The sequence below is a fragment of the Scardinius erythrophthalmus genome (genome assembly GCF_964197995.2).
Source record: "Scardinius erythrophthalmus genome assembly, chromosome: 10".
NCBI classification, from domain to species: Eukaryota; Metazoa; Chordata; class Actinopteri; order Cypriniformes; family Leuciscidae; genus Scardinius; species Scardinius erythrophthalmus.
The window spans coordinates 35,476,722-35,548,810 of NC_138230.1; the positions used below are offsets into that span (position 1 = coordinate 35,476,722).

Below are 72,089 nucleotides of genomic sequence, written 5' to 3' on the forward strand. Positions count from 1 at the left end.
TGTAGTTATGATGCCAACTCTAATTGTTTATTGATGAAATCAGGAGCGAAAGAACGGTTTGAAAAATGGGGATGAAACATTATAAAACAGGCTGGCTCATGAATATTAATTAGGTAATATTAAAGTCAGCATGAAATGGAAGTTGCGACAGTTTTTTCTTCCCTATTGTGTTAACATTTGAGTGAAACGGCTTCTCAAGCAAGAAAAAATAGGACAGGACTTGATTTTGCCCATTGGGAATTGATTGGATGGTTGGATCGTTGTGGTTTGAAGACCCAGAAGTCTAATTCGCCTCTAGTTCCTTCGAGATAGGTTTTATAATGGAGTTTTTCAATTTATGAGTAAAATAAAGCCTGTGAGTAAACATAACTTGATGATACTTTGACGTTTTGTTTTTACCAAGACTCAATTGTCACCATAACCCAGGTCTTCTTAGTTTATTCATACTTCATTGCTTCAGGACCAAAAAACAGGCGCCACTCTCTATTCAAGGAGCCGCAGGCGGCCACATGAAAACCCTCTTTGAATAACTCATGAAGCACATGCAAAAAATACTACAATACTCAAACACTTTTTGAACGAATTAGGTTAAAGAAAAAGAAAAAAGTTTTCAGGGAAAGTTTAAACTAGATTGCAAGCTGGATGGCCTAGTGACTCTCGTGAGATGGTTTTATTGGATGGACATTAAATATGGGACAGCACAACAATGTGCTCCCTCATATTTTTGAGCCTTGGATTTTGAACTTCCAAAAGAAAAAAAAGAAAGAAGTTGCATGATTATTGAAAAAAAAGTCAGTCTAATCAAGTCAGCTTTCACGTAATGCTGTCATTACCATACAAAAGGAGATATTATCAAGATGCTAAGGCAATTTAGATTTTCATTTTGACTATTGTTTATTATTATTATTTCAGCTGCTTTCTTTAAAATACATTAGGTCAGATTTGAACTTAGGTCCATGCATGCTACATAAAAGTTGTAGCACTGACTAGACTAACAAATCTGGAAATAATAGTTATAATAAATACACAAAAAATCCTATAAGACACTAAGTCAGGAATGTCCTATAAAAAAGTGCATGATGCCCATGTGAAGGTCATACTACAAATCTTTTTGGTTCAATTCATGTGTAAATTTACAACATCTCAAATATCAATAATGTATGTCTGCTGCTAATTACTTCCTGCGACACATTAATTGGCATTGGTGAGACCATATAGCATAGGTAGCTACTGTGATATATTATATTTAAATAACTATTTTTATCTAAAAAATCCATCTATCACATGCTTTTGCATTTGATAAACACTAATCTCTATATGTAGTATGTGAAAGTGATGGGTAGCCTAATATCCAACGCATTCACACAATCACAGTTTATACAATGCAACACATTTCCACCCAATACAAACTCAGCCATGCCATTTCTACAGTTCAAACCCTTCAGGGAAAAGACAAAGACCTCAGTCATAACTTACAGTCAGGATTGAGTGAAATAAATCACGTTCTATTCCTTCTCTCTCTATTCTCATGCACAGATGTTCCTGCTCTTTCTCATTTACTGAGGCAGCAGATAACAGTGTTTCTGCAGAAACAGCAGCTAAATCTGAACATTCAGTTCTTTAGTAGTAGATGGAGATGACAACATGTCTAAGACAAAGCACTAGACATCTGCAAAGAAACAGGCTTTAAAGGGACAACTTTACCAGTGAAGTGATGTTTTATATGAGACGTTAAATGAGGTAGCAAGTTAGATATTTAATAGCCTCTCATGCCAATGTGAACCCTTCATTATCAGAATAAGCAACAAAATGGGAATGATCTTGGGAATGGGAAAGATGCATTATGTTTATTCCTCAAAAGGTGCCTTGAGTGTCCATAATGAACTTTTGAAAAATGCATCTGGAGAGTGAATAATTTCGCCCACTAATTGTGTCCAAAACCCCCAAATTATACAATACCTTTCAAAAGTTTGGGATCAGTAATATTATTATTATTATTTGAAAGAAAGAAAGAAAGAAAGACAGACTTTTATTCAGCAAGGATGCATTAAACTGGTTAAAAGTGACATGAAAGGCATTTATAATGTTAAAAAATATTTATATTTCAAATAAATGCTGTTCTGACAATGTTTGTCAGAGAATTGTAAAGTATCACGATTTTCACAAAAATATTAAGCAGCACAACTGTTTTCAGCATTGATAATAATAAGATATGTTTCTTAATAAATCAGCATATTAGAATGATTTCTGAAGACTGGAGTAATGATGCTCAACATTCAGCTTTGCCATTGCATGATAAAATTACATTTCAAAAATATTTGAATAGAAAAAAAGTTATTTAAAATTGTAATATTTCGCAATATTACTAATTTTACTGCATTTTTGACCAACAAATGCAGCCTTGGTGAGCATAAAAGACTCAAAAACATAAAATTCTTACCAACCTCAAACTTTTGTGTATGTGAAGCGTGTGCAGATTTTTCTCCTTGCTTGAACACAACTCATAGCAGTTGTACTCCTTTTGGCAACATTTCTAATGCTCAAGCACTAGGAGACAAATTTGCATTGCATTCATCTTGAAATGCCATTAACAGAAAAAGCAGAAGTCATTACATTCTCAAGTTATTACATTTTATTTGTGCTGCTCAAGAGCCATTGAGTAGTAACCATACAGTAAATTCTCTTCAGAATGTTTATAAAATTCTTACAGTATGTTAATTTATGCACATGAGAAATGTATGCCTTCCAGAACATCGACCAGCATCCTGTTCCTCCACTCGAACAGCAGATATCATTCACATGAACATGTTTCATCATGCACTACCTTCAAAAACCCCAAATGGCTGCAATGTTTCAGTTTTACAAGCGCAGCTACATGCTCAAATCATAATATATCCAAGTTATCAAATAGATCTTTGTACTTCAACACAGCCAGGAGTTATACAAGAAGAACGCCCACTCGACACACTCGTTATTATGTTGAGATGACACATAAAAACGGCATCTCCTTAGGTTTCACTCACAAACACGGCCTAAACTTCCCACCCCGTCCCAGAATGACCCTACCGTCATCATCAAAGATGTCCTCTGCCTCCTCACGCACGAGTTCTTTTATGTTATCCTCCGTGATGTCAGGAAAGGCCATTCCGTCTTATCCTCTCTTGCTCTTCTCTTTTGCTTAAGCGTCTGAGAAGCAACTATACTGTAAAATTAAATCAACGTTCGGACTGTCTTCCCCCCGGGGCGAATGTAAAGCCCGCTGTCAGCTTGAGCCTGAGCAGAGAGGCGAGAGGCAGTGGACCGCTCTGAGCTTCTACTCACTGCACCAAGTCGAGTGTGAGTGTGTGTGGGAGCCCACACCATCATGGCCAAGTTTCATCAACAGGATGATTTCATAATCTCCTGTGTGAGTTTCAGAATGAGGGAGATAATGTGTGTGGTAAATATGCCACTGGTGTTTGAGTGGTGGTTAGGACGAAGCATCCTGAGAACCAAACCTTGGTGATTTAGGCGATAAATAGGCAATATGTAACACAGGGTTGTGTTCACAGGTTTCAGCCTCAGCATACAACCATTAAAGGTCAAGAAAAAGCTGACCTTTTTTTAAATTGATCATTTTATTGAACCTTTAGATGTGTTTTTTGATATATTATGATCATATTTTGATCATATTTGATACATCAGGCATTTATGGTCTAGTATGATATAGGAGAATATGGAGCTCATACATAAAAACACACACAAAAAAACACCTCAATTTTATTCAGAGCCCCAAACTGAGCTAAAAAAATGCAATTTGGTGCAGCTGCTGATATTGCTATGGCCAAAAAAGTAAGATGAAATTCTGATAGCTTGTAAATCAATGAGATCAACATTCAACAGCATAGCAGACTCTTACATACTGTAATCTGCATATAAATATCAGTTGTCACTTTATATCTCATAATAATATGTCTCAGTAAGATGATATTTAAATGCTTGCTTGGTTTTAAAAAAAATAAAAAAAAATCTCTGTAGTTTTTTTATTGTGGGGTGCAAAACATATAATGCAACGCAATGGATAATCAAGTAAGCTCACCTTGTAATATTAGTTATCATATAAAAGCTATTCTTATGTTTCATTTATAAAAATCATTAAAGATTTCACAGCACAAAGACACATTTTAGAATTATATAAAAAGGCCATTATATACTTGTTAGAAACCCAGACAGCAACATAGTGTCAGCCCAGATACGGGCCACATCTGGTACATGTGGATTCAACGCGTGCCAGATGTGGGCCGACACTATGTTGCTGTCTGGGAAAGTATAAGCCATCAATAAGACGACAGAACAGTGCATAAGGTGAATCACCTTATTTAATAACAATAATTAATTTACAGAAAATTAGTAAAAGAGTTCTAACTGCACAATTTGGTTTTCAATTTTGCACATTTTCTTCACATCTAAAGTCTTTCTGAAATAGTAACTAGGCTGCGGTGAATTTAAGTCCTTCTCTTTAATTTTTGCGTGCCTCCTATGAAAGCTCTGTGGAACAGACCTAATGACAATCTCATTAACGGAGGGGTCAGCTCACACACTCACAGTCGTATAACAGCAATTATTCACTTCTGGGCTCTTTTTAAAAACATGTCCTATATAGGGGAACCAAAATAGATCCACCCACACATGTCACGTTTCCAGGAAACATTTTGATGTGATTGCTCAATCACTTTACATTTAGTGGTGTTTGCTTAAGAAAGAAACACTGTTATTATTGCTTAAACGTAGAGTGTGGGATTTAAACAGTATTACACTTCTACATGTAACTCATCTAGAACAGTTTATGGACATGAAAGATACCTCAAAACATGCTTTTCCAAACAACCAGACTTATGATTCCCCGCTAACAAGGAACGTTCTCAGAATTTTGGCTAATGTTCTGGCAAGGTTCTCTCAAAATTCTGAACAAATTTTCATCCAGCAACGTTAACAGAACATTCGTTTAGAGTTATCTGGCCTTTAAAAATGTTCATAAAACGTTAGCACAAAAATGTTCATGGAGCATTTTATTTCTGAAATGTTTTAGTTGGACATTCTTCTAATGTTTTTTTAGATGTTACTAGTCGTTCATTACAATTCAAAAGTTTTCAAAAGTACATTCAAAAGTAACGTTTCCACGATGTTTGCAAAATGATCAAAAGGAATGTTTCCTTAACATTTGCATAACCAATAAAATGTTAAAACTAGACGTTATGATTGTTCAGAGAACATTCAGAAATTACGTTTTCATAATGTTATATATCAGTCATATAGCAATGCCGTAGTATACCCAAATGTAAAATGTATTTTTTCTTTTGAATTTAGTAATTGAATAAAGCGTTCACATTACCTTGTACCTTGCATCTACTTACAACCAACTGACCTAGTGCAAACTAATTGTCAAAAACTGTTGAAATAAACCTTTTTTTAAATCACAAAACAAAGATGTTTGGAAGATAATCCTAATTTGTATCTGTACACATGGTCAAACATAATGGGCCTTTTTTTATTAATAAGTTAATGATTAATAAAATCATTGCCTGCTTAACCACAGGCATGTAGGCCTATAGCCTGATAAAAATCAGTGGAGTAGGCTACATACATAAACATTACATCGTACCTTCATTGTAATGTTGATGAATCCGAATTGTTGAACGCTAACTAGCATGAAACTTGTAGAAATGTGTTCTTAAAAGTATTTTCTCATTCTCCTGCTCGTTAGCGCTTTCTTGTGCGATCAATCTTGTTTCCCTTTCGAATGGGAATTCACACTGCGTCCTAGGATGCTTTGGGGGACACCGTTGACGACACTACCGGTGCGACCAGAGTTTAAAAGTTTGCCTTACATGTCAACAATTTCTTTTGTCTTCTGGGTCCATTTGTTTATGTGTGAAGACAGTCACTCAGCCAAGTGTTTCAGGAAGTATGTGCCTCCGTATCAAAGATGACTTGAGGACACACGACTTATGCATTATGTGTTTGATTAAGCAGCATGCATGTTCAGTTCTCCAGTTTGTGACTGTTCTACACGTGATTCTTGATTAGTGATAGAGTCTGGCGTTTGAGTGGAGCACGTTAAGCTCTTGAGGGACTTGAACACACTCTTTATGATGCGGTCGCTGTGATAAGCTCTTTTGTTAGGTATTCTCTCTAGAGGTATGAGAATAGTGCGCCTGTACCCAGCGATTCAGGCCCCGTGGTCGCCATAGCGGCAGGCAGGTTCGATTACAGAGGTGATGGGTGGAGTCCTATGAGATTTCTTTCCCTTTCCAGTATGCTGTTACTAATGTGTCTAATTCCTAATTCCTAAGGCCTAGATGCAGAGAGAGTGCAGGCAAGTGTTATTTTTAGACACAATAGCAGTGCTAGGTGGTGGTAATCTCTGGAACCCGACAGTCCTAGTATTCAAACCCTTCCTAGTTATAGGCACCTTCATGAGTGTTGGAGTCCATTTTTCCTCAGGTTTGACTGAAGAGCAGAACCCTCCCCCTGAGTCGGGTCTTGAAATAGGGTTCTCCAGTCCCTGAGATAAGCTCTTTCGATCTTGAGAACCTGAAAGGAAGTGGGTTGTTCGCTCTAGTTTGCAAACCCTTCTTTGTCGTAAAGCGCCTTAGAAAGTGTCTGGAGTTTTGAGATCCTACGAAGACATTTGTAGCTGAGTGGTTGCAGCTAGCACTCAGCTCTTTTCAACAGAAAATGGTTTGTTAGTGTAGAACGTATTCGTACTGTAGTTAGGACTCCTCTTGCTTTAAAGAGTCGTCTTGCTGAGGCCTCCATTTTTAAAGCTTGGTCAGGGTGGCGACGCCGGGTTGTATGGCTCTCTATGAGCCTCCTTGACGGAACCAACCTTAGGGAAGTGTTGTAAGGTTTCCTCTTGATTTATAGAGTCATTATGTTGAGACCTCCGCTCCCCAGAGTTCTGCATAAGTTAACATGTCCAAGTTCTGTGGCTCTCTGTGAGCCTCCTTGGTGAGGTGGTCTTTTAGCATAGAGCTTAGTTAGGCTTCCTCTTGCTATAGAGGTTCGTCATGATGATGTTGAGGCAGTGGACTGGATTATAGCCTGTTTTTTTAGCCTCCCTGGTTAATTGTCTTCAAGGTGTGTGTTGCTATGCTTCCTCTTGCTTTAAAGAGTCGTCCTGCTGAGGCCTCTTCCCCCCAGAGCTCTGCCTGGATAGCAGTATCGAGATGTCAGGCTCTTTTTTGAGCCTCCTTGATAAGCAGTCCTTAATGTAGAACGCAGTTAGGCCCCTCATTTTAGAGCTTCCTTGATGATATTTTTTAGTGTGTTGCTAGGTCTACTCTCGTTTGAGTATGGTTTTCCTGAGACCTCCACCTTGACCATATTCCCTTGAAGGTATTCAGAAGAATACGAGGCCCTGATCTCTGCTCGCGGGGTATGTAGCTGGGGTTTCTGGCCCTAGGGAATAGAGTCACGGCAGCTTCTAGTGTGTACCATCTAAGTCATTGACTTTATGTCAGCTGCTACGGCATTCATTCCTTCAGCATGTAGAGGGTATTTGTTCCCCAAAGCGTTCCAGGATGCGGCGCAAGCTCCCATTCAAAAGGGAATATCTTGGGTTACGAATGTAACTATAGTTCCCTGAGAAGGGAAACAAGACATTTCGTCTCATTGCCATGCTTTTGATGTGCCTGCCCATGTCTCCTTCAGACAAAAGAAGTTGTTGATGTGTACTACAGGTGCCTTTTTATACACTGGTCGCACCGGTAGTGACGTCATGGGCTGTTGCCGGCCAATGTTATTGTCGTGTTTAGACACGTGCTTCAGACACCGGTCCCGTTGGAGGCATTCAGGTCTCGTTCCCCTTTTCAGGGAACCATGTTTACATTCATAACCAGTGCCTTTTCATCGCAATTCCTGTTTTTATGCACAAATAAATGCATATAGGAGAGTATGGAAGTTCCATCACAGAATAAAAAAAAGATAGTTGAGACTTTTTATCTCACAATTATTTTTTTCTCGCAATTGAGAGTTCATTCATATGTCTTAATTCTGACTTTGATTCTTGCAGTTCTGATTTTATAGCTAGCAATTCTGACTTTTTTAATTACAATTAAAAAGGCGTAATTACCTTTTTATTTTTTTCTGTGGTTGAAACAAGCTTCCATAGATTAGTGAGTCCTTTTGTTCTGTAAAATGCTTCAAATCACTATACTGTATGTCTCCTGTAAACATTGTTCTTATAATAATGATTCTTAATAAGATGGGTCAGTTCTAGTTTTCTTCATATTGTCAGTTTGTTCTTGTAAACAGGTTAAAACCTGGGGCTAGTTGAACACTAGCATCTGATTATACCAAAAGTCTTTCTGATTCTATAGCTATGCAAGCAAAATTCACAAGATGTGTGGATTGTGTTTGGTTTGAGTTGGATTGACTCGCCCCTTGCCTACAGTTTCCTGGTGGTGCATTTCAGGTCTGTGCGCATGAATAATGAAGGACAAGAGAGTAATAAGACCCCTGGGGTAGCCAGGAGGAACCGTTCTCTAGACCAGAGAACATGCAAAATATAAGCCTATAATAATGTCAGTGTGAACCTAAAATCTAATGCAATATATGTTTAGCATTGGAATATAAGAATTGAATTAGTAACATAAAACAAGTATAAAACAAGTTTTGTTATAAGAATAAAAATGCTTTAAATCAGCTGAGCAGTGATTATTGGGGGTCTTTTAAACTTTTAAAGCATCTTAGCTACTGTACATAATATACAATTCACAATGAACAAGTTATGGCCTGGTATTTGTTTTCCTTGTCTGTGATACAAATTATTTTACAGCAATACAGGCTCATCAACAGTCTGTCCTTTAGCTGTGTTAGTCATGCCACTGAAAATAAGCAGCTATTATAATGACACACACACACACACACACACACACACACACACACACGCACACACACACCTGCTGTGTTATCAGCACATCCCACGCAACACAGGCTGCCCTAGGTAAAAACAAGAAACACACTGAATGAAAAAATATCAAACAAAAGCATTCGGGAAATAAGGGCACTAATCTGTACAATATCTCCACAAATATTGATAGTTTGTTAAACAGCTAGCTGAAATCCATCTCTGCTGTCAGTTTGCAGTGTTTATTTTATGGAAAAATCTTAGTGTCTGTATTGCCATTAGTTGTTCACATTTAATTACTTTAAATTAATACTCACATCACCTTTTACTATAGCACAACTCTTTTTCTTCTTAAGAGTTCATGCATACATCTCTTAAGTGAGTTAGATAAAAGGATCCTGGGTCTTGTTCTTGATTTGGTAACAGTTCAAAGAATTGCATGAGGGCTGATATGAATAATCTTAATTCACGCCAATCAAAGCTTAACAATATGCTTTACTTATGCAAGAATGTGTAACCTTTTTTAGATAGCACAGGTTGTGCTAAGACTTAAAGAGATGGTATAACAAGGAAGGATGTTGAAGTAAGCTGAGGAAATTCTCTTATTGTGGCAATTTGTTCATTTCTTTTCTCCAAGTATGCCAACATATATCATACTATAAGCATTTACCAAGAGCTGCTGCTTTACCAGAGAGACAATAAGAAACATAGTGTAGCAAAAGACGACATAAATATAAACATTTTTCAGTGCAGGTCGAGGTCTCACTAATGCTGATTCAAGGTTTAAGATCATTGTCAGTCTGTCATTCATGCTTGATGAGTCTGTTAGCAGATTTATCTTGAATGGATATTGGAGGAAACTTAGTCCAAAATAACAGAAGATATTTTTTCTTTTTCAAAAGCTTTAAGACTCAGTCTCATCAATGTAACCATAAGGGGAGGAGTGTTGTTTTCTTTCTGATTTTAAACTCTCAGTGACCCAAAGCCATGCATTTCCCATGCTTACTGAAGGCATGAACTAAGGGCACAACCAATGTGACAAACAGTTTTACTGAACCACACCCTTTGCCAGTTCCAGTATAACTTCTGTTTTTCTCACTAAACAATTTTTCATATCCCCAAAGGCTATTAAAATGCAAATGCAAAGAGTGTGAGTCAAAAAAATACTTAGTTTTATAAAAGTGAATGCATAATTTTTCTTGTAATGACATAGTGTTTCCTTTGAAGTATTAATGGTGTTTAATGTTAATGCATGTTGCTATGCTATAGTGCTGAATGATTACCTGTGTTGGGGGTAACACAATACAAGTAATGTGAATTATGTAATCAGATTATTTTTTGATGTAACAAGTAATGCATTCATTTACACATTAATATTTGAGTTACTTAAAAAAAAGTAATGCACATTAATATTTATTTTTATTAATTAAAATTTTTACTGAATTCAAATCTCTCTATCTTCTCCATAATGTCCGTGCATGTCCAGGAACAGAGAATTGTATTCCACCATTGTTGTTTTGCTTTTCAAGTAGGCCTACTTGCACAAGACTAATATCATAATATGCATGACGTCAACTTTTTCACAAATTCATGTTTTTGTACTTAACACAGAGACAATGATGATATCGTTTTCAAAAACGGTGGCATGTAAACTGCCCTTAAACAAAAAAGCTTCCAAACAACTTTACATGGGTGAACTCCTAAATAAACAAGTGACAAGTGTGATATTGTTCACAAATAATCAGATATAACATAATTTTCCCATCACAATTTGGTATTCACTCAAGATGCAGTTTATACCATCTAGTTATTCAAAGCACTTTGTGGTGATGAAATCAGCAATTTGTTGCACTTTAATTAATTACTGCTAAACATTATGGTTAAAGGATAATTAAAGGGACATTCAAACAATAATATAACATTGTTTTTATAAGCAGGACAGGGTATGGGTGGAGAAGCTTCTGTGGTTTGCATCACATCCGTTCCCACACAAATAGGTGACCAGAGAGAAGGGATGCGTTTGCAACAGGGGGTAGAGAGAGAAAGAAAAGGGGAAGGAAAAGAGCCACACCTCCCAGATAACTCATAGTGCGTTGATGTTAGTTGAGAGCGATATCGGTCATGCCTCAGTTGGGCCACATCACACATTTGCCACTTCCTGCAAACAAGCAGTAGGGACAGGCCTCAAAAAGTGAAATGGTACACATGTGGTAAAATTACAGTAAAATTGATCAAGGCAATAAGATCTCCATTGGACATATTATTGTGACACACAATCTGTTGTGTTTTGAACACAATCTGTTCAATTTTAAATGAATTAAAGGAAATTAGTTTATTAAACTCAAATATTTCTGAAAGTTCATTATACTTTTTGTATGTAAAAAAATTACATGAACTCAAAATTTGATTGTATTAAAGGAGAACTCCGGTCAATTTTAACATTGAGCTAATTTTTCTGTAAATTTGGAGTGCTGTCAATACAGAGAACAACAACAAAAATCGGTGTTGCCTACACCGTGTTATCCTCTTTTTAAAATTTGCACCCTGTTGACTTCAATGGGGCAAGTTTTAAACCTGCTTTTAGCCTCTTAACATCCTTGATGTGTCATTACAAGTGCACAGCTAATGTGAGTGATTCCTTCTGAGTGAACACGAGTGAATCTGACTGAGGTAGATGTGAAAGATATTAATAAAAATGATGTTATTTCAGCCAGCACACATACCTGTATTTTCTTCCTGTTTTCGGTCGAAGTCCATAATAATCGATTGTCGAGTTCACGCGCGTGATCATAGGTAACTAAACCTATGCGTGTGAACTCGACAATCGATTACTATGGGCTTTGACCGAAAACAGGATGAAAATACAGGTATGTGCGCTGGCTGAAATAACATAATTTTTATTAATATCTTTCACATCTACTGCAGTCAGATTCACCCGTGATCACTCTGAAGGAATCACTCACATTAGCTGTGCACTTGTAATGACACATCAAGGATGTTAAGAGGCTAAAAGCAGGTTTAGTACTTGCCCCATTGAAGTCAACAGGGTGCACATTTTAAAAAGAGGATAACACGGTGTAGGCGACACCGATTTTTGTCGTTGTTCTCTGTATTGACAGCACTCCAAATTTACAAAAAAATGAGCTCAATGTTAAAATTGACCGGAGTTCTCCTTTAAGCTGAACTTAGACTGACTGAGTTGCAGCAGATTTCTAGTTCCCAGCATGCTTTGCGCTGAATAAGGAGAACAAATGTTGAAATTAAAGGGTTAGTTCACCCCAAAATGAAAATTCTGTCAGTGATTACTCACCCTGATTTTGTCCCAACCCCGTAAGACTTACGTTCATGATATCAGTTACCTAGAAGCCTATGAAGGAGTGAGCCAGCTCTCAGATTTAATCAAAAATATCTTAATTTGTGTTCCGAAGATGAACGAAAGTCTTACGGGGTTGGAACAACATGAGGGAGTAATCACTGACAGAATTTTAATTTTTGGGTGAAGTAACCCTTTAAGTGTTATTTTTGTACAAGATTACTATAGGGAGAGATGTGTTAGTGTTTAATGTTCTGTAATGCTGGGATTTACATGGGTTTCTGTTATGTTGTATTTGGGTCACTATTGTGGTGAAGACTGAACTTATTGGGTTTTACAGCTTGCATATGTCTTTAGAAATGAGGACATGTTAGTGGTATTGTATGCCTGATGATAGTAGTTTGTTGTAGGGGAGAGAGAGAAAGAAGTGAGAGGAAGAGGGGAGGGGTGTGGGTAGACAAATTGTGAATGGACCTTTTCTACTGAGAAAACTAAGGACGACGTTTGAACAGCTATTGTGCATTAAAAAATATATATTATTTTAAATTTAATTTAATTAAATATTTCTTTGAGTTATTATTCATTTAGATGCTAGTGACTTTGGTTTGCTATTGGTGAGAATGCTAACTAAATAAATATATTATTTAAATATAAATATATAAATCACAACAAAACCTCAATAATACATTCTCAGAAACCCCAAAGTATTTATGTCATGTATATGAAAAATAAGAAATTTAATTAGAAAAATTAAATGCTCTTTACCCCTGAACATGCTGAGCTCTGAATACGGCTCTTAGTTTTCCATCCTGTTGAGTGTGAGATTCCCATATGGAGTTCCAGAACTCCAGACAAGGAGCTTTTTTCCAGTTTATCTGCATGAGAATGTTCTTTCCCAGCATGCCTGGCGAGGCTGTCACCCTCTGCTCATTCAGCCTAGCCAACCCAGGGATCTTGGCATTCCTTGTTGGGCCCACATCCTGCTTTTAAAACAACGATGAGCCATGGTAACATCCCAGAATCCATCAACAGGAATCGCATGCCCCAAAACCCCCTGGCCTATAGAGAGCTCTTGACAACCCAGGCTCCCCTCATTTAGGGTTGCACAATGTTGTTGTCCCTTCTGTTCCAGTAATGTGTACCTGTTGGAAAGCTACTTTTGTAATACAACATAATGTTAAATGAGGCATCGTCACTCTATTGGTGCATGATTTATGAGTTTCAGATGTGTCAGTTGTTTTGTAAAAATTCCTGCGAGCTACTGCTGGCTTCTTTAGGAATGGATTTATTAGAATGACTCATTTGAAACTGTCAGCTTTATGGAGACAAGATGAAACTGGTAAAGACAGCATTCTGTCATCTGTTGTCTGGCTAATAAGGTTACGAATTGTAAATATTCATCAGAATAGAAAAATAAAACAAATTAAATTAAATTGTAATGGAATTGCCAATGTGTTGGGTTGCTATAACTACAGTAAAGACACGATCAGTGAATGGATTTAAAAGGCTGTGAGATGGGGTGGATAAAAATGTTTTCTTGTAGGCCTATATTATTTTATCTTCTTACATAATCTTTTATCATTAATATCAATATAATTGGCTATAATATAATAATTTCTTAATTCCGCCCTTATTTTGTTATTCTTAATTTAAAATAAATATTGGTTACACTTTATTTTAAGGTGACGTGTTTAGATGACGTACTTACTCTAAGTTATAAGTAATATTAATTATTAATCCATGTACTCACTATAGAGTTACAATTAGGGTTAGGGTTTGGTTTAGGGATAGTTGCCTGTAATTATGCATACGTTACTGTTATTACAATAGTAAGTACATGTAGTAACGTGTAACTATGTCACCTTAATATAAAGTGTTACCTAAATAGTATAGGCCTATCCATTTCTGATCATTCCAGGTTGCTACATGGTCGCGCTGGTTGTTTACGCATTTAACTCATGCCCACAAGAAATAGATTTAGTTCCCTCAGCATATGAAGTCGACAACTTTAAAACGCGACAGGATGGCGTTACTTCGAAAAAATTATCTTGTGGCCACGACTTATCACGTTTCCACAAATTCATATTTTGTCGCCACGACATAATATCACATTCCCACCGTCACCGTAACAAGCCACACAAATGATATTAGGGATATTAATTAGTTACACAAAGTGAGTTACATGTCGAAGTTTAATACTTTGGGGTTTGTTCGAATCATTAACCCCAAGCATGCACCACATATGACCTCTCTATTCATCCTGTTTACAAGAACTCTGCGGCATATCTGCTGTTTCATTTCTTTTATTGCCACTGATTTGTAGAACATTAGCATCAAACAACACACTAAGGAAAACAACTTAAAAACCCTGAATCAGTCTAAAAATGTTCATATTGATTGAAACTAGAATATTCCATCATACACAAAGGTCAATCTAACAAAAACGAGTGAGCAAGCAGTCAACAAGCTAAAGGGCCCATTATTTTGTTCTTCAATGTTGTTGAACCTAGTGCACTCATGCTGTAAGCAGGCACAATAAATTCCTTTCCAGCAGGGGCCATTCAAGATTACTGACATTGTGATCAAAGACTATGAGTTTGTTAAATAATCCTGAGAGGGCCTCTATGGTTGATAGTACTTGCTGTGACCATGTTTGAAGGTTCTTACCTGTATCAGCATGCTTGAATGGCCCCTATTGTTTTATAATATAAGAGCCAAGTTGTCATCTTAGTCTTGTGTAACTATCAGTTACATTACTGTGGAAGTTCTAAATAATCCATGTTATCTGAGAAGAACCAAATTAGAGCCAAACAGCAAGAGGGTGGAAGATGGTTCAAATGAAGAGAAGGAAATGAAACAGCAAGAGGAGTGAGAATGAATCACATCTCTGTGACCTAAACCTCTCTGGGGTGGTTAACCTCCATATTAAAGATCCCATATTAGCTCCAGAGAGGCGTGTTGCCATGGAGTGGGAAGATGCTGTTCTGCCTCCAAAAGCTCATAGTAAAGCAATAAATGTTGAAAAAGAAGGGAAGCCAAAAGCTGAAAACAAAACCAAACACACTGGCCTCAAATACTCAAAACAAAATGAGACCTTAATTGTTTAATGATGCTGCCCTCAGAAGTGAGTCCTCAAGATAAAGCATCATCTTCAACTTCATGATAATGTATTTCCATAACTTAAACTCACATACTGTAAGTCAAGCACCAATTAACCAGGTAACCACATCATTGCTGATATTCAGACTTTATACAACAGTACAACAAACAAGAAGTTAATTTTGAATAACTTGATTTGATTTTGGATACAATATTGCCAATTAGGTTGTCTATTTTTTTGTTCTGCTAGCAAAAATACTTTCGAATACATAATTACTTAATGCGTACGAATCCACAGAAGAATCATTCCAGTCTCAAAGCAACATACAGTTGTGTTTCATGAAGTGTTTTTGAACAAATCCTTTGAGTGAATGATTATATAAAGACTGTTGTGGTGCTCGAAATAGAATACTAGCATACTACTTTTACTATTTCTGCCATGGGCTTGTGGTCTTTGCACTTGGGCACTTACAGTGAGGAAAATAAGTATTTGAACACCCTGCTATTTTGCAAGTTCTCCCACTTAGAAATCATGGAGGGGTCTGAAATTGTCATCGTAGGTGCATGTCACATCACTGTGAGAGACATAATCTAAAAAAAAAAATCCAGAAATCACAATGTATGATTATTTAACTATTCATTTGTATGATACAGCTGCAAATAAGTATTTTAACACCTGAGAAAATCAATGTTAATATTTGGTACAGTAGCCTTGGTTTGCAATTACAGAGGTCAAACGTTTCCTGTAGTTTTTCACCAGGTTTGCACACACTGCAGGAGGGATTTTGGCCCACTCCTCCACACAGATCTTCTCTAGATCAGTCAGGTTTCTGGGCTGTCGCTGAGAAACACGGAGTTTGAGCTCGCTCCAAAGATTCTCTATTGGGTTTAGGTCTGGAGACTGGCTAAGCCACGCCAGAACCTTGATATGCTTCTTACAGAGCCACTCCTTGGTTATCCTGGCTGTGTGCTTCGGGTCATTGTCATGTTGGAAGACCCAGCCTCGACCCATCTTCAATGCTCTAACTGAGGGAAGGAGGTTGTTCCCCAAAATCTCGCAATACATGGCCCCGGTCATCCTCTCCTTAATACAGTGCAGTCGCCCTGTCCCATGTGCAGAAAAACACCCCCAAAGCATGATGCTACCACTCCCATGCTTCACGTAGGGATGGTGTTCTTGGGATGGTACTCATCATTCTTCTTCCTCCAAACACGTTTAGTGGAATTATGAGCAAAAAGTTCTATTTTGGTCTCATCTGACCACATGACTTTCTCCCATGACTCCTCTGGATCATCCAAATGGTCACTGGCAAACTTAAGACGGGCCTTGGCATGTGCTGGTTTAAGCAGGGGAACCTTCTGTGCCATGCATGATTTCAAACCATGACGTCTTAGTGTATTACCAACAGTAACCTTGGAAACGGTGGTCCAAGCTCTTTTCAGGTCATTGACCAGCTCCTCCCGTGTAGTTCTGGGCTGATTTCTCACCTTTCTTAGGATCATTGAGACCCCACGAGGTGAGATCTTGCATGGAGCCCCAGTCCGAGGGAGATTGACAGTCATGTTTAGCTTCTTCCATTTTCTAATGATTGCTCCAACAGTGGACCTTTTTTCACCAAGCTGCTTGGCAATTTCCCCGTAGCCCTTTCCAGCCTTGTGGAGGTGTACAATTTTGTCTCTAGTGTCTTTGGACAGCTCTTTGGTCTTGGCCATGTTAGTAGTTGGATTCTTACTGATTGTATGGGGTGGACAGGTGTCTTTATGCAGCTAACGACCTCAAACAGGTGCATCTAATTTAGGATAATAAATGGAGTGGAGGTGGACATTTTAAAGGCAGACTAACAGGTCTTTGAGGGTCAGAATTCTAGCTGATAGACAGGTGTTCAAATACTTATTTGCAGCTGTATCATACAAATAAATAGTTAAAAAAATCATATTGTGATTTCTGGATTTTTTTTTTTTGGGATTATGTCTCTCACAGTGGACATGCACTTACGATGACAATTTCAGACCCCTCCATGATTTCCAAGTGGGAGAACTTGCAAAATAGCAGGGTGTTCAAATACTTATTTTCCTCACTGTACTTATTTCGTGGCATTTAGCCCAAAGGTTCAAGTGGGCAAGACCACAAGTGTGTGTATAACTTTGGATTGCCTGATGAGACACACTGACTACATTCCAGCTAACAAAAATATGTTCTAAAAACGTTTTGCTAACGTTCCCATTAAGTTATGAAAATGTTACTTTTGAAAGTTCTCTGGATGTTTAAAAAACCCTTAAAGGGGTCATATAATGCCCTTTTCACAAGATGTAAAATAAGTCTCTGATGTCCCCAGAGTGTGTATGTGAAGTTTTAGCTCAAAATACCCCACAGATATTTTTTAAAGCATGTTAAAATTGTCACTTTTTGAGGGTGAGCAAAAGCGCGCCGTTTTTATGTGTCCCTTTAAATGCAAATAAGCTGACATTACACACTAACTAAAGTTAAAAAAGTTAATTTTTTGTGTTCCCTTTTGCTCAAAAAGCAAATAAAAACTCCACAACTTTCAAAAAGAGTAAAACATTGAGAGAGACTGATAACGACAGCTAGAATAAAGATGTCAATTTTACCGTCACTCCCAAAGCCGCTGTATTAGAAACACCCTCACAGCAGCATTAACTCGTTTTTTTTTTGTAATTTGATGCAAAGGTAATCACAGTCTCTGAAATAGGTCCATGAAATAGAGTGATACAAACAGTGAGAGGTTGTAGTGGTGTTGGACTGTCTATCATCACTCTTGGAACGTTGCTCAGCCAATCAAATTTGAGGACCGGAACTAACTGTTGTATAATACTATTTAGTACATCCGTTTCCACTGCACTCAAAATTGCATACCAAAATTGCTTCCATTGCTTCCTCTTTACAGTAAAAGGAAAAAGGAAACTTTCTTCATTTCCTCGATGAACACTAAGATTTTGTACGGCAACAAGTGTAATCTTCACATTGCAAAATGTTTTCTCTGACAGTGAAAGGCTTTAATGTATCACCATCATGTACATATAAATTAGTGCAGTCTCAAACAGGAAACATTATCAGAACTTAATTGGCTTACGTTCTGGCAAGGTTCTCTCAAAGTTATGAACAAACATTCTTCAGTAACATTAACAGAATGTTTGATCAATGTTATCTGGTCTTTAAAAAAAATCTTTAAATGTTAACACAAAAACATTATATGTAGCCTACATAGTTCATGCACTGTATAACAAAAATAAAATAGTTGATCTAGCTTCAAAAAATAAGGCAGCTAATCGCATTTAACTTTTTAATTTTACTAAACTAATCCACTCCAATTAAAGTCAACTTAAGCCCAAGACACACCAAGCCAACGTTAAAAAACTAGCGGCAAAGAAAGCTAACTGTGTGTCACCTATCGACTGTTGCGTCTCGGCCAAAAAGCTGACCTTGAACACACCATAAGAACTAAAGGCAGCTGTCAACATGTGTGTTCTGCACCTGCGTGTATGTAAACAGCAGGTAGGCCTATCAATAGTCTATTTTCGTCATTCTAAAAGGGAAACCAAAACTAGGACTGCAGATATGCAAACCGTAAACAAAGCAGCGCTTCCTTACCATTTTGAATATCAATCACGCTGTCACTTTCTTCATTCCAGTCGGTTCATGTTATTATGAAAATATTTTTGTGCATTTGAATGATCAGATAAGATGTCGTAAAATGATAACAGCCTTCTGTCTGTACCGCTTTGACTCGCTTCATCATCTTTGCTTTTATTCTCGTGCACTGACTCGTTCGCTGCGCTGAACAGCCAATCAGAGTTCTCTCTCACCCGACGCCAATTCAACATGCTGAATCAGCCCCCCAAAAAAACGACTAGAGCGTCTGGCGTCCGACTAGAGCCAACAGTGCGGAACACCCCGAAAAAACTAAGCTGAACAATGGTCAAAAAACGGCCCGACGTTGCTCGATGACCGACCGTCGGCTTGGTGTGTCCCGGCCTTAAAATACTTTTGTTCATCTAATGAGTAACAGGTAGATTTTTTAACTCAAAAATTCTTATCAAGGCAAAAAAAAAAAAAAAGTTTAGCCAACTTAAAAAAAAAAAAAAAAAAAACTACACTACACTCAACTTTTTAAGTTAACTCCACTAATTTGCTCCAGTTAAAGTCAACTTAAAAGCTTTTGTTCATGAAATGAGTAGCAGGTAGTCTTTTGAACTTAAAACTTTGTGGAATATCTTTCTGAAAGGTTTTTTTTTTTTTTTTGCGCAATTTTCCACCGGACAAAATTGCGATTGTTAACTCATGATTTCTGTTCTGTCTGTGCGCACCAATCTTGCACTTCTATCTACTCCTCAAACAGACCACCTAGAGACTTCGGGTTTTCGGCATTATGTTAAGGAAGGTCTAATCTCGGGAACGCACAAAAAAAATCCAGGAAAAGATTTACTATCTCTTTAGTGTTGTGATCCCATGAGGTCAGAAAATTGCGCTAAAACACTCACCGAGTTTTTATTACTTGTTTTTTACGTTAAGGCGATTTCACACTGCACCGACAAACACCAACCAATGCGGACAATCACCAGATTACAGTACATCTAAGCCATTCCATGACCCGAAAAGTGTAGATTCAGCATGTTCAGTCAGTGAAAACAAGCTCCTACAGACATCAGTAGACACAGACAGGGGTAACACACTGATCCGACAAAACCCGACAAAGTGTCTGTTGCTTTCTGGCAGCGCAGTGTGAAATGGCCTTTACTACATGTTTCAGAATCTTCTGAGAACATTCAAAAGTAACATTCCCATAATGTTTGCAAAATGGAATGTTCCCTTAACGTTCACATATCCAAGAAAAACTTTTTCTTTTTTTCTTTTTTTTTTACTTTTAGAAAAACTGGACATTTTGAATGTTCAGAGAACATAACGTTTTCATAACCTAATGGCAACATTAGCAAAACGTTCTTATATTTGTTGTTAGCTGGGGTGCTGTGTGGAGACTGATATGTTCAAACCTGACACTTTGAATATTGGTATCACAACGATGACACTTAGCAACACCATAGACTCCTTTAAAGCATGTTTAATGTCCACCGCCCTCTCTGGGGTTCTTACGTCTCATTGTCAGGGCTCTCAGATGGCAATATAAGTAACAGTCATTGTTGGCGAGTTAGTGTTAAACATTTGGCTGTCGTGTGGCAGTACGCTAGGCACCTGAATGGACCTATCTGAAATAGGTGGGTGTATGTGTGTGGGTTGTTAAAAAAGGGGATTGGTTGTGTCTCCTAAGGACAATTTTGAATTATCATCAGACACCATGAATCTCCCATCTGGTCAGAATCACATACAATCTCCCCTCAAAACATGCGTGTACTGGACCCTAATCGTACAAAGCATTATCAAAACATGTAATTCTTGTCCAACAGCTAGGGATTTACTACAAGAATAATCTATTGAAACATTGTCCACTATCATGCAACCATGGCAAGAGCTCCAGTGGGTGGACACACTGCAGTCACTGGAGGGTTTCTGTGGGTGGAAATGCTCTTCAGGCACTCATCAGAGTGCTAATCTGTCAGATTGTATACTGACATGTTAAATAGGACTCTAAAAATAACGTTCTCAGTTTCAGACTCTTCAGAAGGGAACCGGGTTATCGAAGGAGAAAGAGGAGTATTTTTGGCATCTAAATTTCTTCAGTGATTTGTCAGTCCCTGTGATGAAACAGATGTCAATGCTGAAAGATTCAGAGCAATGAGTTACAGTTGTAATCAAAATTATTTAACCCCCATTGCAAATCAGGTTTATTGGCAACATTTGCAGACTTTCAGCTGTTTGCAATGAACAAGTCAAACAAAAGTAACAAATAGCTCAACCCACAAATGTTTCAAGTGGTTTCCCCAAATTCAACTGAAAATGCAACTTTTGATAACTTCTGCAGTCTCAAAATTATTAAAATCATTCATGGCAAGCATCTTTAGTACTTAGTAGAACAACCTTTTTGCTGTTATTACCTGCAAACGAGAAGTATAGCCAGACACTAGCAGCGTTTCTGGAATCTTTGCCCATTCCTCATGAGCAATGGCCTCCAGTTCAGTAATATTCTTGGGTTTGCGCGCTGCAACCGCTGCCTTCAAATCCCACCAGAGATGTTCTATGGGGTTCAAGTCAGGTGACTGTGATGGTCATTGTAGAATCTTCCAGGACTTCTTCTGCTACCAAGGCTTGGCGGAATTTGAGGTATGCTTGGGATCATTGTCCTGACGTTTTCTCCTAGAATTTCCTGATACTCTTCTTACATCTTGTCTTCCACACGCTGCAGGTTTCCAGTGCCAGAGGATGCAAAACAGCCCAAGAGCATCACCAAGCCCCACCATGCTTAACTGTAGGCAGAGTGTTCTTTTCAGCATTATGCTTCATTCTTCTTCCTCCAGACATACCGCTGATCCACTGGGCAGAAAAGTTCCAGTTTTGTTTCATCGCTTTACAGAACAGAATCCAAAAACCTCTAAATTATTCATATGATTTTGAGCAAATTGGAGCCGACTTTTCTTGTGCTTTTGGGTCAGTGGTGTACATCTTGGAGTTCTGGAGTTCTTTTTTCTGCCCCGCCCAGGTAGTTTAACCACTGTTCCTTTAACTTTGAACTTTAATTCCCAACGGTGTCTCTAGGAACATTAAGTGCCTTCACTATCTTTTTGTTTCCTGTGCCTTGTTTGTGAAGGGCGATTATATCTTCTCTTAACATTTTGGACCATTCTTTTGACTTAGCCGTATTTCTAACATGCAGTCAAGCGTGACACTCAACAAACCTAGCCAGATCAGGTATTTCATGTGTTCTAGCTCGAGCACACCTGGTGCAACCAATGAAGCCCTTGATTGGTTGCATCAGGTGTACTTGAGACAACACCCGTTTTGCAGATGTGTGCTGTTGTGAGGGATTCTATTCAGGGGGTTGAATAATTTTGAGACTGCATAAGTTGTTAAAAGTTGCATTTTCAGTTGAATTTGGAGAAACCACTTGAAACATTTGTTGTATTGAGCTATTTAAATGACTTTTGTTCGATTTGTTCATTGCAAACAGCTGAAAGTCTGTACATTTTGCCAATAAACCTGATTTGCAAAGGTGGTAATTTAGTGGTAAATTGTAAGTAATAAATAAAGTGTATATATATATATATATATATATATATACTTTAATTCAGCATGGTTGCATTCAATTTATCAAAAGTGACAGTAAAGACATTTGTAATATTACAAAAGATTTATATTTCAAATAAATGCTGTTCTTTTGAAATCTCTACTAACCAAAGAATCAATATTTTTCAACACTGATAGTAAGAAATATTTCTTGAGCAGCAAATCAGCATATTATAATGATTTCTGAAGGATCATGTGACACTGAAGACTGAAGTAATGCTGCTGAAAATTCAGCTTTGCCATAATAGGAATTAAATATATTTTAAAATATATTAAAATGGAAAACAGCCATTTTAAATGTAAATGATTTAAGTTTAAATGTTTTAAAATTTAAATTGATTTAAAAAACATGTATGTGGACCATCAAAGATTGCAGATTTCAAAATGTTTTTGACTAAATGAAGGACAAGCCAAAATTATTTTTACTTATATTGAAACACATAGAGGAAGTCATCACCAAGCATGTCTATCTTACTTATCTTAAAGACTGATCAAGACTTTAAAAAGTCTCAGGTGTCAACCAGCCTGAAAATCACTGTTGAGCAATAATAATTCACGATAATTCACCATAATCAGGCATCTCTTTGAGGATGTGCTTGGGGTGTCTTGTCAGATGGCTTTACACCTAACAAAGGCCTGTCTTTCCCTCAAGCATGGATCAATACTCCACCTTTATCCAAAACTTCAGCAAGATCCTTGGAGGAAATTGAAGGGAATCAACCCTCATTTTAACTCTACCAACAATAGATCCCATATACAGTCAGATGCTCTGCTGGTGTTTCTCCTCCACCATATTTTTTTGTTCTCTTCAAAGACAGTCTCTGCAGGTAAAGTCAGACAGCAGACATCTCTTGTCCCAGAGACACCACAGGCTGTGATACAGCCTAGAGTATGGGGTCCTTCACCACCCGTCAGACACCTTCAAACCCCTCATGTGGAGAGGATCGAGTCCTCATTCCCCACGCTGTGCTGCCTTTTGTCTCGCTGGCACAAACACCTCTACAACATGTCTATATGTGAGTCTAGAAATAATTGTCCAGACTACCCAGATCCACTCTTCACAGAGATGAAAGGAGTCTTTGAAATGAAATAAGCCCCCCAAAAGCTCTGTGGGTATAGACTATGTGCGTTTCATCCTTCACAAAAAAAAAAAAAAAATGGTGGGGCGTTTCTAACAATTAGTTTTAATACGGGTGGGGTGGGGTTCAATTCAGACAGATTATCTTTTTATCTACAGTCCACGGTGAGCCTTCAGCTTCTTCTCAGACACAAAGGAATACAGGCACACTGCAGCGACAGTGGAATCAGCAATTATTTTAAGACTTGTTGTAGAGCTGTCAACCATCAATTTTGGACAAGCACTTCAATATCACCAAAACATTTAGGTCCATAACATATTCTACTGAAGTATGTGAATGCAAATGCAACATAAACTCGGTTTTATGTGTCATTGGCTGCTTCCATCCACATTTTATGATAATTAAAAAATAAAATAAAAACGCTGAATGGAAACACCAAGGCGCGCATAAATTCTAAAAGTTCTAAAAATGCAATAATATACATGTTTTTTAGATAAGAGCAACAAATCATGTGATCAGAAAAAATGTCAGAGAGTGAAAAGTATATGGACGACAAGATTCTTAAACATCATTTTTGAAAAAGAAGTGACTTCAAGTGTTGATGGAAAACATCAACAAACCACGCAGATTTTCCAAGAAGTGCGAGTGAAGATTGTCTTCTCAAACATTCGCATCCGAACGCAAGATAACATGATGGCATTTATTGCATTTCGTCTGCGCACTCTGAAGATGCAAGAAATTTATGATGTATGAAAAAAAGAGCCCAGTTGCATCAACTACCATCGTTTTACAGATATTTTTAGAAAGTTATATTTTTTTCCCTCTTGAATTGATGGGATGCCTTGCAAATGTTTTTGCGATACTCATATTCACAATTTTAAATAGAAACATAGTTATTATTTTTCACCAAAAAGAAAATAAGTCAATCAAAAACCTGCCTGGGAAGTTTCATTCTTGTGCGCAATTTCTCTCAAATTATGACCAATAAATATATCTCGAGTATACTCAAATTTAGTTTGAAATGTGAAATTAAAACAAATAAAAGTTGTTGAGTAAAAGTTGAGTACTCAGTAAAATATGTTTAGGGCCTAAAATAACGCTTCAGAATTCAAATATTCTGAATTGTGAATGCACCGTCACTCCCATTTTCTGAGACAACATCTGTCAAATAGGTGGCCAACTCTTAGCATGACTAAGATAAATAGCATTGCACAGATCAGACTCTCCCCAAATGAGAAACAGGTGGAAATTAATACAAATCTGGGAGTGACTGAGGCGGAATTCATGGCACCTGGTCAACATTCCCAGAGCAGCAGCAGCAGCAGCTGTAGCTGTTATGTTTAGGTTTGCAGAGGATGAATGACTTGCATATTAGCTGCAAAGCTAAAACATGGCTATAGTTAATTAGCTATGCAAAGGGATTCTGAGGCTACTGGTTCCCTCTGTTGTCACAAGGCATTTGGATGATGAGCCTGAACTAAATCTTTTCTGTCACACGTGAAACAGGATTTCTCTCTGTTTCTCTCTCTCTCCTTTCTTTGGCTGTGATGCAAAACATAGTTAGCGCTGTACTCATTTTGACATGGGGGTGGTGAGATCCACACAAAAGTAGGCTACTAGAGAATCAGCATCATGTCCTATTTAATAAACATCTGATTCTGATTCATTTTACAGGATTATGCTTGTCTGAGATAATCTACGGCAAACCAGAGAGGAAGAGAAGAGCGTCCCCTGCAGGTAAATCACAGTAACACAGGTCAGGACACACTTATGCTATTATTATCATGCTTAAACACCTTAAGCTATATCTAAATTGGCCATATTTGCATATTCTGTACTTGGTTGTGTATATAAGCACTTTTACAGAGACTAAGGGCAGAGTAAACCGCATCACTTTACTGCTCTTTCCAAATCTTTTGTAGTCCACTCAATGTAATGCACACATGTGCTGCCTAGTGCTAGGCTATCTTTAGCTATCACATGTCTCCGGCTCTCTCTCAGACACAGAAAAGACTGCTGTACACCACAACACACAGACAGCAAATAACTCTCGGTCACACATTATATTAGGTGTCTTTAAATACTATAAAAAGGAAATACAATGTTCTTATTGTGTTCATGTTGTATTGCAAAACAATTTTGTTGCTATAGAGGTTGGATACCTGTAGGGACAGGTTTGGTGGTATGGGTAGGTTTAAGGGTGGATTAAGAGTTAAAAGTGTAATTACTGAAATTAATTACAGATGTAATTACATGCAGGCAATTTATTTTTAAATATAAGTAGCCTACAATGTAAAATGTAAAAAAATATATATGTACAAAATAAGTGCAATTATATCAAATGATTCATTTAAATGTTTGTACATAAAGACACCTAATATAAAATGGGACCTAACTCTCAATTAACTAGGGCTAGAAAACAGTGAACCTCAGACTAAATTTAATCTAGTCCATGCTTGCAACCAAAAACTATCCATAATATAGTATGTAATACAAAATATCCTCAAGGCATCAAAATTCTCCAAACTCTGAAGGATAAATACTATTATATTATATTATATTATATTATATTATATTATATTATATTATATTATATTATATTAATCCATTTTTAAGTTAAGAAGTTTAAGAACCCTCCAAATATGCTTTAAACCAAAGCTATGATCCCCTTCAAAGATCTGTAAGCTTTTGATTGAGTGGCCATTGACTAGTTTTGTAACTCAACAATATGGATTAGAACTGAAACTAAGACACTTTAAACTCCTTGTTATTTCACATCTGAGTGAACCAATGGCTGAACAAGTCAGCCATTAATCTGAAGAACAAATCACCAATCAGCAGTGCTGGCCTTAACCCAATCAGAGCCCAGCGCAAGCCAGAACGTGACCAACACTCGATCCCGGGCACCCATGGTGTTTATCTTCAAGCAGAAAGTGAGTAGAAGAGAAGCCGTTGTGGACATTTCACCTTCACACTCACTTCATGCTCTCCCTCCTTTTCTTCACACATAAATGTAAGCAGACAGGCCCATACAAAATACAAATGTGATTTGAATATGTCATTATGATATGGATACCATCAGTACATTGTATAATAAAGCAATTCAGTTTCAGCAGTCATTTACACTTTTAAAAATAAAGGTTCCTCACAGCGATGCCATAGAATAACCATTTTTGGTTCCCCAAAGAGCCTTTCAGTGATCAGTACCTAAAAGGGCCATTTTTTTCTTAGTGCGAAGATCATTTTAAGAATCCGAAGAGCCTATTTCCACTATAAAGTCCAGTGGAAAGATTCCATGAATGTTAAAGGTTTTTCATGGGACCATCAATGCCAATAAAGAACCTTTATTTTTAAGAGTGTATAGACCATTTACACTGGGATAAGATGTATTCATCAACCCTTCCAGCATGTTCTTTCACACACACACATGAACATATCACACTCACTGTTGAACTTCCTGTGATGGGCCCGGGGCCTCCAGGGCCGGTTGCGAATCCAGTGCAGCTTTCGCGACAGTTCCATGGCTGTGCGCCAGACTGTGCCCACAGGACGTCATTGAACAGCGTCAGTCCAAACTTCACCTTTTGTCCCCCAACCATGAGCTCATATCCAAAGCAAACATTGGACCCTTTAAGGGTCTTCGTCCAGTTCCCAAAGTAGACTATTTCCTCTCTGTCTGGTTGCGTATCTGTCGTCTCAACAAGTCTGTTTGCGTTGCCTGAGATCTATATTTTATGCATGAGTCAGGGGAACCCAACTCCCTCTGCCGTTCTGACACACAGACGCCACTCAGCTTTTCTTCATCCAGGGAGCACCACCTAGTATCCATGGCTGACATCTGGACACACACACACACACACACACACACACACACACACACACACACACACACACACACACACACACACACACACACACACACACACAGAACTGAAACATGACTCTTGTCATCTCCTGGACAAAAGAAGGGATTGGATACCAGACAGTGAACATGCACTATATCTTTGACTGAAAGCTGTATTTCACTAATGTTTTTCATAGAGTGTTATTATGCATTTCACCAGTGTTGTTATTGTTAACTAAAAACGAAAACTATTTATTAACTAAAAATAATGGAAATAAATCTATTAAAAAAATCAAACCAGCTGAAATCAAATCAAACATAAATAAAACTTTAACTCGACAAAAATAAATGAAAAATTTGAAATGCTGTCTGGGCAAATTACTGAAATAAACATGTTTAAATAAGTTCTCAAATGATTAAATTGAAATAAAAATATATTAAACTATACATAAATATACATTAATAAATAATAACTAAAAATTACAGCATATATTACAACTACAATATTACTAAAACCTCATTAAACTAAAATGAAAACTGAAAATATAATATAAAATAAAAAGGCAAAATCAAAATAATAATAAATACTTTAGTAGCATTTGAATAATAGGCAACTAAAATGACAACGAGCCTGAGATCATACTTCAGTAAAATAGATAAGTTCGCTCCAAATAGGCAACTAATTAAAGGTAGGGTAGGTAGGATTTTTATAAAAAAACTTTTTTCAAATTTGTTTAAACTGTCTTTATATACCAATACATAATTAAAATGTAAGTGCTCTGAAAAAGAGAGTATAAAAATCGAGTGACTGTAGACCTTTTAATCTGCAATAAACACAGCTCATTATTTCCATTCGGGATGAAACAATTGATTGGTTTGGGCGACTGTCACTCACTCTCGCAACCATGGCTACCACCCCTGTTGCTAGATCTGCCCATATGCGCGCGCACCCGTTTGATTTGATAGGTCGGAACCTACGAAGAGTAAAATTATGGCAGAGAAAGAGCATTCAAAATTCAAAGCACCTGCATATTCAGTCAGCGAAGGCAAACAAGGCAAAAACTACTTCCTCGGACCCTGGTTGCCCGCACTCTTGAACGACCTCCTCTGCTTCGACCCCGGACCAGTCCTCGAACCGACGATGCGGTACTTGTCTCCGGAGTGTAGTCCTCATCAGAGTCAACAATATTTTCATTATGGAAACTCTTACATGCAAAACACCGTATATGTTATGAATCTTACACGAAATTCACCTTCGTCACAGTGTAACTGATGGTAATGGAAAAACGTGTATCAATGCAACCTGTTTTTAGCTTTGCCTTATAAATATAGCTCGTTACCTATAAATAGCTTGTTACCGAATCAAACAAAGTATATTTTAAACTTTACCAGTATCGATATGCTAGCTTGATAGTGAGTACTAAAAGAAATCTTATTTGTTTATATTTATAGTGATAAAGTTAGGTATTTTATTACATGTGATTCTGACATGATGTCACTGCATGCACTGCACTCCTTCCTCTCCACTCGTCTCAGGTAAATAAATGCGTCTTCCAGCTGAGCCTGAGCGTTTGGCGTCGTGCGTTCATGTGTTTTGGGGGCGTGGCTTTGGAAGGAGCTCAGAAGGGAGGGGGTGGAGTGAATGGAAATAATTAGCTGTGTTTACAACAGACGTGAGAGGTCTACAGACACTCGATTTTTATACTCTCTTTTTCAGAGTACTTACATTTTAATTATGTATTGGTATATAAAGACAGTTTAAACAAATTTGGAATGTTTTTTTTTTTTTTTAAATCCTACCTACCCTGCCTTTAAAGACACACTGAAACATGGTAAACAGAAACATTAACACATTAATCCAAATCCACGATTTACAAAGTCATTCAAAACGGTTTATTTCTGATAATCACATGATACTGAAGGACTAAAGTAGTCCTATGACGCCCTCTGGTGGTTCTCTCCTAGGCTGATGTAGATGGCTGTCTATTACTACCGATTGCTTCGCAGTTTCTAAGGTGTTCTGGAGGTTTTTAAGTGTGTTGCTTTGCAGTTGCAAGGGTGTTTTTTTTTTCAGGTGGTTTATTTTACGATATTCTATCTAGACAGTCCATTAATATAGCTCAGTCTCTTTTACAATGTAAAGTCTAACCGCGTAGAAAAGTAAACAACACTTCTGTTGAACAAGTCACATGGTTTGAGGTGTCACCCATGTGTATCACGAATTTACTGGAGTAGTTGTATGCCAAACACATGTAACCCAAAGTATGAGCACTTGCCCTATAAATAAAAAACAAGGAAACCGACCAAAGGTTTCTTTTTGTGTTATGTTTATTGTCATTTAGTGTGTACAATTCTACATCTATGCAATAAATAATAGAAACCAATGAACAGTACTACAAAGTCTCACATCAACATAAAAACAAAATGGAATGTAATGAAAGAACATTCAGAACAGCATAGGTTTATAATATCGACACCCAAAAGTCTATATGTGGAATATTTGATTGTTCTTCACAAAATATTGATCATCTGTTCATATAAATCACAACTGTTTAAATCACATATTATAACCATACAGTACAACATTTAAATCAACATTTAAATGTGTTGTTTTGGTGACTAACAAACAACCCTCTAAAAAACAATGTGATTTTGTGGGTCAAAATGATATGTAATGAATAACATCAGGGCAGGACATATTCTGGACAGATTAAAATATGACTTCGGACAGAAGGATGAACTGTTACAATATAAAAGAGCAATGGCAAGATGTACTGTTATTTAGCAGCTTTAAGACATTAAATATCTACTACCAAGAGCATCTTAAGGCTTCATAATTGCTGGTAAACCTGTAAACAATTCTTTGGTTTATTATTCTAAAAAGGTCCATCTAACGAGGAACTGATGGACTCGTCTAGAAATCCTTGAAAACGTCACCTCTGACTGGCAGTTTTTAAAGTGGTGTCTGTGCGTGTCAACAAACATACAAAATAAAACTGTTCAGAAACATCTGAATTTGAGATTGACCAAAACTGGCGAACAGTACACTCAAATGCTGCTGTTTTATATAGCCTTGTACCGTACAACCCATTTCTGCACACAATGACAGTTCTCCCATAAAACAGTGCTTTCCACAACATTTATGGAAATACAGACTTAATCTTCACATTATTTTTGGGGCCAAAGAAAATAAACCATCATAAAACAGACAAAAGGAAAAGCCGCCAAAAATAAAAGCCAATCACAGAGAAAAGAAAAAAAGTAGTATATTCTAAAAACAACATCTACATTTATCTGGTCTGGAGTAAATGACAAAACACTTAAGGCTTTGGACTAAAAGGACACACTTGATATGAGAAAGAAATCTTTATATTAATTAGGCCCATTAGGGGAAATTAGTTCAACTTTACTAACATCTCTATAAGTAATTTTCCCAACCGGAGCTACAAGTATACAAAGGATATGGCTTTTAAGTCTAGAGTACCAATAAAACAATCCTTCATCTCAGTAAATAAAAATCATTATCTAGCAAATGCATCTTTAATGTCTCTACCGATTTCAGTTAACAGGCCTAACAAAAGTTGATCATCTAGGGAGCCTCATATAGGTAAAACTGATGTGATGAACAGAGGAAGCTCATAAAAGGAGAAACAATCTAAACGTTCAAGCCAGCGAATCTGATTTCAAGAAAACACCATATTACAGTCACATTGACATCAGTCTTTAATTGAATGGTCCACTGCATTGTCTTAACTCGTACCGCACACAGCATTTAAACAGTCACAGTGTGTGTATTTGTCTATGTTCAGTTCAGTTGTTTACCCAGATAAATATTTCAATCTAATCTCCATCTATATTCATTGCTCCATTCCATGCACGCTCAGACTGGAAGGTGCAGACATGCGGTTCTGGCTTGAATTTTGGCTTATTCTCAAAGAAGTCTGGGTAATCCAGCTTTATTGGTTTAGCTTCCTTTACAGCCGGTGTTTATTCTTTTTTATGGTCCTCAGGCGGATTGTCCAGGTCCAAACCGGGATCTGCCACGCAGCAATAACACAGCTTCTGTGTTTGCAATGAAAGTGTATCTAAAAAAAGAAAAAGTTCAAAGATCATTATGTAAAAATAATCCAGAATATTAAATAAATCTCTGTACAAAACTAATGGTGTTGAAATAGTCACAGAAGCCTATGCTTACTTAAAATCCTCTTAACTGGTCTGCATGTCTAAGATCAAAATGGTATTGATTAATTTGCCTGCTCTAAAAACCCTCCTCTTTCTAATAAACAAAGCATTTATTTAATCAAGCTCCAAAAAGGCTCTTTTGTAAGTAAAGTAAATGAATACATAATGCTTTGTCTGTAAATGACGGTTTTATATGGATAGCGTTTTCAAAACATGCAATAGTGAGTGGACGTTGATACCGTTTCCTATGCAATGACATTAGCCATTAATAACAGTGGCCGTTAACTGAAAGGCCTTAAAAAAGGGCACCCATTAAAATGAGATAATTTCAGAAAAATATTAACTATATTGTCTAAAGGAAATGTGAGCAATGCTTGCCCGTGGAAATTTTAATACCATAAGAGACACAGTAACATGATCGCTAAGGTGTTCTGAGTTGTTGCTACATCAGCTCAAGCCAAAGAACCCACAACAAAGTCTCTATAGCATTCTAATTAGTCTGCATTAAGCACATTAACTGAGGTTTATTACTCAATACAACAGCCTCATGAATGCTGCAATGTAAAGTGTGGCCAAAAATGAATAGAAAATGACTAACATGCCATTTTTCTCTGTATTGCACATGGAGGCAAGGCGGGTGAAAACACTACAGTCATTGTTCATTGTAAAACGATTTGCAGTACATACAGACCATTATATGGTCAAAACACTCCTGTTTCATAAGAGCACATACATCTTGGGTTCAAATTCATTATACAACACCACATGTATGTACTGTACATGTTAAAAAATATAATTCTTACTGCCTGCAGCAGAAATCAGAGATGTGCAGGTGCCCAGCTGAACTAATAGAAATGAGACAAGAGAATCGAGAGGTTCTTGCGTGTTTGTGTGCTCACTCACCGAGCATGTGTCCCAGAAAGGCGGGTCTGGAGCTGGGCGGGAGGTGCACACATATGTAATACACAGGAGCTCCGGAGAGCGCCACAGTGATTCCCACTAGAGAGTTTACGGTGTCACTGTAGAGCGGTACAACCACCAGAAACACGCTGCACAGACAGTACACTATAGGGAAGAACAGACTCAGCTACATGGAAACAAAAACACACAGAGTCAATTAAGCACATCATAAACCAGGGCAATAAAGAAATAAACATGTCAGCAGTGTAGCAAGTATTAAATATATGACATAAGCTATTATCTAAGTATTTTAAGGCATCATAAATGTGCTCCTGATGCATGGACCGCCCACACCCTGTTAGCTGAACGATTTAGCCATCTGATGCATATGGCACTAAAAACTGGAAACACTTTCGCAAAGGCAAAAGTCTAAATCGGATTGGCTGACTTCTACAGGTCTTCCTGGAGTCTTTTTGCGATGAGCTTTAACGGCCCGACAGGAAACAAAGCTGTTTTAAAGTTATGATATTGCAGCAATGAATGTTTTGTTAAATCGTTATAAGCCATGAACCGAATCAGCCATCTACAATGTGAATTAAAACGTGAAGCAAATAAGTCTTTGAAAATCAGACAAAAACTCACATTTACAAGACTGTACTAAACAGCTTAAGATCTACAATCTCACGAAGCATTGCGAATAACAACGGAAATAAAAATGACAGATTAAGAACTTAATTGAATTGATTCAACAATGTCGAGTAAAGTATACATGGCGCGATTTGTTTGTTTAGATTCTCTGAGTGGTGGAGATTTCATGGAATCATGGATAATGTAGTTTTTCACCAGGAATTCCACTGATAAACGGAAATGGAAACACGATTATTGAGTTGGAATAATGCTGGCTGATGGCTTCAACAAAAGCATATACCACTGATTAACAAACTCGAAGCTCAGAGTAGGTCTGTCTTTAAAGTTTAACGTTGAAGTCGGCATGAAACGAAAATTGCAATAGTCTCTTTTTTTTCCCTATTGTGATATATTTCCAGTGAAACGGATTCTTGAACAAGAAAAAAATGTAGGGAGGGACTTGATTTTGTCCATCAGATATTGATTGATCTGAGGTTTGCTTTTGCTGCAATCTCATTCATGATCTCATGAGTGACAGGTTGTCCCCCCTCACGCCGAAAAACACATCAGAGAAAATTTGTGGTCGTTGCAAGTGGGAGGGGAAGTTATTTTGATTAAAGATTATGAGGGCATATAAATCTTTTATAATACTTCACTTGCGTAACCTGACTATTGCACTCTTGAAATCAATTGAGTTAAGGCTCTCCCTTATATGTGGAGCACTACTTGCGTGCAGATGTAGACAAGTCAGAATCAGTAACTTATAATGGTTAGGACTATATAGGTAGAGGGACGCACACTAGGTAGATCACTAGGTTTTGGAACAGAGCTGCTGACTTACCTTAACAGGTCGGGGCATGTCAGGTGCTTTAATACGCAGGTAGATCAGACTGCCTATGGAAAGGCCGATGAACAGCCAGTAATTAAAACTGAAGTAATTAATAAGCTGGAACACGTCTTTCACACAGAGGAATATGAGTGACATGCCACCCTGCAGGTGGAGGGAGAAAAGCAGGTAAAAAAAAAGCATCCTGTTTTGTTGTAGAATGTAGATATTCTGGAATTTTTAAATAGTACAGGCGTGTCTGAGCCTGACAGCTCACATTAAACAGGAGGGCTGGAATTGGTGTGTAGCGCTTGACATGAATCATGCAGAGGACATTGGGTAAATGACCCTCACGAGAGCCAACAAAGAATAACCTAGAAGAAAAAAAAGAATTTGGCAAAGAAACTGAATTCCTGACACTAGGCATCGACTCAAACGACAAAAGACTTTTAGTACAAAACCTTTACCTGGAGGCAGCAATGATAGAGGAGTTTAAGCCTCCATAACAGGAGATGGCCACAGATATAGGGATGAGCCAGCTAGCATATCCCAGCACATAGTCAGCAAACGTCTGTATCAGATACAAAAGCAAAAGTATTTATTAACAATAATTTAATAAATCTAATAAAGTAGTAATAAATGGCTGATATTCTATACTAGTTTTGTCTAATTAAATAAGACTATAAATAAAACAAAATCAGCAGATTTAAATCCATGAATAATTGAAAATACAATATCCATAAATGAAATGCTATAGATTTTTGTACAGATATTGTACATCCTTAAAAATAACTTATCAAACAGGTTTCTGGTCACTGATATTCCCTCCTAGGACAACACAATTTGGCAAAACATGCGATTAAATTACTAAAATAAATAATAATAATAATATTATTATTGGTTTGTATTATTGTTACGAAATACAAATATGAAATAAGATAATTACTATTGCAACATTTCACTTTAAAAATAAAAATGTAATAATTATATTGGTATAATAATATTTTTTACATTTTATAATAATATAATTAATAATGATAATATTTTACAGTACAACTGTAAAATTGCAATACTATAATCTTCTTATAATCTTAAAGGTGTAATAGGTGATCTAGGAAATGCTAACTTTAGCCTGCTAGCATTGAAAGCACATGATCCCACCCTCCCTGCCAATCGGTGTCCAAAGCCACACCTCCTCCAAAACACATGAACGCGCACAGACCAAACGTTATTGGATTACATCGTGTCATTCACCGGTGAGAAAACTTTACATTACAGTGAGGGGAGAAACAGATGCGCTTGCTTACATACATATGTAATTGTGAAATCACTCCAGTTCAGAAGTTTTCCTATTGACAAAGGAAAGAATGCAATGTATTTCAGCTTTATTCATATGCGATTTCAGGACATAGCGCAAAACAGTCAAATCTCGCTGAATTATCTGCATAGGCAAAGATACTTGCCACCTGTTGTGGGTTCAGAAGGAAAGTTAGTTGTTTGCCTGCCATTCTCGCTGCACAGCGTACGTGAGTGCTCAATGACGTATGATGTCTGATGTCCTGAACAGGCAGTGCAGTGGTATGCAAACACACGTTGACTGACAGGGAACACAGTATCATTTCATTCGGACATTCGGATTTTATGGTCCTACACCTTCCACAGATGATACAGTACATATATGAATAAAAATGCATTTAGACCGCTTAACATAGTGATTGCTATCAGCATATGAGGATACTTTCAACCAGCATAACAAAAAAAAATGTTAACCCATCATGCTTTTATTTTGCCTCTCTGAAAACACCGGATCAAGAGCTGCTCGCATGTAAACAAACACAGTGCTGTGCTTCACTTTGAAATACACCCCATTTAATTGGGTAACACTTTATTTTACAGTGTCATTGTAATATATAATTACTGTAGTAATAACTATAAATTATGCATAATTACATGCAATTAAAGGTACAATATGTAAGAATTTTGCATTAAAATATCCCAAAATCTCAAGGCCAGTGTTATACATTTTGTTAAGTTGATTACTTACAATATCCCAAATGTTTCCAACTATTTTTAAATCGTGAGAAAATTGCGATTTTAACCAAGGAAACGGGGCGTTAGAGCAGGGGTGAGCTGGGAGTCGCCAGTCAATTGCGTCATATCCGCGTAAACCCTCGGTTTCCGCTCGTACTGCGTGGAGTCCTGGACAAATGCGGAAGTTGTAGTTGTAGCGTCTATCAAGCAACAAACGTTAGCTTGTTTCGTGCTGTCGTTATGGAACACAATTATTCTTTACCGATTGCAGCTGGTTCTGTCAACAAAGCATGCTTAATTTTATATTTTCCACATGTAGTATGGTTACGGTTATGTTTATGTATTGAAAGTATTATTGCTTTAGATTTGTGTTTAACGTTAGTTTATTGAAATTGTTTATCTGGTGTTTATGGCAATGTAAATATAGCATGTGTTATACATAAAGATTAATCAGTATTTTGGCAAATGATGAGGGTATGTTCAAATGTACTTTTACAACAATTGTTTAGAATTGCCGCGTTATCACAACAATGAATTTGACATACAGAAACATCTATGATAACAAATGTAATATTAAACTTTACTTTTATTGCTGTGAATTAATTTTAATGAAATAAAAGTGTGATGAGGTTCAAGAGTCAGGAAGGAAGAAGACTGGTCGGCGTGACTGGGACTCGTACTTTATTAAAATAAAACAAAACAAACAAAAGTCGCGCACAACGCGCATTCACCGTGGCAACCGCGACGCACAAAACAGTTCAAAAATGAGAGCTCGGATCCACCGGTTTTCTTTCTCTGCGTCCATTTTTTCTCCAGTCTCTCTCTCGTTCCAGCGTGGCTTATAATTAGGGCTGTCAAAATTGCTCAAAAATTACGTTCGAATATTCCCTCTAAAAAACACACGAATATTCTAACTATTCGAACATCTGGTTGCGCATTTTGTCAATGACGTATATTACGTCAATAACAGGACAAATTAATACAAAGAGACATAACTACTTGTATAGGTAGTTTATTTAAGTTTAAACATATTTGACAACGTATTACATACACAAAAACAAACAAGTAAATCCCCTAATGGCCAAGACCGCAGACCTCACTCACTCTTGCTCGCTCACTCGCAAGCACTCTTTCTCTCTCTCGCCCTCACCCGCTGCGTTCACACACCAAACGCGAATAGAGCGTCTGGCGCGAGTGATTTCAATGTTAAGTCAAGGTAAAGACGCGTTTACGCGCGTCTGGAGGTCTTGTGGCGCGAATGAGGCGTCACGCTCTCCGAGCATCAAACTTTTGCTTTTGACGCGCAAATTCAAAATGTTTAAGAGTCCAACTAGACGCGAATCCGACATTGAACGCTCCGAGCGAGCTGTGCTGTGGTAAAAATTTAACTTTTCCTTGACATGAAATGGTAAATAATCAAACCAGTGGAAGCCTGCAGTGCATGAAACTGCTGTATCTAACCTACCTTATTCATGCTGCGCAATATCTATTTACTCAGTACAGTAGCCTACTCTTTAGTAATGTTTCTGTTTAACGTTAACGCTTCTTCCTGTTACCGGTCCCTGACCCCTCAGGCAGCGCGGCCACTCGCAAAGCTGACAGCCGCGCCTCTGCTACCGCGGGCGTTTTTCCACATTCGAATATTAATTTTCACATTGGAATTTCTGTTTTTTAAAACTATTCGAATATATATTCGAATTTAGAATATTCGTTGACAGCCCTACTTATAATCGGTCTCTCCATGCCAATAATACTGCAATAAGGTGTTCGTCATTTGCTCTTGACCTATTTGCGTCCCGCTCGTCTCGTTTCTCTCTCTCTCCCGTTACAGACCGCGCTGAACCACGCCCCCTCGCCACAAAAAGCATGTCATTAAACACAACATTTATAAAAATTGAACTTTACCCCATCCATGAACATGATTTTTCGATTCCCGTCTGACTGATTTACATCCACGGTGGAATTTAAAACGACAGTTCCCATCATTCCACGCTCCTTCACATCGTCATCAAGCTACGCCGTTGTTGTTGTTTGGAATGTAGCGCCCTCTTGCGGCAAAAAATTATTGCATATTGTACCTTTAACCCTAAACCAAACCCTCATCCTAATCCTAACCCTATAGGAAGCACATGCAGTTAATTAATATTACTCAGTATTACAGTGTAATTATACATTTAAGTACTGACACCTTAAAATAAAGTGTAACTTTAAATTGCAGCTAGATAATAGCTGCAATTCATTTGACAATTTTTTTTATTAATCGTGCAGCCATATTCCCGCCCTAAATGCACGCCATTGGTTGAGTGTCACAGTGTCTGGTTTGTGTTTCCCTGGGTGTCCACTAGAGGTCTCTCTCCCTTACTCTCACCCTTCATTCTGGAACTGCATTTCCCACAATCCTTTGTCTGTTCTCATCACTCATCATTGCACACAGCTGTTTCCCATAGTTTCTGTGTATAAATACCCTGTCTGTTTCAGTCCATGTCACGAAGTCGTCATATATTGTCACCACACTTCTGAGGTCTGTTTCTAGTCTGTTCTTGTTTTGTTTATTGTTGTTTTGGATTGTTAACATGGATTTTGAACCTTGCCTGGATGACGACGAATTGGATTACGCTTTAATAAATCATTACCATCACACTGCTTTTGGATCTACCTATTATCCTGTGTGTCCCCATGACATTGAGCTAATGTTGTGTGTTGAAATGCTCAAACAAACAGAACTGAGCACTGAAGAAAGCTATGATCTTAAACATCTGCTCTCTGGCCTGTTTTTTTTTTTTTGATAGAACCTTTTTTGGTCTGAATACTTGTTTACAAAATAGCAAAAGTTGTCCGCACAAACAGAGAACATTTTTTTTTGGAAGAACTTACTGTTGTCTCTGTGTATAAAAATGGGAAAGGATACAGCAGAAACAAAATGTATCAAACACAGCAAACTGTATGTGGGGCACAAATGATGGATATAAAAACTTTCCACAGAGCAGCACACTAGTTTAATTACATGCAGTAGAGCGTCTGTGGCTGTGGACTAATGTCATCGAGAGTCTCCAGAGAGAGGACGCTGCCTCAAGCTGCTCTCCTTAACTAGATCAGTGTAACAGGAGATGAAAACATGATCAAATCTGGAGCAAATAAACTAAACAGATGCTGTCAAATAACTTGCATGTGACATCCAGGATCATGTGGGTTCAAAACGAGTTTTGCTGCAGTAGCTTGAGATATTAAGATGTGATGATAACAGACTGTGATAGAAAAATTAAGGAATAAGATAAACTGAATTTTAAACTAACCATGATTCAGCAATAACACAAACTTTACTTCATCTTTCTAGGTCTAACATTCTAACACTTGGAAACAGGGCCGGCTCGAGGCATAGGCGGAATAGGCAAATGCTAGGGGCGCCACTCATCCATAGGGGCGCCAGAATGAGTGAACAAGTTTTTTATTTTATTTTTTTTTTACATGTTTTTTTATAACACTATTTTAAAACCATTAATTCGAAATACTACCAAATAAAGCAAAAAAAGTCCGGCTCATCAATCTTCCCCCGCCCATCGAGTGCTTGAAGTGCGTCAGAAAGAGCGTGCGCGCGATCAGTTGTTGGTAATTTGTTGTGTAGCGTGCGCGACGCCACATCCAATGTAGACAGCACTGCTTTTTTTAACACACAGCTCGTAGAAACGGGCCTGGCAGCTCGCGCCAGTTCTACGGTGAAAGTTTCCTGATTGTGACGGATGGCCGAATTTACATGACACATTATAAATGAGCATTATAGTCTGCGATAGATATAGTGCCAAAAAGAAGAGAAGAGGATAAAAGGGGATAAAGACAGAGGTAAAGTGATGTAGTGAATGAACAATTTACTGCATAGAAGTAAGATACTATAATTTCATGGCAGTTATTTTTACCATAAACTTAATGTTAGCAGTTGTTCTGAGTTCCCCAGACTGTGTGATTTTGTAACAATCATGTCAGTTTTAAGACGCATTTGTTATTATCACTTTTTTTTATTAATGTTTTACTCTACAGTTGTGCAGTTTTGGGGGGATACAGTACAGGGAAAAAGTTTGGAAACATTAATATTTGTAATGTTTTTGAAAGAAGTTTCTTCTGCTCATCAAGCCTACATTTATTTGATCAAAAATACATTAAAAAATTATAAATATTGTGGTATATTATTACAATTTAAAATAATTGGTTTTCAATTTATTATACTTTAAATTATCATTTATTTCTGTGATGCAAAGCTGAATTTTCAGCATCATTACTCCAGTCTTTAGTGTCACATGTGACATATCACATGATCCTTTAGAAATCATTCTAATATTCTGATTTATTATGAGTGTTGGAAACAGTTCTGCTGCCTAATATATTTGATGAATAAAATGTTAAAAAGAACTGCATTTATTAAAAAATAAAAAATATTTTCTAATTATATAAATCATCTTTATGATCACTTTTTATCAATTTAACACATCATTGCTGAATAAAAGTATTGATTTATTTAAAAAAAGAAAAAACAAATTTACTGACCCCAAATTACTGACCAGTAGAGTATATTGTTGTTACAAAAGATTTATATTTTTGAAACATTTTTTTTTTTTTTATTCATCAAAGTATCCTAAAAAGTATCACAGGTTATGAAAAAAATATTAAGCAGCAGAACTGTTTCCAACTTTGATAATAAATCATCATATTAGAATGATTTCTAAAGGATCATGTGATAGACTGGAGTAATGATCCTGAAAATTCAGCTTTGCATCACAGAAATAAATGATAATTTAAAGTATAATAAATTGAAAACCAATTATTTTAAATTGTAATAATATATCACAATATTATTTTATTTTTCTGTATATTTGATCAAATAAATGCAGGCTTGATGAGCAGAAGAAATTTATTTCAAAAACATTAAAAATAGTAATGTTTCCAAACTTTTGGCCTGTACTGTATATGGCATTTTTAAAATGTATTTGCCAAAATTGTGTGTGTGTGTGTGTGCTAAATAATCATGAACACAATGACGGGGTGAAATGGGCTGTGATGCATGGGGCACCAGGTAAAGTCTTGCCTAGGGCAGCAAATTGGTCAGGGCCGGCGCTGCTTGGAAACATTGTACTAGAACGTTCTGTTCTTGTCTGAGTTATGGGAAAAAAAAATTGTCTAATGCTGACTATAACAGAATCAAGAATATACTGTCTATCCTGTCCCATGACATTGAGTAATCAGCAGAACTCTTAACCTTTACTTGTGTTTTTTCTGTGTTCCAAGATGTTTTTGCATATGCCACTAACAGAGGGTGAAAAAGACGGGGCTTGCTGCTTCTTCTTAACCCTTGTGCATCCTTATGGACATTTTTGTCCTTTTCAGTTTTGTTTTTTGACCACTTTGCCTGTGTTAAAGGGATAGTTCAGCCAAAAGTGATATTTAACCCATGATTTACTCACCCTCAAGCCGTTCGAGATGCATATGTCAATCATTTTTCAGACGTGAAATTGTGTTCGTCTGAAAAATGATTGACATATGCATCTCGAACGGTTTGAGGGTGAGTAAATCATGGGTTAAATATCATTTTTGGCCGAACTATCCCTTTAATGCTAACTGCATAAAATTTGGCACGGGTGTGTATTTTTATTGGAATTTTACCATTTCATCACCATTTCCTTTAATTTTTTTATTTTGCACAAGGTACACAAAATACTTCCTCTCAGGACCTTTTGGACAAAAATGGCCCCATTGAAACTGCATTTTTTAACTATAAAATGATGCAATCTTTTTTAAGAGGCTTTCATTCTGTTGGCAAGGCTTCAAAATTGTAATTTTTACAATTTTTTATCAGATGGTGCCATTTTTTCAGGTTTGGCCTATAAAGCAAATACTCGCTTTATTCCGGTTTTCTGCTTCGGCATATTATAGAGCCAATTGGATAAATTATGCAACGATAATTGTGTGGGTTTGTTGGTATGGATGTCTAAGTGTGGTGTGTATGTGTGTTATAAAAAAAAAATGTGTTTGTGTGCATGTGTGTGTTTGTAGTATTGAGAGAGAAAAACTCAGATACCGTCAAATAAACTCAAATAAACTGCAAATAACAAAGCCAATCACTGTGTTCACCAGTGGAGTTTTGCTGGCATCCAATGGGGAAAGTCTGGTACTGCGCCCAAACAAAATCTTACTGAAAGCTCATTGTTTGAGATATCAACCTCAAATTTGGAACACAACTTATTTAGATTTATGGCTTTGATTTTCTAGCCGTTTTAGAGTTCAACTTGTTTCATAAAATATATATTTTATATAAAATAATGCTCATAAATCATTTTCATAAACTTAAACCTATATAACTTTTTTTGGGATTTACTTTTAACTTTTTAAAAAATCAACTTCAGCAATAATCTGCCAAGGGTGTTCTTTAAAATGATACCAGAGTTAATTCTGTGCTCCCAAGCTTCAACTTTTTATGACATTTTTTTGACATGGACATTTTTGTCCACTTTGGACCTATGTGTAACTTTTTTAAATTGATGCACAAGGGTTAATTAGAAGACGACAACATTAAAGTCATGAGTTAGGCAGGTGATTTGGTTTCTGTGCGTCATGTCTTTATCATATATAACCTGATGTATTTTTCTATGTGGGTGAGATTTCTCTGAGAACTGCTCGAGAAACTCTCCTGGCCGTGATTAAAGCATTTAAAGGACAATTGCTAGAGTTTGTCTGTCATTTATGCTGCGCAGCAACAAAACAAGTAAGTCAGGAAAGCGAGTTAGTTAGAGTAGGACTCAGCCAGTTGTCGTCTGAAGACGCGAGGGCTAGAGTATAAAGGTATTGGGTGTCGATTGGAGACGCCCCAGTTTAAGATATTGGGTGTCGATTGGAGACGCCCCAGTTTAAGGTATTGGTGTCGATTTGGAGACGCCACAGATATTAAGATCAGTTGGGTGTCGATTGGAGACGCCCCAGATAGTTAGGTTTAGGGAAAAATCTACCACACAGACCAAGTAGCTTTTTTTTTATATATATATCATATTCGGCTCCAAGAAAGTTTTACTCACCACAGCCACAGCTTCACTTTGTAGCAATGTATTCATGTCCAGCACTGCATAATAGGCAATATTAGTCAGGATGTAGATTACTGTGACAATGGGCATGGAGATCGCTATTGACAATGGCAGGTTTCTGTAGCAGAGAAAATGAGACTGATTTTTCTTACATATTTGAACTTTGAACAAAACTGCTGGCCATACATTGATTCAAGCTATTTCTGTACCATAAGGGATGGCAAAAATAATGACTGGTTTCAAATAGGTTTTCCAAACACACATCCATCCGTCTTTTGGTCAGTAAAACAGAAAATCCTGCCCCAAACTCATGCCATTGGTTGAGACAATTTTGCTGTGTATATGAGAAATTATAATTGAGTCTTACTAACTCACAATGAGTGGAACATATAATTGTAGGAGATTATCTTTATATTAAGTGAAATGTCATGAATATTCATACCTCTCTGGGTTTTTAATCTCCTCTGTGACGAAGTTCAGGGTGTCCCAGCCTGAGTAGGAGTACAGAGCGGCGTACAGAGCCAGAGCCATGTTTCCTGGATCCAGTTTAGAGTTCTCAAAGGAATCCCTAAAGTTATTTGTTTTTCCTGTGGCAGAGCAATGCAAATAGAGTCAAATATCTGAAACAAACGGTAATGACTCACAAAAATACACGTATGTGGTCTCATGCTCACCAAGGCTGCATTTATTTGATAAAATAAATAAATAAATAACTTTTATACAAATTATTCCTGTGATGGCAAAGCTGAATTTTCAGAAGCCATTACTGCAGTCACATGATCCTTGAGAAATTATTATAATATTTGGTTCTCATTTCTTATTGTTATCGATGTTGAAAACAGTTGTGCTGCCTAATATTTGTGCTGGAAACTGAGATACATTTTTTCACGATTCTTTGATGAAAAGAAAACTCAAAAGGACAGCATGTTTTTGAAACAGAAATCTTATTTAACTTTATAAATGTATTTACTGTCAAGTTTGATCAATTTAATGTGTCCTTAGCCCTATTCGGACGGGACTAGTTTAACATGGAGAGGTGGGGTAAAGTACTAATTATCAGAGCTTCTCTGTGATTTTTCTGTCCTGTCCGAATGTGCCATCTCAGTAATCATTACGGACAATGTCAGTAAAGATTACGGCGACTTTTACCTTCAGTAAAAAGGTCCGGAAAGATTACCTCAGGTAAAACCGTGCGAATAGACCCGCACTAAATATATACGTAAATTTTTCGTCATTTCGAGTTTAAAAGTAGTTTTCCACGGTTTTTCCAAGTATGGAGATGCTTGAAATAGCTTTCAGTTGCATTCTAGACGCCGGGACAAGTCTGTGGCAAAACTCAAGTGTTTTCCACATACCATTCAGTTCAGAAAGAAGATTGAAAGCACTTGTTAGAGGCACGAAACATCTTTTAGCGTTAGGTAAGTGCCTATTAACACCACAATACAATCTGAAGTTAATACATCGTTCGACCGGACATAACTGTTTTTTATATTATGTGTTTGCGCACGTGATATCAGGAAGCAACGTAATACGCACATGACGACAGGAGGGTGACGGCGATGCGCAAATCGAGTTACCCCTCCCACTCAGTTTTACTGAGATATCTTATCCCGTGCGAATTGGCCATTTATTTTACAGACGTCCTGTGGTAAAATTACATTACTCCACCTACCCTTGTAAAGTTAATCCCGTTCGAATATGGCTCTTGTTGAATAAAAATATAGATTTCTTTCCCAAAAAAACAAAACTGAAAACTGACCCCAAACTTTTGAACAGTAGCGTATATAGTAAGCTACATGGGTGTCAGTATGATCACACCTTGGGCCAGCACAACCATTCCAGCGATGATAATGACTATGAGAGCCAGAATTTTAGCCACAGTAGAGATGACCTGAAGAATGGCCCCCCACTTCACCTTCATGGAGTTCACAATGGTCAGAAGACCTGCAGAGGAAAGAGAGATAGGCATGTCCATTTAAATGTCTAAAAATTTAAACAGTAAAATTGCTGGTTGCAACTGTTTTTAAACTGCCCTTTGCGACAGGTATTTCTCAGTGTCACTGTTGATCATAGGGTAACAGTTAATGTTTAGCAATTACTGTAATGCCTTGTTGATCGAGATTTGCCCTTTGCGACAGGTATTTCTCAGTGTCCCTTTTGATCATTAGGGTAACAGTTAATGTTTAGCAATTACTGTAATACCTTGTTGATCGAGATTTCCAATGTGACAAAAGTTCCCATTTAAAGGGATAGTTCATCCAAAAATGAAAACTAAACCTTTAAGTATTTTGGTTCACTGACAGGTTTGTCCAGGGCTATAAAATTAGGCTGTGTGTGAGTTTATTCAGGACAGAGTAAACCATCGGCCCCTGCGGTTTTAATGACTGGTAATTCAAGTTCCTCCGTTCATTAGATACTGCAGTAAACACTAGGAACTTCTGGCATCTAATTTCACCAACAAAGTCCTACAGTAATTCACTCACTGCCAACCGTCTCTGGCTCTGAAATGTTATTGCTACAGAACTGCAGATGCCGCTGTGACACCCAGGAGATTCACTGAAGCATTTGTGTACCTGTTTTAATCTCAGCCCAAATGCCACCTCATTCTGATGAAATTGTACACATCAAGCCCAAATAAAGTTCTATTTGTCACAAAAAAGGAAATAAATCCTCTAGAATAGAATTACACTGTTATGTAAACCTGTAGCTTTGAGGTTTAGGCTGTTTGTCAAGTACTTCAGTGAGTGGACTTTGCCGCAGTAAGTAGCAAAACATGCCACAGGTTACAAATACCCAAGAATTCCCTTGAACTCAAACACACTGCACATGGTCTCAATCTGGGATCACCAATGAATTCTTAAAGGTTTCATGGAAATCTTGGCTGGGTTATGGACCCCAGTCCAAAGGGAGAGTATTTGTGTGGCATGAATAAAATACCAACCAACACTGACACGAATGGAGCGAGCAGCCTGGCAGCCGCAGTGGAATTAACAGCTGAACCAACAGAAAATATGCTTCAAGATTTGCAGAGACATTACTCACTCCATTTAGACAAAATTGAGAGACAAAGTACAAGTTTATGCAAAAAAAAAAAAAAAAAAAAAAAAGAGCATGTACTTTAGCCAAATTAAAATTATGACATAATTTATTCACCCTCATGTTGATGTAATGAAGATTCACTTGTTGAATTCTGTCATTTTAACTAGTTAATATTAAAATCACACAATTCAACAATCCACAAAAGTAAATTGCACTTTCTGATAAAGGAAAAAAGAGGATCCCCGAGAAAACTCACAGGAAGTGACAGTGACATTCACATTGTTTTCGTTGCAATTAGTTTTTTCAATTCATATTTTTTCATGCAATGTTTTAGTATGAAGAAAATCAAAAGGAAAAGAAAGAAACAAATTTCCTTATGTCCTCCATAAAAATTAATTACTGCAATATTAAAGGGGTTTAAAAAGTAATAAAAAGAACACAGACTCTCGCTACTACTTCTTCAGTATTTATTAATATATTAATATTTTAAAATAGCTTTTCTTTTTATATTTTCAGTTTTACTTTTAATTTTAGTAACTTTGTTATGTGCTAGTAATTTTTATTAGATTTTTTTAATATATTAAAAATATTTCAACTTAGCTTTAATTTCCTTTTATTTGCATTTTTTGTTTTAGTCATTTTAGTACTCAACCTTATTTTATTTCAATTAGTTGCCAAGGCATTATTTCTAACTTTCTTTAAGTTTTTAAATATTAATATTTCACTTTATTTCAATTAATCAAAACCATAATAATTTCAGTTTTAGTTTTAATTAAGAATATTAACACTGATTCAGAGATGTTGTGTATATTATGAAGTCAGTATATTCCAATATATGCATTTCATATTTTGCATGAAAATAAATAAAGGGACTGTAAGGCAACCATACAAACTAAAAGAATTACCTAAATAAAAGTATGCAGATCATTACCACGCTCTGCTACAAAACTTTATTTTTGACATGTTGACAGGAAGCGCTCTTTTCAGAGTAATCTCACACACACTGAGATGTGTGAACAGTAAACATTAGTGAATCTCAGAGAAAGCCTTTATTGAGCCACTATGTACACTGTTTAAAGTGCTGTTACATTTGTCTTTATCAAAGCAATCTCTCCATGCATGCATGAGCAGAGGAGCACTTACCTATAATGAGAGCTGCAATGAGCCGTACTGCATCATTTGGAGCCGGGCAGGTGGGGAAGAATGGTTTCACTAAGTAATTAGCAAAAGTAAGAGCAATGACCGCCTGGCAGGCCGGCTCCACGATCATCAGCGAGGTCCACAGACGGATAAAGGCCAGGAAGCCCCCAAAGGTCTCCAGGATGTAGGCATAACTGGCTCCTGACTTGCGAATGGTGGTGCCCAGCTCGGCGTAGCACAGGGCACCAAAAACAGAGAAGATTCCTCCAATAACCCAAATCACCAGTGATAGACCGTAAGATCCTGTTTTCTCAAGAACACCAACGGGGGAAATGAAGATGCCCGAGCCAATCATGTTCCCCACGATGAGGCAAACGCCATGCAGTAACGAGATCTCTTGCTTCAGACGCATGGAGCTGGTGGAGCTGGAATCCCCCATGATGAACTCAATTCAGAAGGGGAGCCTAAACTCAAGAGAAAGGGTACTACAAAAATAAGGTATGTGATGTTGGACCACACAAGGGTCTGATCACCTCAAGCCTGGAGTATCAGCCGAGTCTCATCGCACTTTTCTTTCCGCATCAATCTAGAAGGTGATAAATGAGATAGAACTCAGTTAATGGCTAAATACAACTACTGTGGTAAACTGTTGACAACACAAACCATTTTCGACTCATTCAACACTTTAAAAAAACTACTAGCTCAATCTCTCCAACACCAATTTTAACACACCCTCTTAGAGAACAAGTTCATTAATTGAGCCTCAGTAGTTTTGCCCACACCTGCTGCCCAGGACGTCATGTACCGACTGCAGTGGTATCAGTAAGGGAACCAGAGAGAAAGCGAGAAAGAAAAGTGAGAGAGAAAACCAGGCAACACTTGGGTGGGTGTGGCCATCGACAACAACATGCAGAGCTAACTGTTTTTAGGAGATAAATCAACTAGAGATAATGTCTTTCATTTGACACTAAAACTACATGGGAACATGCTCATTTGAAAAGTATGTTATGCATCAAATACGAAAGAATTCAACTTGAAAAGTCACATATTAATCCGATTTTATTTAGGATTTTATTCACATTTAAACATTGATCAGCAGACATAAACAGAAGCTCAACAGAACCTACTTCACTCAAGAACAAAAATCATAGATTTTTTGCGGAAGCTCAAACGTGCTACATAACATGAGAATGAACTTCATTGTTTCTCGCACATCAAGTGAACATGATTGAGCTTCAGTTTATGATAACTGATGTGCAAGTTTGAAGAATGTTTATGTGATTGAACCTATTCAATCTGTTCATCATATAAATCGATCGAGTTTCTTAAGAAAATGAGCACTAAACAGCTCAATTCATATGGATTAGTTTTACGATTTCTTTGTGGACTTTTTAAAGTGTCAGCTGTGTACTAGCTCAATCTCTCCAAAACCAATTTTAACACACCCTCTTAGAGAACAAGTTCATTAATTGAGCCTCAGTAGTTCTGCCCACACCTGCAGCCCAGGACATCATGTACCGACTGCAGTGGTATCAGTGAGGGAACCAGAGAGAAAATCGAGAAAGAAAAGTGAGAGAGAAAACCAGGCAACACTTGGGTGGGTGTGTGGCCATCGACAACAATGTGCAGAGCAAACTGGTTTTAAGAGATAAATCAACTAGAGATAATGTCTTTCATTTGACACTAAAACTACTTTTTAGTAGGTACATTTTAAAGCGTCAAAGTGTCAGTTGCCAATTGAGGGACAGAAAGTTCTCAATTTCATCAAAAAGATCTTCATTTGAGTTCCGAAGTTGAACACGTTTTACAGGTTTTTGAATGACACGAGGGCGAGTAATTGATGACAATTTTAATTTTTGGGTGAACTATCCCTTTAAAATGACCATTTACTAGGGCTGCTCACTGCAGAGCCATGAGTGGAGAGTGAAGTCCAGCTCCCCCTCTCTGGATGTATTTTGGGCATAATGGGCTACCCAAAACCGTCTCTTTCACCCATTAGATCCACAGAGGTGGAGCTGGACTAGGTCAAACTCAACAACCCATGACAGGAGGAACAGAATGTAATTTGGCTCTGTAATGAGCACCACTTGATTTATATAATGCTGCATAATAAATGACAAACAGGAACAAAATGTGCATGTCACAGCTGTTCTGAATGAATACAGGAGTATTACGACAGCTTTGAAGCATGTACACCTTTTCTAGACTATGAAACTTAATCAAAAAGTGATTAAGAACAAAAAAGTGATGTCAACATGATCTTACATAGGTTAAATACATCCGGACGATCTACTAACATCGTGTTGGTTGTAAAAACAAAACCATTTCCTCAGTGATACCTCACTTCTGCATTTATTTATGCTTCAACGGAATCGGCGCGCTGCAACATTCTGACGTAACGTTAACTTACCTGGGTTTAAATGGTCGATTCGCGCCAACACAACACGGCGTCCTTCACTTTATAATAGCATAAAAACGGACAACATTACTAAATTTTTATCTTCTATCGTTTTATGAGCGCTTCAACCTTATATGGTCGATAAAACACGTCTCTTTATCAATCCGTCATCTAACAGTTACATTGTTCCTTTCCAGGACGAGCGACACGTTAGAGGAAGTTAAAAACACGTTGTTCAGGTTTAGTCTAAAAAACCTTTTGATTGCCAATCTCACGATTTCCCGTCAAACTCCATCATTTCAATGTTACTTGACCGCTGGGGTAATAATACGGTTTCCCCCCATAGGATAAACGACAAAGAAAACATATCTGACTCCCATCCACATCTGTTAGCTAACAGTTAGTGTAGTATTAGCTGTCTCACACACACACACGGCTCTGCTACAGCACTCACACTACTAACAGCTGGTGCGGATGGAGTTGGAGTGTGAAATATAAAGTTTAACTGAGCAACTCATCAGACCTCACCTGCTCTCACTGAAGAATGCGTGGACCATGTGCGTGGATGTCTGGGCGGACGTGTCGTGGAGAAGAGGAGGAGGAGACTCATGACATCGTTCAGCAGTCTTTTAATACTACAGCTTTACACTAAAACATTAGGCCATGATCCTCCTCCTTCTTCTCCGTCTCCTCCTTCTCCTGGAGCCCTGCACTGTTGACTGCTTTATCCTCCTGGGACCATGGAATAGACTTTTATCCTCCGTAGTGGACATTATATTTTAGCAAATTTCTCTGACATCTTACATGTCACAGTCTGGATGTCCTGTAAAGAGCAACATCTCAGGAAAATGTTGTGGGGTTTATTATAAAAATAATGCTTTCTGTTACAGAACAGGGCATTGATTTCATGCATGTCCAGTGAGGACAGCAGGACTTAAAGTTTATCAGGCATTTTGGGAGACACAACAAGTGAAGGAAAGAAATGATGTATAAATATTCCTATGAAATATTAGATATTATTATAAAAATGTTGCCAATTGTACTCCCATTATTACACTTTTTTTCATTACATGTTGCCCCAAGAACACATTCATATTCAAATTAGATACAGGCTATACATTGTGTTGAATGGGATTACCAATTTATGGCCATTTTACCCACATATTAATGCATAAAGTAAAATAGTATATCAATTCATTCCGTTATATCTTTCATAGCATAGTTTGATAACATTGGTTTTGCCAATCATTTCATAGCCTTTTCTTTTTTAAACAACTGAGATGGTGTCCACTAGAGGACATAGCACAACAAATAAAATAGATCTTTTTTTCCCCATTTGTTTCATATGCTCTAAATAATTAAAAAAATACTAAATTCAAAAAGCTTTTTTATATGGGTCTCAGGAGGAGTGTTTGAGTTGGATAAATTATTGCACATTGTACTGGGTTTTTCGGGTGTGCTATTTCGACAAGCAAGCATGAGTAATAATAATGGGATTTTATAATCTCACTACAAAATCTCTAAATTGAAATAGTTTTGATAGTTGCAATGTTGTAATTTAGCTGTCATGAATTAATAATTAATCAGGCTATATAAATTATTATTCAGCTTTAGCAATAATAAAGCACAGCCATGTGCAATGACATTTTTCCTGAAGGCAACTGGTTTTAAAAGAGATTTGTGTATGATTTATTTGTTCAGAGCTGTCGCCTCTTTCTCTGCTTATTGGTTTTATGAGTACAGTGCATTCTTGACCATTGCTGGAAATAAGATCCCCAGTTTGACTCAGTTCTCTTTTAGTTAATGCATAACCATGAATTTTAACATTTACAACAATCCTCTCACTGTTCTTAAAATAAATGTTCCTACTGACCATATCTGAAAACTATGCAGTCTTTAAACAGAAGTGTCATTCAAGCATAACTAAAACTCATTTGAAATTCATCAAGGGCATTATTTTGATTAATGAATGACTTCAGATATATGGTTCATTGCCTATGTGCTATTAATGTTTGGGTAATTCAATATAGCCAGCAGCAGCTTTAAGATTAGTACTGTACTGATAAATCAATGTGCCCTCTTAACATACAGCTTTGTCTTGTCTTAAGAGATTTCTCAAGTTTAAATGTTTGTCTATAAACTGCTCCCTTAGGATCTATTGCCACCTAATGGTTGAAAATGATAATGCAGTGCGTCTTGATCGTGAATGTTTAGGCGTGACCCTGAGCTGACATGTCTGATAGATAGTAGCCTTGCTATCGGATCCATAAAGAATTTAGGCTTCAGTTTAGAAGCAATGGAAAATTACAATGAAAACATGAAGATATTAATATACTGTTATTTAAATCAAGAGACTGCAGGATTGCTTGTCTCTGAAATGCCAATTTGACCAATGGATTATTTAATCTATGACCATTGTACACTGTGAGATACAGGGGTCTCATCTAGTAGCCTAATGCAACCCTTGCAGTCCTTCATTTTCTGCCGTGCAATTTCTAAACCGATTTGTTTAGACAGCAGAACTTTTATTATTTATTGTGCAGACTTCGCTTCCTTCATAATTGATGCTTGCAAGCCATGTGCATTTCTAATGGAAGCTGAACTGGATGTGCATGTTGATGTAGTGATACATCATGGCTGAATGTGACTACTTGAGCATATTCATTATTGGTAAAGATGTGTTTTATAATTTTGTATTTCTTCAATGCACTTATATTACACCAAAACTTACTCTGATGTTTATAACTGTCAATACATTTCGTGCTCTTGTTATTTGTTCATGCTGTCATTTAGGTCCTGCCAGGAACCTGAAAGTAATACATACATAGGCTACATTAAGTAATTAATGAATTAATTTATTTAATCTGCTAAATAGATTTACAAAATGATTAAATATTTCTAAACATATTTTGGTGTTCTAGAGTCACTGTAATAATTTAAAGAGGGAAATTAAATATTTTAGCAATAACTAAATAATATTGACAAATATTATCGAGGAACATCACATCACCCATTTAATCTAAGGGACCCTGATAGTGCTGGGAGGGGCACTGTGTGTCCCAGTGCTGCTTTATTGGTGCTACTGCCATTATATGAATGTAAAATATATTCTAAAATACAAGTGCGTAGCATATCTATAATCATGAATAGGCCTACTGTTAATATGACTGTTATAAGACAGAGCTTCCATCAATCAGTGATGGCAGAAGACAGCCATTACAATCCATACGAGATTATCAGTGCTAGGTTAGCCTACTGTATGAAATGACATAAATGCAACCAACGTTTCCAGTTAGTATGCTAGGCTATATCATATAAAATGAATAAATCAATGGGCGCTGTGCATGAACGGTCTGCACCATTTCTGAGAAAAGGGGGAGACTCAATTAGTCACCTTGTAAGCTCCTCACCGTTGACATCCTCTGGTACATTAGAGCAAGCGCGCGACAGCCTTTCACTTAGAGCTGCGCGTGAAGGGACAACAGCAGCCAATCTGATTGAACACACGCACGCTCATAATTCCCGAAGCTGCTCTCGCGCACTCTTTCCCTCAGAGCGCCTTTCTGCTGACTCAGTGCCTTATCAAAGCGAACCGGTTCCTCGCCACCGAAACAGAGCTGAGACGCACCAGTCACCGCAACAACCCCAGCCATGGCCAAAACTGCTATCGGTAAGACAAACCTTCCTTCATTTTGTTCATGTCTCTATGAAGCAGGATGCTGAGAGATGCTGTCGCGCGCACAAAAGATCCTGATGCAGGAGAAACAAAAGTCCTTTAGCTAAAAAAAGGTTTTAAATTACTATCTAGGTTATTTCTTAGATAAATAAATCTGCTTTCTCTTAACACCCCATGCTGTTTTATTTTCAAATATGGCTGTGCGTTTTGGGTGCACCCAGGCTGCCCACTCACCTTTACATAGAAAAAGAGGCTACTCTATAAATTAGAAAAAGCATTAAATTGTGTTGATATAGAGCACATTTCTTTTCAAATATACTGTAACATGTTTTAAAAGGCATAAAAGGATTTTCTTATGGTGACACTGCACCTGCCGGCTCATATCTCCAGCATAATGCAGAAGGACCCCACCCAAGATCCAGCTCTGTGTTTCAGCCTCCAGAAAATCTAATAAAACCTGACAATGCCTAACTCGGAACAGTTCAGAGCTTTGGATATCCCCTATATACGATATTTCTATCCTTTTTCATTAAATTAGCTAGGTGTGGATGGTATATTTATTGCCAAACAAAGCCGTAATAGTGATATACGACATGAATTGCAAACTGAATAGCTTATTGCAAACTGTTGTTTTTATCCACATTATAAACAGGGATGTTTATTATACAGTATACACTGAATTTCTTAATTTTTGGAAATGATCTGAAATAATAAATTAATTAGTTTAATCTCAGTGTTTTGCACTGATTTAGGGACTCTGGTTGGTTTGTCAAAAAACTACACACTGGTATTTCCTTATTTATAAGAATCTGTTTTCACACCTTATATTCTTGTGGCATACAGTCTGCCAGCACATTTCATTATTTAACCCCAAAAACCCTCCTTGATGATTCGCCTAAACTAGTTTTTAATGTGTAATTGTGGATTTGTACGTGCATCCTTTCATTCACACCATAACTAGCGGCATATGAGAGGCAGATTGCTGTATCAGATGATTGATGTGTTAAATGGAAGTGTGTCAGGGCTGAAGTCGTCTCGCCGGAAAGCATGTCTCAGTGCTGTTGTGATTCTGGATTATGTTGTAGGCTGCCAAACTGGGGCATGCCATAGACAAGGTGTGAGTCGGCTTTATTGCATCATTTTGAGGCGCCTGCAGGGCAGGGCACTGTTGGACTGAGGGCGAATGTCTCTGTTCTAGCTGTCATGTCACTTGAAATGTTGGGGAGACATCTGTTTTGTGGAATACCAGTAATGTGCACTTAATCCTACCATGCAATGCAATTACATGGGGCATTGTCTTAAGGATATTTCATTTCATTTCACAGAACACACAAGAAATGCCTGTGGGATTCCTTCCGCTAATGAGAAAGAACATGTCAATCAATATAATCAATACACTTGGAATATTTATAGGGCTTAAAAGAGCCTGCAGTAAGACCTTGGTGCGTACCATACACCAGATGAAAATAAGAAGAAACCAGCTCTCTCATAAAGACTAATTTAAAAGCATGGCTTATTTAATTATACTTTTAATTACGCATTTGAATTACAGTAACAATTGGATAATTGGCAACAACAATATCATTTTTACCTGTCAGAATCATTGATCAAAACTGAGCTGCCAGGTGCCTGTCTTTCTCTTATCTACTTTAAAGGTCTCCTCATGTAACCCCCACCATGCACGTTTATCATTTAAGATTACTGGATATGTGAGCAGTATGACTAATCCAATCAATCCCCATTAATCGGTAACCTTACAGGAAGTTCAAACATACACATTCAGCAGTGCTCTGCAGTGGGGTGGGGCCATTGCTTTTTAAGATAAATTATTTTTAGGTTTTAATGTCAACCATATGATAAATATATTTCATAGCATAGGCTACACATATACCCTATATATTGCCATATTGTCGTAGTCATTTTACTTAAAAGTTTCAAATGGACTCAAGTCCGTTTTACTGATTTTACTTAAAATTAAGTGGTTTTAGTGTGAACAGATGTAATGATGATCACTATTGAACATTGAAAGGCATTTGTCCAGTTTCAGTGGACAGAGCATATGTGTGAGAGAGAATGAGAGAGATGGGAGGAGCCATTATTGATTTCCAGGGTGGGCATGCTGATGCATTATCAAACAAACCACACAAAGGACTTTTCGCTTGTCCACTGGGCCGTAGATCCTGATGGCAAATTTTGAGTAATGCACTTTTTTTTCTACCTAATTTTATAAATGCAGTGCATGGTCTGTATCACTGTAATGCATGGGATGATATATTAGAAAGGACAAAATAGGCTACAGAGAATTAGAATTACTTTTTCATGTAAAAAAAAATTATAGTAAATAAAAATGTAAAATTATGTAAATAAAATGTATAGTAGTGGCAAAATTTATGTCTGGATGGGATATCTGTTTTTAATGATCCTACAGGTTTGATTGAACCATCAAAATATGAGGGAAATATTTAATATTTTTTAAATATGAGGGAAGAACAAAATACTAAACTTGGTTAAGATATTTATCTGACAAATTATTAGACAGTAAAAGCCAACTACAGCTACACGTTTCATTAGACTATGTGCAATAAATGTTTTCATGCTTTATGGGGACATTCCAGAGACATAATGCTTTATATACTCTACAAATTGAATATTTCATCCCTAACTCTAAACCTACCATAAACCTTTCATCATTTTTACATTTTCAAAAAAAAAAAAAAAAAAAAAATAGTATGATTTATAAGCTTTTTTCCTGATGGCGACCAAAAAATGATTTCAGATATTATCATCTTTGTGGGGACATTTTGTCCCCATAATGTAGGGTTTACAAAGACCACCCACCCACACACACACACACACACACACACACACACACACGTGCGTGCACACGTTGTCTTCATGTTTTATGTCTTTCCATAGACATAATGATTTTTAAACTGCACAAACTGTATATTTTATCCCCTTACACTAACCCTACCCCTAAACCTACCCATCACAGAAAACATTCTGCATTTTAACATTTTCAAAAAACAACACTTAGTATGATATATAAGCTGTTTAATGACCAAAAAATGTCCCCCGCCCCAAGGATTTCGGAAGTTGCCATCTTTGTTTAGGGTGTACAAGGTCACACACACAATACAGTTCATTACCCCATTATGTCAATAATCAATGTCTTTTTTGACCAGCCACAATAGCTTCAGCTCTCAAGCCTAAGGTGTGGCTACCGTGTCTACTCTTTTCTAATTACAAACCCTCTGATATTTTCCAGCAGAATCTCTAGATTAGCTCACAGTACTGCACACAGGTTCATCCGTCTGTGTGAGATCCTTTTCACCTGCTCACCAGACGGCTGACCTGAATTACTTGCTTCAGTGAGCTGTCTATCGTCCTTATCTCACTCTGACTACACAGCAGAGGAGAAATGCTTACTGAGGTCCATTGCCACCCCCTCAATTTACCGGAAGAAATGGTTTGCTCCAGTAATTACTAATTAAAGCCCCCCACACCAAAAGCAACCTGCCTCAGGGCTTTTAATCCTAGCGGGAGTGAACACAGTGATTCTCTCCCCTTCTTCCCTTCCCAGTTTTCTCCATCCTCTGTTTGTTAGGGATTAATAAGCTCGTCAGGGAGCGAGAGGGAGTTGATCAGATTTTTCCTTCCTCCTCTGGGCGAAGAATGAAGAAAGTAGGTTGGTTCTGGAAAGCATGATTGCAGCCTGATATCTGGCTGGAGAAACCCAAGCATGCACGGTTTGATAACATCAACACAGCACTGCTGTCAAGACATTGATTTATAACTCAAATGCACTGGCTTTGATAAATGCTGTCTTGTGTGTTCAAGGAAAATCAGATACATTAATACGCTTCATGTAGCATCTGCCATACTGATGTGTTGTATTAGACTTGTTTGCACTTAAGCATTAAATGCTGAAAAATCAAAATGATTCTGAAGTTGTGGATGAGGAATTATTGCGTTAGGATCAGTCTTGCCGTCATAAAAAGCCATCTGGAAAACTGTATCGCCTCGTGTCTTCTCTGGTCTTGCCGACTCACTCCCCACACACACCCTCAGTAGTCAGAGTAAAAATGGATTTTAATAAATAATGTAACGCTGATGGTTGGGCAATGGGGGATGGGTGGATCTTTTAGGGAACATTGTCTTGTCGGAAACCAGAGCATGTGAGGACATGCTGCTGGTTTTCCTTAGAAAGCACAAATGAAATCATGGGCAGTACTGTTAAATATTTTTTTATGAGGGTTTGTCATCGTTTTTGGACTCAGGAACCTCCACCCAGAACCCCAACCTAGGGGTGAAACCCTCTACAATGAAAATATCACATTTTTAACATAATACGTTTTTTTTTTGTGTGTGTGTGTGTTTTTTTACATAATACAGCATAAAAGCTTTCAATAATAAAAGCATCAAACATTATTATATTAATATACAATGTAAATAATTAGGATATATAATAGATACATTTTAATTTACATATCTAATACAACAATAATAATCTAATATATATTAATTTCTTTATATATATATATATATATATATATATATATATATATATATATATACATGTGTGTGTATACAAATTAACAAATTAATGTAGATAATATAAATCTAACATTCATTTTTTGTATGATTAAATATAATTAATTTAATATTTTAGTTTTATAAAGTCAGTGGACCCCTGAGTGTAGATGTATTATATTCAATAACAGCTTTACTAAACACACACACACACACACACACACACACACACACACACACACACACACACACACACACACACACACAATAATATTACAGTTTTTCTCAGTCGTTTTGGTGCATTTCTCATAACACTATTTACATTTGCGCAACAGTTAATGCAGTTCTCAAAACAATTAGTACAAACTGCAAAACCTAGTTGATAACCTGCAAAACCGTGTCACTTGCTCAAAATGGATAGCCCATTCCTCAAAAGCAAGTATTTATGTCAATGAATGTGTCAGTGTCATCAAAATGAAAAGTCCTGACACCATCGTTTATGAACAAGTCAAATGGCTTAGACATGTTTTCATTATGACAGTTTACTCTATAAATGTTTTCCAATGATGAAAGTCAGATCTTGGTGATACTACCTGAAAATGCTCAATACAGCACTAAATACTATTTGCACAGCCATTTGAAAAAAATACAGTAAAGTTACACATTACTGTATTTATGAGGTAACTGAGTACAAGACACTGAATATGTATGTTTCACATTTTTACTGCATATGCTCTTTGCAATTCTAATTTTTTCACAGCATTGTGCAAAAGAAAAAATACACCATTATTTACAACAAACATAAACTCCCTTTGGGTAGAGCTGTGCACAACTGTACACAATATTGCAGTAGGCCTATATACTGTATTGGAACTGAACATACAACATACATAGGACTGTAATCATTCATGCACATCCAGACGTTCCTCTCTGTCTGGTCACATAATTTCATCTACATCCCAGCGAATATCATCTCTTGCTCAATTGCAAATTGTTCAATTTAGGAGACTTTTTCAGGATTTTTTTTTTTTATGACAGATTTTGACAACTAGTTCAACATTTTTGTATGTAATGACTCAAGCAATGAAATGAGGACTATTAGTTTTATATGGAATGACTATTCAGTATTCACAAGTATAGTTAATTTTGACTGACATGACTTAAGCAAATGATAATGTTATCAAATAGCAGAGAGTTGTATGAAAGCAACTGATGCATGTCCAAAAGCATTTGCAATTTGTTGGAAGGAATGAGAAACTGCTACTAGGATGTGCACAAATGACTAAATGTTGTGGAGGTTGAACTAACTGTTGTGCAAATGTAAATAGTGATGTGAGAAATGCACCAAAGCGACTGAGAAAAACTGTAGTAACAATTTAATATACATTTAATTTTATTTTATATTTACTGTTTCTCTCTCCCCTCGATAGATAGATAGATAGATAGATAGATAGATAGATAGATAGATAGATAGATAGATAGATAGATAGATAGATAGATAGATAGATAGATAGATAGATAGATAGATAGATAGATAGATAGATAGATAGATAGATAGATAGATAGATAGATAGATAGATAGATAGATAGATTGATAGATAGATTGATAGATAGATTGATAGATAGATTGATAGATAGATTCTACATATCTACTGATCTACATATATTTTAACTATTGTGTTAAAATATATATTTTATATCAGTCAGTTTACCCCTGGTTGAAAACCTAGATGATTTGGGGTATTTTCTGCAACATTGGCGATGCAGTTTCGAATAATCATTCATAAAACAGCGAGAATCTGGGTCAATACTTTTGTTTGATGTGTCTCTCTGCAGCATACAAAGAGAAGATGAAGGAGCTTTCCCTCGTCTCCCTCATCTGCTCCTGTCTCTACCCAGAGGCACGCAAGAACCTCATGAGCGAGTTTGAAGGTAGGAAATGAAAATATAAAACCAGTAATGAGATACAATAATGTGCTGTGCTTTATAGACCTCATTCTGTTTGATCTTTATAATCTATTTTTTATTGGCCTGTATGTGTACCAGCAGCACTAACATTTATTATCTTAACAGCTAATATAGATCAATAAATGTCTGATAAATATTTAGGATGGCTGTATAACAAAGTTATGCAAGCTCATTTCACGAGCAGAAGGCAGTTTGTGCATTTTTATTGCATGGATCCGGATGCTCAAACCCTACCAATGTGTAGATGAATATTTGCTGCCTAAACAACATCTTTTTCACTTTGTGTCTTGCATGCTCAGACATGGAGGTTAAGCCCATTAACAAGCGGGCTTCTGGCCAGGCCTTTGAGGTCATCCTGAAGCCACCCTCTCCCACGGCTGACGGGGGCTACAGCATCACTTCACCTCCTAAAAAGAGGGACATGTCTCTGGAGGACATCCAGAAGAAGCTGGAGGCCGCAGAGGAAAGGAGGAGAGTGAGTGACCTATTTATTTGTATAATGTATCTGTACTGTATTATGTTTGATGTTTGCCATTTTATTTCTATTCCTAATGTTTTATTCCTGTTTATTCCTCCAGTCCCAGGAGGCTCAAGTCCTGAGGGCTCTGGCTGAGAAACGTGATCATGAGCGGGACGTCCTGCTGAAAGCCATGGAGGAGAACAGCAACTTCAGCAGGATGGCAGAGGAGAAACTCATCATGAAGATGGAGCAGATCAAGGAGAACCGTGAGGCCCACCTTGCAGCCATGCTGGAACGGCTGCATGAGAAGGTCAGGACTTTAATTATAACTTACGCTACCGATCAAACTTTTGGGATCAGTACGATTTCTTTATGTTTTTAAAAGAAGTCACAGAAGGTTGCATTTATTTAAACAAAAATACATTATATATATTTTAAATGTAATATATTCCCGTGATCAAAGCTGAATTTTCAGTCTTCAGTGTCACATGATTCTTCAGAAAACATTCTAATATGCTGATTTGGTGCTCAAGAAACATTTCTTATTAATAGCTATGTTGAAAAGAGTTGTGCTGCTTGTGGAAACAGTGATACGTTCTTTGATTAAAAGAAAGCTCAAAAGAAAAGCATTTATTTGAAAATAAATATTTTGTAACATTATAAATATCTTTACTGTCACTTCGCATTAAAAAAGTATTAAATGCATAAATTTGTCCCACAAAAGTTCCATATCTTGAAACCTTTTGAGGAGTTGCATGCTGCAACTGTGAATAGTGATCTGATTTTTATGATTTTTACAGGACAGAAGATAAAACTAGCAAACAATCCTCAGACTTACATTGAAGGAGGAGCCAGAGTCATAAAGACTAGAATATCATAGAGACTTAAATGTGGGCTCATTGTAAACAACCACACTAAACACCCTAGAAATACAGCCAACCACCCACACGAGCATCATGGCAGCATCGAAACTCACATTTTCTTCAGAAAAATACAAATCTAATCTGATTCTCTGTCACAAGAGGGCACTACAGTACAAAAAAATAGTTCGTCAGTACAGTAAAAGGCATTTTAAAAACAAGAATGGTATTTTCTTCATTTTCATCAACATTATATCAACTTTAAGCGATAAACTGCTGATAAATGTCCTGTGTTATTTCTCTATGTGTTTTCAGGAGAAGCACGCTCAGGTGGTGCGCAGAAACAAAGAGCTGATGGAAGAGTTGAGAGCATGAGCACATCTCTCTACACCTACTGTCCCATCACCCCACCCCCTCTCCCCATACCTGCGACCTCCCGTCCCCAGAGAGACCCCCTCTCCCCCTGCCACCGCAGCCCTGTGTAGAAAAGAGCCTCTGTCACCCCACCCCCCTGCCCCGCCCCGCCCAGGCCAGAAGAATCGACCCTGCCCCCCTCACCAACAGCATCCTCCCCGATATAGTCCATAAGACAAAAGGAACATCATTAGTCCAGAAAAAGAAGAAAATGTTTTTGATCAATTCGAAACCAGTCAAAGTGGGTGTGGTTTTTTGTAAATACTTCCTATTTGTTTTATATGAGACGATGAAAAGTATTGCGGTGTGCCATTTTATAAGTTTTTCTCTCTGTATTCTTATCTTTTAGTGGATGTACCTGTTTCCTCTCTCTCTCTCTCTCTCTCTCTCTCTCTCTCTCTCTCTCTCTCTGTTTGTGAGTTTGCTGGCTAGCTGACATTTGCAACGTCTTCTCTAAACCCAATGATCATGTTAGTGTCTCTATGTCCATGTGGAGAGAGTAAAAGCCGCCACAGTACAGTACACACAGCTTTAATCGGTCACTAACATAGCATTTACAGTAATCTCTAGCTCTTTCTTCATACATTCATCTGGTATATAGTCACAACACAGACACACACACACACACACACACTTAAATGGACCCGGTCAGCATGATTTAGTAAAAAAAATGACATATTGCCCAAGAGGAGCAGCGGTTTGAGCCACGCCGAAATCATGTGACGTCTTGTCTTGACCTGTGTTTGACCATAGTCTGGGTTGCATTTATGCTGAACATCAAGTTAACCTTGAGTTCTTGAGAATCACGTGTATTGAAGTTCTCCCATTCTAGTTCTTGAAAGATTTTCAGGTTGATATCTGGTTGGTAATACAATGGACATTGCAAGATGATGTGTGTGTTACAGTGTGTAAGTGTGTGTGTCAAGAGCAGTGTGGGTAGACGGTGTTATAATGTGCCATAGCTATTGCTTTAATGTCACAAACCTTCCCGCCCTCATATTTCTCTTCAAGCTGTGTGTTTTATTCCCTTCACATGTAACTTTGGGAGCAAGCTGTGGTGAATAAAGGCTTGGGTTCCTTGGAATGACAATATCTGTCTTTGGGTCCGTTTTTATTTCATACAACATACATTAACATAAACACAAAAGTCGATTTCAAATTGAACAACTATGCTGTAGGCAGGGCACAAAAACGTGATTAAGGAAATGCGAGAAATAACAAAGTGAAATATCCTAGTTTTCCAACAGGTGGCGATAAATGACTTTGCAAGAAAACATGTACTTTTCTAGCTATTGCTTGCACTATGGGGGAAATTCTTTATGCACAAAATGCTTACCGTATTATTATCCACTAAATTTGCTTTCAAAATGTGCATATAGTTTATTTTATTATGTATCTTAAGTGCAATGTGTTCGACTTGACCTTCCACTTGATGAAGCAGGATGAACTGAACAAGAGGTAGGCTAATAGTAATAGCCAAATATATCAGTTGCCAATTTTAAAATGTTTCTTTACTCATTATTTGATCGGGTTGCCAAATGTTGATATTTTACCCCAAATGGGAATAAACATTAAAAACAACCGTTTTATTTTCCATGTGACAACAAGATTTCACTTTCTCAATTAGGCTAAACCACTCTGGGCTAAACATGCAATGTAATGAGCTCACGTGACAAAGTCGTAGCATTGGTTTACTTTCTGGCAAGGTTCTCTCAGCGTTAACGTTTTTCCAGTAACATTAATAGAACATTTGTTCAAAATGATCTTGGCTTTAATAATGTACTCAATAAAGCACAAAAAAATGTATTTTAACATCGTTCATGGAATGTTTTTAGTTTTCATAACTTTACGTGAGCGTTAGCTAAACGTTATTAGAACATGTTTTTGTTAGCTGGTATAGGCCTACTACTTTAAACATTTATCATCGAATAGGCCTTATTTTCTAAAGGTAATTAGATAGTTGTAGGTCAGCACTCCATTTCAAACATGGTTATTATTGGTAGAACAGTAGGCTACTACTAGTGCATGGCTTACTGCATTCTGCACAGCGTACAGTAACGTTACTGCCTAATATTTCTTAAAACATAGTTTATGAATCAGTATTCAATATGCCAATATAAGCATAAATATGCAATACAGGCATACATTGTCATTGCTTGACCTAATTATGTATAATTCAATGAGTGGCATACAGCTCATCTTGGACACAATCATTTTGCAACCAATTTTGGGTAAAAATGTTTGGTAATTCAATCAAATAATGATTTGAGAATGTAAAATAGCAAGATAAAAATAATTAGAAATTATTTCTGGTCCATTCATGAAACATTTCATGTTTTGGGATAGAGTACCAAACACAGTATGCTCTAATGTATACTGCATTTTTCTGCAAATCATAGGTCATCCAGGTATTTAACGCATGTAGACAATTTGCATACTGCATAAATAGTATGAGTAGTATGCTATTCCAAGCCTAGCCATTACTGCTACAGGATCTACTTAATATTCCAGTTTTAGAGAATCCAACCATCACCTCTAGGGGGAATGTGGGGGGAAACATGTGATAAAAGCCTCTAAAATACATTTAAAGGCAGCTAGAGAAATAAAGAAGTGTGTTGGCAGTGTGCTGTGTGTAGGTGGGAATCTGTTTTACGGGTTTGGCTGGCGGTATAGTACCCGTGGTGGCGTGGGAGTGCTCCGCACCAGGAGCTCAGTGAGCTGCTGTGATTGCTTTGGGACAAAGCTGCACTGTGCGGCTCTCTCCTCCTACTTCTTCTCTCTCGTTCCCTCTCTTCTCGCTCTGTACCTCTCTCTTTCCTCCCTGTGCAGTCCAGGCCAGCCAGGCTGCCATTGTCCAGGATATCCCTTGGCTGTTAATGGCTTCCTGGATACATAGAGAGGCCACAGAGAGGCCCCTGGGCCGTGTTTGATATCAGTTCAAAACTCACGCATACAGGCACTGGTTCAACCCTATAGAAATCTGCAGCGCCATGAAAGGAACTATTCTTCCCCAAAGCATTACAGTTTTTCTGAATTGCCAAAACACTAAACCTCATTCTCTAAGTAACCCCATCCAGTAAGAGGAGGTGAACAAGCAGAAAGAGGATGAGGACGAGGAAGAGCAAGGTGTGGAGAATGATGTGGAGAAACTCCTCCGGCCGGACCAACATGAAGACATGATGCTGAAGCAGAATGAAATCTCTCTCACTGACCTTGATTTTGCAGTTGCACAGCTCTTCTGAGTGTACTTTACTGCAACTGCTTTTCATTTAGAGTTTTTTACTGTAACCTTTTTGGCTTTTGCAGTTGGGTCACTGTATTTTCACAGTATGCCAGTGGTGAATATACAGACATTCGATAGGCCTACTATTCAATATTCAGTACAATACTACACTTGCAGCCTACAATTTATTCACCGTACTACTGTAAGTTGTCATTACTATACTTTTTTTGTGTAATGAATGATCTGTAGTGTTTATGATTTTGATTTTGCCAGAAGAGTCAGAGGTTCTGTGAATGTGGTTGGAAAATTTGGTTTTGTGTTTAAGGTTTTGAGAAAGTGAGTGATGGTTTCAAGAAATGTGTTTTAGCAATTCAGAAAAAGTGTAAATCACATGTAAGTCCTATTTATGTATATCCACCTGTGAGAGAGAGGGGTGACTGGAACATTTCAAGCACGCCAACAAATCTGGACGATAAAAATGTATGAATCAATGCAGTTTACTGTGACTGTTTAATGTTTTTATCAGACTGCGAGATTTGTCCTAAAAGACGTTTCAATGTAGATGTCAGTAAAAATGGTAATTTTGTTACAAAAATATGTCATTATTTTGATTAGGAATGCACCCATTTTACATTTCCGGCTGATATCAATAAGTTCATAATTATTTGAATTTTATGGCCAATAATTAAAGTTGTATTATAATTATATTAATAATAAAATGTATCTAAAGAAATGTAAATAAAGAAAACAATCAGTTTAAATGTTAAAACTGAATTTAGTCATCATAACATTAAAATGTACAGTATGAAAAATGGATAGTTGATCAGTATTTTCCTATTATGGCCAATATTTAAATGATATTATATTAATTTTAAAATGTATCCAAATAAATATAACACACGAACCAATCAATTTAAATGCTAAAACTGAATTTAGGCATCACAACATTATAATGTAGCCTACATTTTGCAAAATAGATAGCTTTTAATTATTTACGTTATGGCCAATATTTATATTATAATTATATTAATTATAAAATGTATCTAAATAAATCTAAAATAAATAAAAAATAATAAATTTAGCCATGATAATATTATAATGTACAGTATGAAAGGTTTGTTAAAAATTACTTTTAACGTCTTTATTACATTCTTAGTGTTTTTAAAGATTCATTTTAATTAAGAGTTAGGTGAAGGCATAAGGTAATATAAATGTAAAAATAGAAGAAATGAGCATGCAAAACCAAAAATCTCTAATATGCTCTTATGGTACCATTTAATATATTGTGCATTCGTAGTATTGAATGTGTCTATGACAATATCAATCAGAACATGAGCACACAAATCCAGGGTTATTAGCTACATGTGTCATTTTATTACAGGAAAGTCACACAGGTTAGTGAGGGACAGGCACAGTACCACATCATCTCTTCCAGTACTATCTATTCCCCTAATCTTATCTGATTTGCCAGTGCAAATTCCCTATTACCACAAAAATGATCTGGTTTTCCAAAGTACATTTAACTAAGAGAGAGCTAGTGAGAGGGAGAGAGAGAGATGATTTGGGGCATGAAGGGTGAACATGCCTGTAAGCGCTCAATTCTGCTATTAACAAACCTAACAGTGACTTTGCTACAATTACATTAGTGCAGTTCTGAGAGATTGTCTATTTAGATTGTCTCCTTAAAGGTGTACCAGTGGTCCATCCCTGCAAACAACAAATTTATTACATTTTAAACAAAACACTGCAGGAACACTGACCAAAAAGACTTAAATCTTTATAAATATATAAAAAAAGAACATATACTCAGCCGAGGAATACAGTTCAGTTGCATAGGTTTTGTATAGGTGCAGATGGACAGTTGGAAAACCTCAACTTCATTGCATAGTATTTTCTAATATCATAGAAATGCTGAACAGTTTTCCCCCAAAAAAATCTAATTTGAAAGATCATTCTCTGAAAAATCCCGCCTTTTATTCTGGAGGAGAAGATACAACTATATCACATCATGTTATCAAATCGTTCCTTTACTATCTTTATATAATTAAATCTGTTTTAAATTAAACTCCATAAACAGCCATCTCTCTCTCTCTCTCTCTCTTTCTCTCTAGTAGCATACGTTTCTCCACTGAAAGAACTCTATTTGTTCAGAACTGATGTGCGAGAACCCCGATCATCTCTAGAACTCTAGAGCTCGACCTGAGACGGATTTCAAAAGACAGGGTCGTTCGGATAAGTACATCGGTTCTGTATTCGCTCTTTGCCTTTGTACAGAGAGGAATTCTGCGGTTGTGTCCATCTCTTTGAAATAGTCATTTGTTACAGAGAAAAGTCATTTCTAACTGACTGTCTGTCCACAACGTTCAGAAGGCTCCTATTTCCATGCTCCAGGGCCTATAGGGCTTCCCCAGGCTGCTGGAGGGAGTTGCGGGGCCCAGCGAACTCGGGGACAGCAGAGGAAATGCGCTCAGCGGGAAGGGAAACGCCGACAGGCTTGAAAGTGACGTCAGGAGGGGCGGAGAAAGCTTGGATGTAGTAGGTGGTGTGAGGCCAGGGGGCAGGGAGGTACCGGGTGGCACCCTCAGCGGTCCCGTCTGCCCTGCCTCGCTAATCCCCGTGCCGGTCAGCCTGCTGGGGGCGTGCGGCTCTGTGGAGGCAGCGGATGAAGATGAGGAGGAGGAGGGCGACGAAGAATTCGAGGATGGAGGGCTGCTGGTGCTGCGTGAGAGCGGCGCCCCCTGCTGTTGTTGCAGGAGGAGGTGGTGTGCCAGGTGGCCGGGAGGCGTCCCGAATGCGGAGCCCCACGCCAAGTGGCCCAAACCCGAATGAGCTTCTCTCTGGGAGGCGTAACTGTTCAGGTGTGAAACCAGGCGGATGCGGAGGGGGTCGGTGTTGTCCAGGCCCTCGATAATACTGAGGTAACGCGCCGTCTCTGCCAGACACTCGCGGAAACCCAGCCCGCGGTAATCCATGGCCAGCGCGTGAGCATCAAAGTAACCTGTGCGAGAGAGAAACCAGAGCTGGTGAGTGATCTGATCTCATAATGATTACAGCTTATGACAGGAAACACTGTGCTGTTAATAGATCACACTGGGAGGGGCTGAGAGTGAAACCGAAATGACACTAGATAAACAACAGAGATTAAACGTCTGGGTTAGTAATTATTTTCTTTGAGCAGATTCCCAAACATTGGATGATCTCATAATGAAGGATAACATACAACATTTTAAACCTGGCAAGATTTTTTTGGTAAGACTTTATGAAAACTTGCATTATTAATAAATCATTAGAAAATATCATAATGCATAAAAGAGCAATGGTTAATGTTAGAGACGCGGTCAAACATTTTGTTAAGCATATAAAAAGCATATGCTAATTTTATTTGTAATTTAAATACACTGTAAAAATAATATGATTAATAAGTTCTGACAACATATGGTTTTACACTGCTTTAGTCATTTTAATGTAATTTAAGTTGAAATGACTTAAACATCCAAGTTGATTGTACTTAAAAATTTAAGGCAGCAACTTAAAGTGTATTTTCTTTCAAAATAAATGCAGGTGCGAAAAAACCTTACCTTTTCCTCCAGCTGCATGAAGCATCTTTAAATGATCTACCGTCATCTGCAAAATTTCTGCCTTTTCTAGTTTAGCAGAGCCCTGAGAACAAGAACAGATGTGTTGATGAGTTAAGTGATACGACTGTATGGCTCAATGACAAATAAGAATGTCTGAGATGATAAAGAGGAAATTCTTTTTTTTTTTTTTATCGATTTTAAAACACATTTGCCAAGTTCTTGTTTTGGTTTCATTCTGGGAAAAATGATACCTTTTCACAAAAAGGCCCAAAACTGGGATATATATATAAAAAAAAAAATAATAACTTTGATACACAAATCTTAAGGATTTCAACGGGTCCTCTTAGTTTTATGGTTTTCTTGTGCCATGACAACAAAGTTGCATCCTGCATGTTGGTTATGCCACACTGAAGTTTATTTGAAATATTAATAATAATATTTTAAAAACAAAATGTTTTTTTTTTATGAAATATTAATACAGGACTAAATGCCAACATTTCAGGACTTTTGCATGAATTTAATCCCGTAAAGAGACTTATGTATAAAATCTAGACAGTTAGAGCACCTAGACATTTGATTGCAGTGGTCTGACTCTGAGATGTAAGTCAGGTGTTGATTGACACTCACCTGTTTCTCAAAGGCGCTGGGCACCAGTCTGCGCAGCTCAGACAGACTGTTATTAATCCGGTCCCTACGGCGCTTCTCAATGATCTGTCCAAACAGATTGTAAAATCATCATTATTAAAAGTCATTTTAGGACATTAAAGTCTCTTATTCAGCTTTGCAGATTCAGTTTTCAGGACTTTTCAAAGAAAAAACGCTCTTACCCCTCTGCGACGTTTTCTCGCTTGCACTTGAGAGGTTGTGGATGGAGACATTGATCCGAGTGGAGAAGTCACACCGCTTTAAAAACAAAATATGCATAAGAACAATACACACAATATGAACACAATACATTTGATTTTTATGATGAAATATGATCCTGACCAACATCTAAAGGAAACGATTTTCTAGGTAATATTCCACATAGGCTACTTTTGTTGACAGATATGTGATTTAGAAGTATTAATCTTAATTTTGTGTGCGATTCAAATTAAACGTGCGCACATTAAATCGTATGACCGTTTCTTCATTTGGTCGAAAGTTAAACGTTTCATTGCTCAAAAAAAGCAAGTCGACTCAAATAAATATACAGCTAACTTACGCATTTTCGTCAGCACTCTCCTTCTCCACTTCGATATTCTCATCGAGCTCACTATCCGAGGAGCTGAAATCGTGATTTCTCTTCATTTTTCGATAGTATTTCAGAGCGTATCCTCAGCGTGTGTCAGGTGAGACTGAAGTTCATCCGTATGAACCGACAAGCTTTCCCACGGTATAATTTCAACTCCGCAGCTCGCCAAGACAGGCGTGGCTAAGATCGTGGATAGCCAATCAGCGAACAAGTCTGGGGTTGAGTGGCACGTCGGTTGTCAACGTCCCAGTTAAGCCCCGCCCCTCTTTTTGAATATGCTTAACAAAGGGCCAATAGAATGTGCGTCCGTGAGAGCGGAGCTCCGCCCCCGGGTTCCGCCGGTGCTTGTGTTGTCTAGCCCAGCTGAAAGGAGTGGCTGGCCGGCTGTCAGCACGCGCAAGCCGTGGGAAAGTTTCTTAGCAGAACGCTGATAACCAATCAGGGGCGACGGCCGTCTCCGGCGCTGGAATGAATGGGGCAATTGGTTGGGGCGACGGGCGGTCTGCGAGTGAGCGTGTGAACCTGTAATCTAATACTAACTCATCCGAAGGAGTGCAGAGTGTGTACGAGGAAGCTACCAAGTCTAAATGTAGGCTACTCGATGAAGCTCAAACATGTACCTTCTTTAAACGGCATTCCCAAAGGTGCACTGCAATTAAAACAGCCCATGCACAACAAGTAGGCTACACAGCAATAACCCGAGGGTTTTCCACTTGCAATTAGCTTGTCAAGTGCATATTATATTATTCTAATAGTTTAATGTTATAATAATTAAATATACTGATATATTTTGCCTAGCATTTTGACAGCATTTTGTACTTAAAGCGTATTAGCATAAAATACAAATAAAGTAAATACAAATTTACAATATAAATGAATAGGAATTCAAATAGTTAATAGTTTTTTTATAAGTCTTTATATAATTCCATTAAGCCATATAGGCTACGTTTCTATTTCCATTATATAACTTGTACAACTTATATATAACTTATGTGTATAAATATATGTGTGTGTGTGTGTGTGTGTGTGTGTGTGTGTGTGTGTATATATACATATTTGCTACATATTATTAAAATAGAAATCATAATGTAAATATGCTATTCCAGTTTTTCCCAAAAATCATACTAACATGAAAAGCATCATATATTGACCCCTATTGACTGAGTTTGCAAGAGCATCAGAGGAGCTCCGAATCAATAGAACGAAGCAAGTTCAGGCTGATGTGTGCTTCTGGCTGATACGCTGCAGCTGGATCCTTATCAGCCCATGCACATCATGCTTAATTGTCATCGGTTCTGCATACATGAATGAGAGGAAGCTCTTTGGCTGATTTCATGTTGTTATTGCTACCAGCTTCGGCTCGACGGCATGGATGAACTTCCTCGGAGAGGGGTGGCAGCGGGGTGGATCACGGGCCGTCGTGTTTGTACGCGTATGTGTTTTTCTATGTGCATGGGGATGGGGGTGGCTCTTTTTGTCGCTGTAACTCAAGTTCACAGAGGTTTCCCACGCTGTTATTTTCTCCTGACGTTCGTCTTTGTTCTTGTGTCTCATCACATGTTGTGATTAGTGCTCCCTTTTGAAGGTGTGGGCCCACAACACAACAGTATTTCCCCCCACAAAGCATGCCAGAGCCTCTTCTCATTCCAAGCTTGAGGTTTTTGCTCCTCCGAGTGGGTCTCCGTGTCGCCATGTTTTCATTTCAGACTCTTTATGTCCATGCCAAGAAGCCTAGTCTACCCACAAGGAGGGCAGACGATGGTTTAAAATTGACACGCTGCTTTTTAGGAGTTATGTCTCAGCCTATTTGGAGGATCACAGCTCATTTATCAGCATCAATGTTTCTGTTGCACCACAAAACAAGCTTGTAGTCCTTGCTTTATGTTCTACAGTCGTTTGAGAAGAAGGCAACAGGTCTGTGATCGCATCGCTGCAGACTGTCTGGCCACCGCTGCCTCACGCTGTGCAGTGGCGTCGTGCGTCTTGCGCAGACAGATGTTCAGGTCCCTGAAACAATGTGTTAAACAATCCTGTCCTCCTCAGGAGGAGCAGCAGGGGGACATGTTATTGTTTATAAATAGCAATGCATTCAGTCCACGCAGAAGAGGAAGAGCGGCTTTGTTTCTCTCACTGAGAGAGGAAGTGGAGCTTAATTCTCTAAGATACATGTGACACCTTGCATTGTGCCATTTGTGCATGTTTGTGGGAGTGTGCCTGTGTGTGTGTGTACACACACAGAGACGGATTATATTCTCATCCGAGTGGCAAAGACGCTTTTGAAGTCATCCAACTTTGACCCCTGAGCAATGCAAGACCTTTCCTCTTCCATTTCCAGCGAAATTACGTATCTGTGATAAATACACCGTTGCTTTGTATGTGTTTTTTACAGAATGATGATCTGTCGGATGTCTCCTCCCATATTTGTGTCCTTTTCTCCAATAGCCTTGTGTTATCCCTGCTCTTTGTATCCAAACTTAGTATGGAAGCGTTGACACCCTTATTGTCTCCCTAAGAACTGG

The 72,089-nt window shown here is 37.5% G+C and overlaps 4 protein-coding genes across 8 annotated transcripts in view; 1 reads left to right on the top strand and 3 right to left on the bottom strand.

Annotated features, from left to right (window-relative positions):
* Positions 1–3,166, bottom strand: part of ripor2 (RHO family interacting cell polarization regulator 2) — a 65,884-nt gene extending 62,718 nt beyond the window's left edge. Inside the window, exon 1 of the mRNA XM_081376549.1 lies at positions 3,067–3,166. Coding sequence (XP_081232675.1) covers positions 3,067–3,145 — 79 coding nt within the window. The 5' untranslated portion in view covers positions 3,146–3,166. The remainder of the gene's footprint in view (positions 1–3,066) is intronic.
* A 26,559-nt stretch (positions 3,167–29,725) lies between these two features.
* Positions 29,726–50,324, bottom strand: LOC308697788 (Y+L amino acid transporter 2). Of its 5 annotated transcripts, none has more exons than XM_081377351.1 (10): positions 50,153–50,324; positions 47,230–47,812; positions 44,866–44,991; positions 43,490–43,634; positions 43,042–43,165; positions 34,423–34,526; positions 34,233–34,329; positions 33,971–34,120; positions 32,506–32,689; positions 29,726–31,505 (listed from the first exon to the last, which is right to left on the bottom strand). In XM_081377351.1, exons 2-10 carry the CDS (start codon positions 47,663–47,665, stop codon positions 31,408–31,410), a joined length of 1,464 nt encoding a protein of 487 aa, XP_081233477.1. In that variant the 5' UTR covers positions 47,666–47,812; positions 50,153–50,324; the 3' UTR covers positions 29,726–31,407. The 5 variants fall into 5 exon arrangements, 4 of the variants coding, with proteins under 4 accessions (XP_081233477.1, XP_081233480.1, XP_081233479.1 ...); XM_081377354.1 differs by having other exon boundaries at positions 50,079–50,163; XM_081377353.1 differs by lacking the exon at positions 50,153–50,324 and adding an exon at positions 48,009–48,059.
* Positions 50,325–53,080: 2,756 nt separating this feature from the next.
* Positions 53,081–62,623, top strand: stmn2b (stathmin 2b). The gene is made up of 5 exons (XM_081377362.1): positions 53,081–53,294; positions 59,670–59,765; positions 60,101–60,276; positions 60,380–60,571; positions 61,437–62,623. Exons 1-5 carry the CDS (start codon positions 53,276–53,278, stop codon positions 61,494–61,496), a joined length of 543 nt encoding a protein of 180 aa, XP_081233488.1. The 5' UTR covers positions 53,081–53,275; the 3' UTR covers positions 61,497–62,623.
* A 3,385-nt stretch (positions 62,624–66,008) lies between these two features.
* hey1 (hes-related family bHLH transcription factor with YRPW motif 1) lies at positions 66,009–69,690 on the bottom strand. Its single transcript, XM_081375960.1, has 5 exons — positions 69,541–69,690; positions 69,164–69,239; positions 68,964–69,047; positions 68,337–68,418; positions 66,009–67,756 (listed from the first exon to the last, which is right to left on the bottom strand). The coding sequence occupies exons 1-5, from the start codon at positions 69,624–69,626 to the stop codon at positions 67,122–67,124; spliced, it is 963 nt and encodes a 320-aa protein (XP_081232086.1). The 5' UTR covers positions 69,627–69,690; the 3' UTR covers positions 66,009–67,121.
* Between the last annotated feature and the right edge of the window lie 2,399 nt (positions 69,691–72,089).

Coding starts and splice junctions, on each gene's coding strand:
- stmn2b (XM_081377362.1), top strand. Junction 60,277..60,379: donor CCGCAGAGGAAAGGAGGAGA/GTGAGTGACCTA, acceptor TTATTCCTCCAG/TCCCAGGAGGCTCAAGTCCT. Junction 60,572..61,436: donor TGGAACGGCTGCATGAGAAG/GTCAGGACTTTA, acceptor ATGTGTTTTCAG/GAGAAGCACGCTCAGGTGGT.
- LOC308697788 (XM_081377351.1), bottom strand. CDS start 47,665: ATGGGGGATTCCAGCTCCACCAGCTCCATGCGTCTGAAGCAAGAGATC. Junction 43,635..44,865: donor AATGGTTGTGCTGGCCCAAG/GTGTGATCATAC, acceptor GCTCTGCCACAG/GAAAAACAAATAACTTTAGG. Junction 34,527..43,041: donor AAAGTGAAGCTGTGGCTGTG/GTGAGTAAAACT, acceptor TATCTGATACAG/ACGTTTGCTGACTATGTGCT.
- hey1 (XM_081375960.1), bottom strand. CDS start 69,626: ATGAAGAGAAATCACGATTTCAGCTCCTCGGATAGTGAGCTCGATGAG. Junction 69,048..69,163: donor CGAGAAAACGTCGCAGAGGG/GTAAGAGCGTTT, acceptor CTGTTTGGACAG/ATCATTGAGAAGCGCCGTAG. Junction 67,757..68,336: donor TCATGCAGCTGGAGGAAAAG/GTAAGGTTTTTT, acceptor TCTCTCGCACAG/GTTACTTTGATGCTCACGCG.